The 56,807-nt window shown below is 36.9% G+C and overlaps 1 pseudogene; it reads left to right on the top strand.

The window, feature by feature from the left end:
* The first annotated feature begins 40,076 nt into the window (after positions 1–40,076).
* LOC101954708 (solute carrier family 25 member 33-like) lies at positions 40,077–55,380 on the top strand (annotated as a pseudogene).
* Positions 55,381–56,807: the final 1,427 nt, after the last annotated feature.

The raw sequence follows: 56,807 nt of genomic DNA, 5'->3' as shown, positions 1-56,807 counted from the left end.
TAGATTCTTGTTTTGTGGGAGAATTAAATGTTACTGTAAATTCAAATTATCCCTTTCAGCTTACTCCAAAAAATACTATTGCTCAATTAATTTTATTACCCTGTAATTCAGATGGACATCCAAAAGTAAATTCAGTTTCCAAACTACTAGACAGAGTGTACTAGTCTAATAAATTCAGCAGGAGCGCCCCCTACTGGAAATTAAAATTAATCATAAAAAGTTCAAAGGCATAGTGGACACTGGAGCAGATAAATCAGTCCTGTCCAGTCACTTCTGGCCTAAAAATTGGCCCTTATGTATAGCACCAGCTAACTTATAGGGAAGTGGACAAATCTCACAGCCTGCTCAAAGTGCTAATTATCTCTGTTGGGTGGATCCTAATAAGAACAGAGGAGTTTTTAAACCTTATGTATTAGAGTCCTTAACAGTAAACCTATGGGGAAGAGACATATTAAGCAAAATAGGATTATTATTAGTAACTCCAAATTCCATGAGATCATTTGAGGAAATTAGTCAAGGGCTTCTTCCTGGAGATAATGAGGGAAATTATAAGGGAGAGTACCTGCTTATAAAGCAGTCTCCTTGACAGAGATTAGTAAATACTCCAAACCAAAATTTTTACTAGGGGCTCTGGGTATCTCCCCCATCCCAAAAACATCAGAAAAGATCAACTGGATCTTTATTACCAGCCTATATGGATTTCTCAGTGGCCCATCTCAGGGGAAAAATTTAAGATAATTCCATGTTAGACGAGGAACAACTTCAGGATGGTCATATAGAATCAATCTGTGGAACACCCCCATTTTTGTTATTAAGAAAAAGTCAGGTAATTGGAGATTACTACAGGATTTAAGAGCATTGAACCATGCAATTCAGCCTATGGGATCACTGCAGCCTGGACTTCCTTCCTCCAGAGCAATTCCTTTAAATGATAGGTTAATTGTAATACATCTAAAAGATTATTTTTTTCACAATAAGGTTACATCATGAGGATTGTGAAAAATTTGCTTTCAGTGTCCCAGCAATTAATTTTAAAGAACCTGTTAAAAGATATTGCTGGAAGGTTTTGCCTCAAGGGATGCGTAATAGTCCTACTTTATGTAAAAAAAAAGTGGGTCAAGTGATAGCTCTATAAGAAATAACTTTCCTGATGCATATATTATTCATTTTGTGGATGATATATTATTGGCTCATGCTAATCCAGAAGTACTTTCAGAAAATTTTACTCATTTAGAGGCTTCACTTACAGCAATGGATTTGTGCATTGCCCCTCAAAAGATACAAAAGATGCCTCCCTTTCAATATTTGGGTCAAATAATTCAAGGATGTACAATCTGTCTTCAAAATCTACAGATAAAAGTTAAGGAGTTATGTACCCTTAATGATTTTCAACAACTATTAGGAGATATCAATTGGCTGAGGCCATCTTTAAAACCAACTACTTCTGATTTAAGTCCTTTATTCCAGATATTATGAGGAGATTCTTCTCCAACCTCTCCTCATCAGCTGACAATAGAGGCTAGAGCAGCTTTATAAAAGGTTGAAAGTGTAATTAAAAATGCACAGCTTACCAGAATTAATCCTCAAGAGCTGGAATATTTATTAATATTTCCAACTGCTCATGCCCCTACAAGAGCCATATGGAAAAGATTGGGAGTCATTGAGTGGATTCATTTAACCAACTCTCCCCAAAAGACATTAATTCCTTTTCATGACTCTATTGCTCAATTAGTAATTAAAGGTAGAATGAGAGTTTTACAATTAATTGGATCTGAACCTGATATTATAATTATTCCATTTTCTATTCAACAAAATAATTGGCTTTTTCAAGCTTCTAGTTTATGGCAAATAGCCTTTGATGATTTTCCTGCTCAGATAAAAAGTCATTACCCTCAAGATAAAATTATTTAATTTGCATCAATAACACCACTTATTTTTCCAATGATTATACATGGCCAGCTCATAGATGTACTCCTATCGGTGTTCACCGATGGTTCAAGTTTAGGTAAAGCAGTTTTTTATAGCCATGTTCACACAGAGGTATCTCATTTGTGCCTTAAATTACTTTACAAATGAACCTATTAATATTTATTCTGACAGCTTATATACACTCGGAGTTACCAAAAATATTGAAACTTCAGTTATTGGATATACCTCATCACAAGAGCTATTTAAATTACTTCATAATCTACAAAAGGTGGTGCAAATGTGAAAACACCCATGTTTCATAGGACACATATGAGCTCACACTAATCTTCCAGGATCTTTAACATCAGGTAATGACACAATTTATAAATTGGTAGCTGTTTGTCAATAGATGTCTCCATCTGAGTGTGCACAAGCTTCACATTCTATACATCATCAAAATGCTTCTAGTTTATGTAAAAAAATTTAATATTACCAGAGAACAAGCTCATCAAATTGTAAGTCACTGTGCTAAGTGTGTTATTCACATTCCATCTCTGTCATCAGGAGTAAATTCCCATGGATTAAAACCCAATCAAGTATGGCAAATGGATGTTACTCATATTCCTCAATTTGGTAAGCAATGTTATGTACATGTAATAGTTAATACATATTTCAGATTTATTTTTGCCACAGCATGTACTAAGGAAAATACTCAACATGTAATTTCTCATTACCTAGATGCCTTTGTTGTGTTAGGATGCCCTTTACAGATTAAAACAGAAAATGCAAGCTCTTCTTTTCAACAATTTTGCCAAGAGTTTCAAATTGACCATAAAACAGGAATTCCTTATAACCCCCAAGATCAAGCCATTGTGGAATGAGTTCATTTATCTATTAAGCTGAAATTACAAAATTAAAAAGGGAGAATAGGTTTATGACTCCCCAAAATAGCCTCAACCATGCCTTGATTGTTTTAAAATTTTTAAATTGTGACACAGAAGGTTACACTGCAGCTGAAAGACATATATCTTCCACAAAAACAGGCTCTTTAGGCAGACTGGACAATGGAAAGGCCCAGATACAGTGATTATGTGGGGCAGAGGTCATGCTTGTATTTTTCCAGAAGGTGCTTTCCATCCTATCTGAGTGCCTGAATGCGCAATCAGACATGGAAGAGATAGAGCCGAGATTCAAGTGACTGAAAATCAACCCGGAGAAGCCTCCACTCAAAAGGAAGAGATATTGAAGAAGAATGAAGAGAAACCAACATTACCTAGCTGTAAAGCTGATCTCATGGGAAGATGTGAAGAAGCTGACAATACACGCTTCACGAATAATTCAACTCCTAGGAAGGAATAAGACCCAATTGATGATGGTAGCTATAGTGATTGCCCTGCTGGCCTGTCAGGTAAAAGGGAGTTGAGAAGACACTTACTGGGCATATTTCCCAGATCCACCCCTGGTACATCCAGCTGTGTGGACTGGAGAATCTATTCCAGTGTTTATTAATGACTCATTCATGATGGGAGGATTTACAGATACTCATATTACTCCCAATCATGAGACTAGATTTAATTATTCTGGCTACAGTGCCCAATTACTTTTGTGTTGGTCCCACAATAAACATGCTGGCTGTCTGAGAGTATCATTTGAGGAAAAGACAGTGACTGGGAGACCTAGACTGATTAATAATACTATTTATGGAGACTTAATACCTTATACTAGATCAGTGATCAAAATGGGACTTTCCCATATCAAACCAGTCATTTCTGCAAAACCTCCATGAATACCTCATTGTCCTAATAGTTCTAAAATTGAGATTGGCACCTTTCCTAGATGGATAGATTGTGTAAATACTTTTCCAGTACAAAATAAGGTATCTAAAGATAGTGGGTATATTTTAGACTGGTCTCCAAAAATTGATAAAAGACAATTACAAAAAAGTTCTGCTATGACACCTGCAGGATTTGTTAGCAATATTTTGGCTTACAGTGAGGGTGGCATTCAAAAAGATGTTTGGTGCTTAATTGTTGCCTCAGAATTCTTACATTTTACAGACAAGCCTTTACCAAAATTTGTTGGCAAGAGCTGTAAGGAAGGATCTTGCTACGGCTTATGAGCCTGTGTCCAATCTCCTTATTTTAATCATTGGAAATATAAAAGTTAAGTGGATAGATGACAGATATGTTGTAACATGTAGCAAATGTAACCTAACCAAATGTGTTACTAGATGTAACAGAGGAAAAGGAGTGCTGGTACTTCATCAGCCCTATTTTGTTTTATTCCCTGCTAATATTTCAAAGCCATGGTATGCTGATGCTAGTTTTCAAGTCTTACAGCAAATTCATACCCAGCTAGCAAGACCTAGATGTGCCATTGGAATTATAATTGTGGGAGTTATTACCTTGGTTTCTTTCATTGCATTCACAATCACAGCTTTGATAACTTTATCTCAAAATATTCAACATGAAAAATTTCTTAATAATTTAGCCCAAAATACTTCCAAGGCTCTGTGCAATGAAGTAAATATTGATGAAAGGGTTTAGACTAAGTTAAACATCTTAGAGGCGACTGTTATAACCATAGGTAATGAACTTTCAGCTTTAAAGTTTAAAGAAAGACTTAAATGCCATGCAAGTTATAAATACATGTGTGTTACAGTTGCCAAGTACAATGCTTCTGCCTGGGATTGGGAGAAGGTTAAGAACCATTTGTTGGGTATTTGGCAAAATAATAACAATATCTTTCTTTTGGAACTCCATCATCATATCCAAGATATTCAAACTAATAGAGCTGTTCTTTCAGATCCCTCTTCTTTAGCTAATCAAATATTGAAGAAATTAAATGGATTTAACCTGAAAATATTCTTAAACACTCAGCCTGGAACATTATTGGATTGTTCTTTTTGCTGTTAATTTTTTTGTGTGTTGTAATTATAGGATGGCGAGTTCAAAGAGTCGAGAGAGTAAATAATCACCTGCTTTTTAAAAGAAAAAAGGATGAATATGAGGGAGTCCATCCCCGAATGTGATTTGAGTTACATCCCTGGCTGGATGAGAGGCACTTAGACACAGCTGTGTCAGAGTTTTCCCCATCCTTTTCCAGGTCAGAGGGCTTGTCTATGCAGAGGTGTGTCTGGCCACTGGCCCAAAGACCCAGTCAGCACCCCTGATCTTGTATGCTGCCCCCCTTAACTTTCATTGGATGGGATTTTTCCTGGAATTTTTTGTAACCCAATAAAAGCCCATGACTTGGCGTGTTCTCTCTCTCTTGCTAGCCTCTTCAGTAAATGTCGATACTGTATTAGGTGGCTGGAGGTGGGAGCTAGTAGAAGCCATCCTGGAGCTGGTTTTAAAGGTAATTTGAGTCTTGTCTCTTTAATTTAAAACTAGCATTTTACTCACGAATCACACATTCTTTAATGAAGCCCACGCTGGTTGCTTGGCAGAATTCACCTATTGGATTAAGACTCTCATAACACAGTCATTCCTACTCAGAACATTCTTGCAGTGTGTCATAAAATGAGCTTATGGGGGACACATAATATCTAGACCATAAAAATTGGTCTTCATGTCTGGTATTTTTTATGGCAATATTCCTCTATGATTACAATCAGAGCAAATTAGGTATAGATTGAACTTACCCCAATACTATAAGGTCCAGGTGTAAAAGTCACCACTCAGATCACACTGAATCAGAATATGTTGCAAGCTTTTCCTCTAAGACCTGAAGTAAAAAAAAAGTTTCAATTCCACACATTTATTTAACTAATATTCAAATTCATCTTCATAGAAATTATGAGGATATGTTGGGAAGTAATACTCAAAATGTGCCTTTTTGTGAAGACATAAAACAAATATACAGCAAAACCAAGAGTCTACACCCCCCCAAAATTCTTAGAACTGAAAAAACAAACCTGTGTGTTATGTTTTTTGTTTGGTTGGTTGGTTGTTTGGTTTTTGGTACTAGTCATGGAACCCAGGGGCACTTAACCACTAAGTTACATACACTACCTGGTGTTTTAAAGATTTTTATTATGAGACAGTGTTTCACTAAGTTGATTAGGGCATTTCTAAATTGCTAAGGCTGGCTTTGAACTTGTAATCCTCCTGACTCAGCCTCTCAAGTTGCTGGAGATAAACCAATTGAATAGTGAAAACTATTCAAAAAAGAATAAATGAAATGAGCCAAATGTGGTGGTACACACCTGGCTTTCTCAGCTATTTAGAAGTCTAAGGCAGGCAGATTCAAGCTCAAGGCCAGTCTCAGCACTTGAGCAAGACCCTGTTTCAAATATAAAAGGGTTGGGAATGTATATCACTTATATAGTACTTGTCTAGCATACACAGTAAATCAATCCCCTGTGCTTAGGTGGGAAAAAGTAAAGAGAGAGAGAAAAAGAAGGAGGAGGAGGAGGAGGAGAAGGAGGAGGAGGAGGAGGAGGAGAAATTAAAGAGGAAACACACAAACACACAAATAAAAAGAATTTCTGTGCAGTATAGTTTAAGGTCTGGTATTGTGACACCTCATTCTTCACACTTCTTGCTAAGAATTGCTTTGGCTATTGTAGGTCTCTTATTTTTCCAAATAAGTTTCATAATTTGCTTTCTGTTTATATAAGAAATGAAATTGGGATTTTAATTGAAATCACACTGACTCTGTTTAGTGCTTTGGATAATATGACCATTTTGATAATATTAATTTTGGTGGGGATGTGGGGGGAAAGGCACACTCACACATTGCTGGTGGGACTGCAAATTGGTGCAGCCAATATGGAAAGCAGTATGGAAATTCCTTGGAAAACTTGGAATGATACCACCATTTGACCCAGCTATAACTCTCCTTGATCTATACCCAAAAGACTTAAAACAGCATACTTCAGGAACACAGCCACATGAATGTTTATAGCAGCACAATTCACAATAGCTAAACTGTGGAACCAACCTAAATGCCCTTCAGTAGATAAATGAGTAGAAAAATGTAGCATACATACACAATGGAATATTGCTTAGCAATAAAAGAGAATAAAATCATGGCATTTTCAGGTAAATGGATGAAGTTGGAGAAGATAATACTAAGTGAATTTAGTCAATCCCCCCAAAAAATGGCAAATATTTTTTCTGATATGAGGTGAATGACTCATCGTGGGGTAGGAAGAGGGAGCATGAGAGGAATAGATGAATTCTAAATAGGGCAGAGGGGCTGGAGGGAAGGAGGGGACAGGGGGTTAGCAATGATAGTGGAATGTGGTGGACATTATTATCCAAAGTACATGTATGAAGACATGAATTGGTGTGAACATACTTTATATACAAACAGCGATATGAAAACTTGTGTTCTATATGTGTTGTAAGAATAGTGATGCATTCTGCTGCCATGTATTTTAAAAATAAAAGCAATTAAAATAAATAAGTAAATAAAAAGTAAAAAATGATAAAATCAATCAGAAGAGACAAATAAGGGAACAAGCCAGTATAAATATATATCAATAGTAAATATTTATGTTCCAGACATCAGTACCTATAGGTAGAAAAAACAAGATGCAGATGTCTCCTTGACACACTGATTTCATTTCCTTTGCACATATACCCTGAATATAGCAATTCTATTTTTTAAGACACTCTATGCTATTTCCCATAATGATTTTACTAATTTCTATTTCCACAGCATGCAAGGCTTCCTGTTGTTCACCTTCTCATTCACACTTGTAATCTTTTTTTTTTTTAATAACAGCCATTCTAAGTGGGGAGAGGTAAATATATCATTGCAATTATGTTTTTTCTGATGTCAGGGATTGAACCCAGGGTTGCTCTGTCACTATTCTACATCCCCAGTATCTCCTCAACTGTATTATCACTCAATTGCTCAAGCTGAGCTCAAGTTTATAATTCTCCTGCCTCAGCCTTCCAAATAGCTGGCCTTACAAGCACATGCCACCATGCTGTGTTTAATTGTAAGACTGATGTACACTTACTGTGCTTTTAATAATATTGAGTATTTTATGGTTGTTGTTTTTTACCTATTGCATGTCCACAGATCTTTGTTTGAGAGCTGTCTGTTCAGATATTTTGTCTATTTTTTCCCTTTCTTTGGTCACCTTTTCCTCCTATCTCTGACCACCATGTTTGGTTGAATATTGTTGTTGTTGTTGTTGTTTGTTTTGGTATGAGGGATTGAACTCAGTTGCACTTAACCATTGAGTCAGATATCTAGCTACTTTTATTTTTTATTTTGAGACATTGTCTTCATATGTTACCTAGGGCCTCAGGTTGCTAAGGCTGTCTTTCAACTTGTGACTCTCCTGCCTCAGCCTCTTAAGCTTGGATTACATATGTGCACCACCATGCTCTACCACCCAGCTTCTGTATCCCATAAGTATTTCTCAGCCTTTTCTTTGGCTGGATTTGAGAATTAGGTCCAGGGATCTCATACACCATGCTCCCTTGGAGAAATATTTCATGAGAATGAAGTGGAGAAAAAAAATGAAACCAGCAAAGGGAGAAACTAGACTAATGGTCAACCAAAGGAGAAACTAAGCCAATAAAAAAAAAAACAGAAACAAATCAAAGTGATGGAATACAAATCATATCTCAAAATTTGAATGTTTACATTCATAAATCAAAAGACATAGACTAGTAGATTGAATTAAAAAATGTCCCAACTATATGTTGAATCCAAAAGACTCATCTCAAAGGCAAAGACATCCACAAACTGAAGGTGAAAGAATGGGAAACAACATATCACTTATATGAATTACATAAACAAGCAGGAGTTTTCATCCTCATTTCAGATAAAGTAGACTTCAAGCCAAATTTACTAAGAAGGGACAAAGAAGGACATTTCATACTACTTAACAAAATTATATATCAGCAAGACCTAATAATCTTAAATAGTTATACCCCAAACAGTGGAGCATCTATGCACATCAAACAAAGACTTTTCAATTTCAAAAGTCAAATAGACCCCAACACAATAATACTGGGTGATGTTAACACACCTCTCTCACTACTGGTCAGATCTTCCAAACAAAAACTAAATAAAGAACCTGTATAACTAAATAATACAATCAACAATCTAGACATAAAAGACATATATAGAATATTTCATCCTTTAACAAGTGAATATACTTTTTACTCAGCAGCACACAGCTTCATCTGTACAATAGATCATATCTTATGCCACAAATCAACTCTTAGCAAATTCAAAAAACAGAGAGATAATACCCTGCATTCTAATCATATCACAATGGAATAAAATTGGAAATCAATGACAAAATAATAATAATAGAAGCCACTCTCACACATGGAGACTAAAAATACACTATTGAATGATGAATGGATAGTAGAAGAAACCAAGGATGAAATGACAAAATTCTTAGAGGTAAATGAGAACACCAATACAACATATCAAAATCTCTGGTACACTATAAAGGCAGTACTAAGAGGAAAGTTTATTGCATTGAGCTCATTCATTAAAAGAACAAAAAGTCAACAAATAAATGAATTAACTTTATATTTCAAAGTCCTACCAAAAGAAGAACAAATCAACACCAAAAGCAGAAGTCAGGAAATAAAATCAGAGCTGGAATGAATGAAATTGAAACAAAATAAAAAATTGACAAAACAAATTTGGTTCTTTGGAAAAATAAATGAAACAGATAAACCTCTAGCCATGCTAATAAATAGGAAAAAAGACAAAATCCAAATTACCAAAATATGTGATGAAGAAGAAAATATCACGAGAAATGTCTAAAATACAGAAGATGATTAGAAACTATCAAACACACCAAGAAATTTCTAGAGACATACAACCTACCCAAACTGAATGAGGTGGTCATACATGATTTAAACAGATCAATTGCAAGTAATGGAATAAAAAATGCTGCCAAAAGCCTACCAATCAAGAAAATGCCAGAACCAGATGGATTTGCAGCTGAGCTCTACAACACCTTCAAAGAATAATTGTTACAAAACTCCTCAAAGTATTCTGTGAAATAGAAAAGGAGGGAACCCTTCCAAATTCATTCTATGAGGCTAGTATCACCCTGATACCAAAACCAGATCAAGGAAAGAAAACTTAAGATCAATATCTATTTATTTGTGTTCTAAAATTTATTTCACAAATGTATTATTTTTCATTATACAGATTTTTCACCTTCACATTAAATTTATCCCTAGGTATTTTTTTTTCTGTAGCTTCTATAAATGCAATTACTTTCTTGACTTCTTTTTTTACATACTTTATTATTATTTGTAGATATCATACTGATTTTTGTACATTGATTTTTATGCACATTTAATTAAGTGATTTATGAATTTTATCAGCTTTTTGATGGAAGCATTATGATTTTCTCTCTATAAGCTCATATCATCTGCAAGCATGCAATTTACCCTTTTATCCCCCAATTTGGATGTCTTTAATTTTTTCTCTCTCCTATTGTTCTGAGTTCTTACAGTACTACATAGTATTACTGGCATTACTGTCTTTTTGAGATATTACAACTAAAACTATCAGCTCCCCAACACTCATCAGTGTCCTGTGGATTTCTCACAAATGGCCTTAATAATGTTGAGGTATGATTCTTGCATGCCTAATTTTTTGAGAGTTTTATGATAAGAGGATGCTGAATTTCATCTGATGCTTTTCCAGTGCCCTCTTATTACTAATTTTACTGTATTCCCCAAGTTGTTTTTATCTTGTGTTTCTGTTTTCTTTTGTCTTGAAATATGGACATGTCTTAATGAAGACACAAATGACAAAACACTATGTGAAAATAGTGCTTAGCATCACTAAATATCAGAGAACTAGAAATCAAAACCACATTGAGATATCACACTATAACTGTTAGGAGAGCTATTATTCAGTCAACGACAACTAATGGTGAATACATGGAGAAAAAAACAACTCTTGTACACACAGTTGATAATAATATAATTTGATGCCACTACAATGGATAATAATATGGAAATTTCTCAAAAACTTGGATAGAATTAATTGATCTACCAGTTCCACATCTTGGTTTATATCCTAATGGATTCAAATTTGGATCATAAGGAGACATTTGCCCTTCCATGTTTATTGTGGAAATACGTAAGTTGAGTATGTCCTCGAAAGCTACTGTTTGGCATGGAGACAAAAAGAAACAATAATGTATTATGTACTTAAAAGCTTTCTAAGAGGGAGAGTCTTGTGCTAACTGTTCTTCAAAATAATTAATAAAAGTGAATACAGAGAGCAGGAAAAAGATTTTAAGGGATTCAATATATTGATGGAGAGGTTTTGGTGACAACTACACAGGTATGCATGCAGTTACTTCCAAAATCATTAAGTAGTTGCCTGCTGTTAAATATGGGCAGCTTTTTAAATATAAATCTTACATTAAAAAAGTAATTTGAAAAGCAAAAATAGTTATCAGTATGCTCAGTCTATGATCACATTTACATTGTCCCAAAGCTCAGCTGATTTGTTTTATTCCAGTAATGGTTCTTGAATATCACCTTTCTCAGCTTCCAAATACATTCAACCTTGTGTCTGTGCCTTTTGCCTTCCTTCCCCACATCTTTTTTCCTTCCTTGCATTTCCTTTATCCGTATGTTCCATGACTCCCTGTCACAAATCCTTTGACAGAGAGGGGCCAGTAATGTGTACAACTTCCGTCTTCAGAAAGATCACCAACCATCACCACATCAATAGACATGATAAAGCCACTGAGCAGTCAAGTAAGAACAGAAAGTGAATTTCAAATATGGAATCCTAACCTCAATATATGGATGGAGCCTCAGAATTCCATCTAGAAAGTTGTACCATCTGATATGTGCATTTGAGTTAAAGGTAGAACTAGCCAGGTTTAAACAGGCAGGGAGTTGTTATTTGCAGTTGAGTGTGGTGCAAATTACATATTGTAATATTTTAAAATAACAGTTGTTGTTTAACCATATTTGTATAATCCTTAATTCCTTTAAGATTTCTTGCTCAAAACAAAAGACTTAATAAACACAATGTTATGGGTAAATCAATGTTTTATGAAATCCTCATTTTTAACATACAGATGAAACTTTGGTTTATATCAGTATATTAACATTTGACCTTAAGGAAAAACTTCAAATAGCCTTGACTAATTGTTTTATGTATATAAAACCAACTCATATAGAACTTTTAATTTTTTTATCTGTTATATCCCTTTTGTTCACAATATGAAACAACCCCTGTAAATTTTTGAGTTTAGACAAATTATTTCATTTTAATGAAAAGAAATACTTTATGTTGTTTACATCACTCTTAATTGAAACAGTTAAAACTTTTGGGCCTTTGCACATTAAAATCTTCAATAAACCTTTGTATATAGAATTACATCTGTTTACCATTTTATGGAAACACAATGTTTAATTATATAGAATTATGCCCATTGGGACTTTAAATTTTTAGTAAAACATATTTAGTGCTGACAACTTAACTTTATTTATTTATTTATTTATTTATTTTAAAGTAGAAGGCTATAATATAACGAGGACAATATGAATGTATTCAGGGCTCAGGGATGGAGAGAGAATGGTTAATGGGTACAGAGGTGCAGTAGAGAGGAGGAGTGACCTCTACTGTTTTATGGCACAGTAGGATAACTACAGCTGACAAAATTAATTGTATATTTCAATGTAGCTAATAGGACTTGAAATGTTCTCAGAACAAAGAAAGATGAATATTTGAAATGATGGATATGCCAATGACCTTGATCATTACACATTGTGTGTATGTTTTTAACTTTAAACCCTTTCTTTCACTTACCAATTTATGAAAACATCAATAATGTTACCCAATGGAATTGAAGGAGTCAAGAGTACTTTATAGAATATTTAACAGTTAGCATTTTAACCTTGTAAATTAAACAGATGTCTAAAAAACAAAATTACTGATAAACATGAGTAATCCCATGTCAAATTTATTTTACTTATTTTACCAAAATATCAGACAAATAAATTGAACAGTATTCACCATATTCCTTGTTGAAAAAAAATTTCTAGAACAAAGGAATATTAGACATGTTGTAGAAAATATTTTATTAATTAATTTTTTCCTACCTAGAGAGATTTTGAGTTAAGCATAATTTTAAAGACATATTTATTCTCATCTGTTTATCCAATTTAAATTGAACCATTTTAAATCACATGAATTAAAGTTATTTGGATCCAAATTTTAATTTTATTAGTGCTTCTTATGTATCTGCCAATTTTCATATCATGAACATGATATATGGACATATGAACATATAGACATACAACATATAACACAAATGTGCATACATAACATAATAGTAAAGGCCTTTTAGCTTTTCTCAGGTAAAATTTCCATTTCACTGTTAAAAACTCCATAATTGAATAAAAATGGGGCTGATTGGAAAAACATTAACCTAGGTCTGTAGGATCAAAATCATGAGCTCAAAATATATAGACTCTAAGAAAAAGCAAGAGTCCTAAAAAATGACCAGGCAGTAATTAGTAAAGTATCCTACAATTTACTTTTTTGGTTTAGTCTAATATAAGTTCAGGTAAAGGACACTTTTACTTTCCTTTTTTAATGTTTTGAGACCAGTCTCCTACTGAGCTTTCATTTGCATTTCAATGTAAGTCCTGGCTTAGGTCAGAAAGGAGATAGGGAAAACTGCTGTTCTGAGTGAAAACCTCATGCCTAAGGCATTTTAACCAATTTTTTTTAAGTCAGTAGTTGGACAGGTTTGGATGTCTAAAATTATGATACTTACTTTCTATTAATTTTGAGAACAAAGCTATGATGTTAAGTTCCTTAATAAGATAAGCCATTTGCTGTTGAGCAGGTCCACTTCTTTGGGTGGCTATTCCTAAATTTTGTCTTCTTCTTTCAGTGACAAACAGGACAAATCTTGCTCAAAAGCCTGCTCATAACTCAGGGGGAGTAAATATTTGGTAATAGGATGTTTAGATATTTTGTATACAATAATTTAGTAGAACAACAATAAATAGGATTCATTATTTCTATTGTGTTTATTTATTTATATATTTATTGTTTTTTGGTAGCATCTAGAAGTGATATGGTATTTTTTATTTTTTCTTGCTCTTTGATCAGTAATTAAATCCTGGAATTCCTTAGAAGTGTGTCACTTTGATGGAGTATCTTCCTGCTTTTTTTGTTTGGTTTTTTTTGAGCCTTTTCCCCTAGGACAGATATGGTAAAAACCACAATAAAAGAATCACAAACATGAAAGGACATGGAGAAAGCAGGTATCTTCTGCATTCTTCAGAGCAAGCTGATCTTCTTCCCATCAACTTTGGTAAAAAACCTGGCACCTGACCAAGGGTTTGAGTAAATCTTTTTTTAGAACCTCTATCTCCCTGTTGAGGTGATCTTTTGCTTCTTGGATTTGTTTGTGTAGCTCATTGTTGAAGTAATCTTTCACTGCCTATATTTGTTCTCTTATGTCTTCTTTGAGGTCCCCAAACATTTTAACCATGTATATCCAGAAATCTTTCTCTGTCTTTTTTTCTGCTGAAACTGCCAATGCTTCTAATGATGTGCTCTCTTGATTTGTTTGTGGTACATTCTTCCCTTGTCTCTTCATGTTGCTCATGTGTCTTCCTTTCCAGCTCTGTGAATCTGGTGTGTTATTGTTTCTACTCTATAGATTTGTAGTGCTCTTGTAGGATTCCAAGATCTCTCCTTTGTGGGGAAGGACAATGTTAACAGATCCCAATTTCAACAATACATCACCTATGAACAAATTGTTGTTATTAAGACAATAATATTTAAGACATAACTTTCTCCTGCTGCAGGCCTTCCATGGGATAAAAAGGCAATTCCATGGGATAAAAAGAACTGACCACTCAAAAAATGTGGAATGACAGACAAGGGGGAATCCTAGAGAATCATCCATCATGAATAAATTAGCTTATCCTTTTTCTGCCAACTAAATACATGTTTAATGATCCATCAGGAGAACCAGGTGACATCAGCTGTTATACACCACAACAAGAGTTAATGGCAAGTCCATGAAGTCTGTCATTTCATTGTAGAGAAAATATCACAGGTCTTCATGGTCTTTCAAGGATATAGACAGAATGGGGTTTATATGACCCCTTTTGCCACCTTGCTGGAATTTTAGGTTTGTTGGGACTGAGAACAAGAATTATGTAAAAACTAGACATCTATTACATGTGGGCCAGTCATAGAATTGATGTGTGTGTGTGTGTGTGTGTGTATGTGTGTCTGTGTGTCTGTGTGTCTGTGTATGTCTATGACTATGTGTCTGTGTTATCCTGATAAGAATTCATCATTCTCATTTTTAGAAAACTCAAGTAGTTTAGTTGAGCATTTTTCACCAGAGCCCATTTGCTCCAAAGTCCAAAAGCATTAGCTCATTCATTAATCACAAATGACAGGTGAAGAATATCATATTCACCATACAAAGTTATTGGTATAACATATTTAACTGCAATAGGAAATTACTCTCATACAAAATTTCTCAATTACAGGGGTACTTGTTGTTTACTTATTTACTTCTTATTGCTTTATAGTTCTATTAAAAAGTTTTACATTGGAGATAAAGCATATCAATTTTGACTAAAAATAAGGCATTGCTTTAGTTGGACTCAATTTACAGCACTAGCTGGAATTCCAAAGAGAAATTCTTTTGCAATACTGACTCTTGGAAAAACTAAATGGTGAATAAAACTGAAAATTGTGAGGGGAATACCTCACATTCCAATAATAAGCACTGTTCATGTATCCCAAGCATGTTACTTCATTTAGACACCTGGTATTGATTCATAGGTGAGCAAGAGTATGCTACACAACCTCATATTTGAATGAATTCTGTGTTACTCCGAATTCTTAGACCATGCAAAACTCTCAAGGTCATGTGGGAATGAATACCTTCTTACATGATCAAGGCTGTAGGATTTACTTTCAAGATGGAACATATATCCATAGGCAGCAGGCAAAAGGTCCTAGCTGGGAATTTGAAAAGAGGCTCAATTTCTCACCACAGAGTAGCTGCTTCCCCAGCAGAGGGTGATCTGTGATGGACTATGGCATTGATAGTGAATCTCACTGCCTTGTTATGACCTTGTCTACAGAGAAGAGTATGTGCTCTCTGTTGTATTCCATTTATTAGTATTAAGCCATAATCGCAGCACACATTCAAGGGAATGAAAATTCCTCTTCCTGATAAGAGGAATAACAAACAACTATTTGATGTATGATTAAATCTCTCAGAGACTCCCTTCTGGACACCAACTGTTTAGATTTCTTCTACATGCAAACTACACTCATCCTTCTCAAGGTCCCTGGATTTTTACTCTTTTTATACATTGATCAAAGTATGTGACCTGGTCATAAGACTCATATCCATGTGCAAGTAAGTCTGAGTACATAATTTCTCATGTAGCCCATGAAGCACAGTTTCTCATAATCTACTATTACATAACCAGGATCCTCCTTCATCTACTTTTCACTTACATGTTAACTTCCCTTTAGCTCCTTCATAGTTTACTGAAAGGATAGAATATTTTTACAGAGGAGGTAACCACAAATGGCGCAGGTGCACCTTCTACTGACAGGCAAATGTTATATCCTTCCCTGAGTCAATGGCAAGTGCCTCCTTATGAGGCAATGCAAAAGCCAGAAAGGGACTGTGAAATAATCCAGCCACCAGACAGGCCTAAGCCATGGTCTCCCAGAAATCAATTCCAAGATTCCAGAGATCCTTTTGAAGGTCTATTTAACATAAGAGAAGAAAAGTGGAATAAGGGAATACAAGCCTTCCCAGTTGACACAGCCCTCATGCCCCAGCACCCTGCCACTTGGTATCTGCTCACATTGGGGTATACCGAAAGTGTTAAAGAAGGCAGTAAAAGAGGATGGGCCCCATGGGCCATTTGCAGAGCAAATGCTCAAATCACTCAGTCTTGAACTTAATTGCCCTCAAGTCTGAAAAGACATAGCTAGAGTGGCTCTTGAGCCCACAACATTTTTGAAATGGAAGGCATTTTTCTGTGATGAATGTGGACAGCATTGGAATTGTAACCACATCACAAATGTTAACATCCCAGCTGAATGCTTGCAAGGAGCAGGAATCTACACTTCCCCTGTGGTACAAGCCACAGATCCACCAAATTATTTTGATAAGGTGTGGCTCTGTGTTTTAAGAGCCTGAAGGAAATTACCAGCTGGCAGAGGTACATTTTCTAATCAAGGTTTAAGACAAAAAGCCACTGAAGTCCTACCACAGTTTTTTGACAGAGTAAGCAAGGTGGTAGAAGGGAACATGTCTCATGAAAAAGCTAGGGAAGCCCTAGCCAAGGAGTTGGCCTGGGATGGACTAAATAAGGAGAATACAGCAGAAGTTGTGCCAGTACAAAATAGCACACTGGATGACTATATTTTGGCCACCCAGCAGCTCAAGCCTCTCTGCTGGCATCAGCCACGGCAGTTGCATAAAAGCAGGAATAAGGAGGCTTGCAAACAGCTAGTCAGAAATTTGCAAAAAAAAAAAAAAAAAAAGTGCACATATTCTTTCCATTGACCTTTTACAGCCTGCTGGAGTGAATCCCTGAGGGTTAAAATCTAATGCTTTATAACAAATGGATGTCCTTCATTATGCACCTTTGGAAATTTAAAATATGAAGTCACTGATACCTGTATCATGGCCATAGCCTCCACAGGAGAAGCCACAAAAAAGGCCATTTCCCATTTATCAAAATGGTTTGGAATCATGGGTGTTCCCATGTCTATTAAAACTGACAATGGGCCAGTCTATGCTAGCAAGATATTTCAGGCAATTTGCAATGATTGGCATATACAGCACTTAACTCAGATCCCCTATAACCCTCAGACTCAAAGTAACATAGAAAGAACACACAAGGGATTAAAAACCATGCTACCAAACAGAGGGGGAAACTATATCAAGTCCCCTCACAATTCCTTAAAGAAAACCTATTTACTTTAAATTCTCTTTCAATTTCCAAATTTTCTACAGAAACAGCAGCCCATAAACATTGGGCCCTGTGAGGAGCCCCACTAAATGGTGATGCCTTCCAGTCCTGATGCCTCAGTTTCTGATCAACCACTGCATTCGTTGTGGTGTAGGAGGAGACCCTTCAGATAGTAAAGAGGTCTTATTTGTGGATGTGTCCCTAGAATTGAATTACACTTACCTGTTCCCTTGTAATCATGCCCCTTCTGCCATTTTTATGGATAGAATTTTCTAAGAATAAAGTCTCCCCAATAAAAGCTTGTTTCTGAATGTGCTCTCTTTCTCTCATCAGCCCTAGTGACTTTGTCTTGCTCTCCCTTTTGGGGAACCTGAGTCTGAGAGCTGGGGAAGCCATGCTGAAGATTGTGTAAAGGTAAATTGTGTCTGTGTTTTATTTTTCATCCCTGCAAATTCACATTAGCAATCTTAATTCAGCTGCCCATTCTGGTAAAGGGCAGCAGGTGGCATCTGAACAGGGATCACTCCAGGTGAATTTCCAGGTAGACTCAGTGAAGCATGCTTTAGAAATTCAGTGAATTGTGTTTTGCAGTTGTAGAAGAAGCTGGCAGACTAAGAGCCAGGGACTTTAAAGAACTGTCATGGGCAATTCCATGTCTTCAGAAAAAGAGATTTATCTGATGATCCTGGAGAGTTTAATTAACAGGGTAGGAAAACAGGTCAAAAGAGCCCCACTGGCTCAGTTCCTGAAAACAGTGATGTATGCCCATGTAAGCAAGGTGAAGAAGATTCACCAGATTTGCGAATTTAAGAGGGATTAAATAGAAAATTGTCTAAAGGTTGTCTCTCAGCTAAGCTATCTAGAAAATACTCAAAAAGTCTGGACTGCTCTAGAAATGTGTCTTTTTGAGGACTGAGATGAGGACCAATGGTCTTTGAAAGACGTGTTGAAAGGGCTCCAGAAGACAATTAGAAGTTTAGAGCAAAAATGTTGCTGGATGAAGATCTTAGGCGGTTTTCTCTATCTGTAGCCAGTCTGAGGGCACAGTCAATTCTTGCCCAGTCTGCAGCTTGAAATCCTCAGACAGATGACTTTGGGGAAAAACCTAAAAACCAAACATTCAGTCACAGCTAAAGGAAACAGAGCCAATGATTTACAAGTGCACCAAGGGGCATACCCTAGAGAGGGCATACTCTAGAGAGGAATCAGCTCTGATCAGGTTTCTGTGAGTTAAAATCAAGATGAAGGGGAGGAAAATAGACAAAAAGATACTGACAAAACTGAGCCACAGTCTGAAGACTCCAGTCAGAGGGTGAAAATGAGTTACAGGAGGGCTTTAGTAGATTAATTCTGGCTGGCCCCACACCTGTCATTTGTACCCAGCCACTCTCCTCTTAGAGAACAAGGTTCAATAACTACTCTGAACTAGTGGTAATACACTTTTGCCATTCCAACATGGTCTTAAGACAGCTCTGGAAGTGAGGGAAGACATTACAGATATTCAGCTTTTCCCATGTTTGAATAAATTAACCAGGAAAACCAGCATGTTTAAGTGCAGACTGAGGTTCCTTTTAAGACTCTAAAGGAGCTCAAAAATGCTTGCAGTACTTAGGGTCCCAATTCAGCCTTCGTCAAAGTCTGTTTGAATCCTTATGTAATGAGCCCTTACTCCCAAATGATTGGATTACTCTGGCAAAGTCTTGTTTTTCAGGGGGTGACTATCTGCTTTGGTGATCCCACTGGACTGATAATTTCACTGAACAGGCTGGGAGAAACCAGAGGCAAGGCTTTGATGCCTTCTTAGACATGTTAAAAGGAATTGGAAATTTTGCAGATTTTGAAAGGCAGCTAAATTATGATCTGGCAATTTATGATCAAATTACTGCATGCACCAAAAAGGCATGGAGGGAACTACTTAATAGAGATCAATTAGCTTTGGCTTTTAATCAGATACACCAGGGATCAAAGGAGTGGTTCTCAGATTTCATGGCATATCTCTACCAGGCAACAAACAGAACAATAGGCCTCTTGAATGCCTCTGAGTTCTGGTCAAGCAGTTAGCATTTGAAAATGCTAATAAAGTTTATCAGGAGATACTCTGATCCCATGGAAAAAGGAGGACTGTTTCCAAATTTATTTGCCTTTGTGTGGATGTGTGTCCCATGCAACTACAGGGTTTCACTCTTGCTGTGGCTCTGAAACAGGTTCTATGACCTCAGTCTTCGAGATGCCATTCTCAAGGGCACTGTTTCAACTGTAGTAGAACTGGGCCTATTGTTTGGGATTACAGGTCTCTGTGCAATAGGGCAGAGACCTCTACTGGTTTTTGTAGATGTTGCTACCAGACAAATGATCACATGGCATGGGGAAACTCCAACAGATATGAAGGGGGCAGCTCGCCATCATTTCTAACCTCAGTTCTGCCTTTGTTGCAGCCAGGAAACCAGGGTCAAGGCCTGCCCTGGCCCAATAAAACAGTAGGGGCATTACAGTATAAATCAGAAGAAAAGTCACAGACTCAGAAGTCATCAGGGCAGGCCATGTCAGCTCATCATTATTACCAGCTGGCTCTGCAGAGACATTACAGTTACAGCCTGCCATGGGAATAACCCTAACCACTGAAATGGGGCCACAACAAATTACTACTGGGATTCATGGGCCACTAGCACCACATACCATAGGCCTGATTTGGAGGCAAAACAATTTGCAAAAGAGAATCCAGGTGCTGCCAGGAGTGCTTGATCCAAACTTTGAAGGAGAAATGAAATCATTGTACAGTCAAATTCCACTACTGAGTTCTCTTCAAGAGATATATATGGGTACAGCTAATATTCTTGCCTTCCTGCTCCACAAATTGCCCAGATGAGAGCTCAACTTCCTGGTCCCTGGACCAAATGTATTGGGTTCAGTTAGTTCAGCAAGAGTGCTGAATATTAAAATAAAATTTATTTTAATATCTGGTGGATATTAAAATAAATCATAAAATAATTCAGTATTACCTTGGATACTGGGGCTGATAGATCTATTCTATCTAGCAGATTCTGGCCTAAGATCTGCCCTTTCCTTATTGGAGGAGATTAATCAGATCTCTTAGCCTGCACAAAGTGCTTGGTATCTTTCATGGGAAGATAAAGATGATAACTCTGGAATTTTTAAGCCTTGTGTCTTAGACACCTTGCCAGTAAATTTGTTTAGCCAAGATATTCTAAGCAGCCTAGGTTTGCTATTAATAACTCCAAATTATAATATGCCATCTGAGGGACACAATTTTTTGGTAGGGGCCCTGACTTTATCCCTAACCCAGAGAGCAGCAGAAAAAGTCATTTGGCTCACAGAAGAGCCAATCTGGGTTAGTCAGTGGCCCTTAACAGGGGAGAAATTAAAATAGCCCACATGCTAGTTCAGGAACAACTTTAGGCTGGCCATTTATCACCTATGCTCAGTCCTTGGAACACACTCATTCTTGTATTTAAGGAAAAAATCTGTCAACTGGAGGTTATTACAAAATATCAGACAATTAATTATGTTACTGAGCCCATGGGAGCCTTACAACAAGGTCTTTCTTTTCCTACAGCTTTCCCTTTGAATTATCATTTAATAGTCATAGATTTAAAGATTGCTTCTTTTCTATACTTTTGCATTCAGACAACTGTAAAAGGTTTGCCTTCAGTGTCCCAGCAATACATTTTAAAGAACCTGTTAAAAGATACTGCTGGAAAGTGTTGCCTCAGGGAATGTGTAACAGCCCTACTCTATGTCAAGATTTTATGACACAGACCATTATGCCTGTAAAAGAAATTTCCTGATGCATATATTATTCATTTTGTGGATGATATACTTTTAGCTCATGCTAATCATATGTACTTTTAAAAGTCTTGCCCAATTAGAAACTTCACTCACAGCAATGGACTTGTGCATTGCACCTAAAAAGTTACAGAGCATATTTACTTTCCAATATCTATTTCCTCTAATTGAAGGACACATAATCCATCCTCAAAATTTACAAATAAGAGTCAAGGAACTACACACTCTTAATGATTGTCAAAAAAATATTGGATGATATTAATTGTCTAAGACTATCTTGGAAGCTAACTACTGCAGATTTAAGTCCCTTATTTCAAATATTACAGGAAATCCTTCTCCAATTTCTTCTCATCATGTCACAACAGAACTGAGAGCAGCTTTGAGAATAGTTGAAATTGCTACTAAAAAGGCTCAGCATACTAGAATTAACCTACAAGAGTTTATATATTTATTAATATTCCCAATTAATTATGCTCCTGCAGGAGAGATATACCAATCATTGGAAGTTATTTAATGGATTCATTTAGTCCACTCTCCTCAAAAGTCATTAACTCCTTTTCATGATTCTGTTTCTCAATTAGTTATTAGGGTAAGAATGAGAGTTTTACAGCTGGTTGGATCAGAACCTAATATTATAATCATCCCATTTTTCTGCTCAACAAAATGATTGGCTTTTCCAAAAACTTCTAATGCTTGGCAAGTAGCATTTTCTAATTTCCTGGTAATATAGAAAGACATTATCCTCATGATAAAATTATTCAATTTGCCTTGGTAGCTGCATTTATTTTTCCAAAGATTGTTCATGCACAACCAATAGGTGGAGAACTAATGGAATTCACTGATGGCTCAAGCTCAGGTAAAGCAGGTTTTTATAGTCACACTCATACAGACATAATGCAGACCTCGTATATTTCTGTCCAATGAGCAGAACTTCAAACTCTCATTTATGCTTTAAATAATTTTGCAAATGATCCCATTAATATTTATTCTGAGAGCTTATATGCAGTTGGAGTTACTAAGAATATCAAAACTTCAACTATTTGGTATGCATCATCATAGGAGTTATTCAACTTATTTCATACCCTGCAAAAGATGGTACAAAAAATATGATGACACCCATGTTTTATAGACCTCAGATGGGCCCACACTAATCTTCCAGGGCACTTAACATCATGTAATGATAATATTAATAAGTTGGTTGCTGTTTTTTAGCAAATGTCTTTGTATGACAGGCACAAGCTTCACATTCTTTGCATTACAAAAAACTCCTAGTTTGTATAAAAAAATTTCATATTACTAGAAAACAAGTTCATCAAATTGTACATCACTGCACCCAATGTGTTATACACTTTCCATCTTTACAATCTGAGGTAAATCCCCATGGACTAAAACCAAATTAATTATGGCAAATGGATGTAACTCACATGCCTCAATTTGGTAAACAATGTATGAACATGTAATTGTAGATACTAATTTTAGATTTATCCTTGCCACAGCCCATGCAAAAGAAAATATCCAACATGTTATTTCTCATTGCCTAGGAGCTCTTGAAGTATTAGGATGTCGTTTATAGATTAAAACTGATATGCACTGGCTTATGTTAACTCTTCTTTTTAAAAATTTTGCCAAGAGTTTCATATTGATCATAAAAGACGAATTCCTTTCAACCCTCAAGATCAAACTATTGCTGAATGAGTTCATTTATCTATTAAGCAAGAATTACAAAAATAGAAAGGAGGAGATAGAACTAAGACTCCCCAAAATAACCTCAATAATGCTCTGTTCATTTTAAATTTTTTAAACTGTGATTCAGAAGGTCACACTGTAGCTGAGTGACACGTCTTCCAGAGCAACAGGCCCTTTAGGCTGCGTTTGGTGGAAGGAACTGCAGACTGGCCAATGGAGAGGACCAGATCCAGCAATTATATGGGGTGGAGATCATGCTTGTATTTTCCTAGAAGGTGCTTGGGTATCTGAATGTACCATCAGACATAGAGGACCTAAAACCAAGATTCAAACAATTGAGGATCAATCCAGAAATGCCAGACCTGACTCTCACTGTCAAGAAAAATTCTCAAAGGAAAAGGGGAAAGCAGACCCAGAGAGGCCCCAAAGTGAAGCTACCCTCATGAAAGGAGCTGAAGAATCTGACACTAGAGGCTGAACAAATGATTCAACATCAAGGAAAAGCTATATCTCCAAGATGATGTTTGTAGCAGTACAAGCTCTATTGAGCTGTAAGGTAAAGGGAAATCAGGGAGAAACCTACTAGACATATTTCCCAGATCCACCTTCAGTACACTCAGGGTGTGGACTGGAAAAACCATCCTTGTATTTACTAATGACTCATATATGATGGGAGGATTTACAGACACCCATATTACTCCCATCCATGTGACTGTATTTAATTATTCTGGCTATAAGGCTCAACACATTACTATGTGTTGTTCCTGCGATATACATGCTGGCTGCCTAAAAGTGTCCTTTGAGGAAATGACAGCAGTTGGGGAACATAGACCAGCTAATTGTGCTATTCCTGGAGACTCATAGCCTTATATCAGATCAGTTATTAAAATGGGACTTCATCATAACAAGTAGTCATTTCAGCACAACATCCACTAATACCTCATTGTCCTAACCATTCTGTGATAGAAATTGGCACCTTTCCTAAGTGGATGGATTGTGTATAAATACTTTCCCAGAACAACACAAGGTATCTAAAAATAGTGAGTACTTTTTTGACAAAAAGTAAGTATGCAAAGGTGCTGCCATGACCCCTGGAGGATTTGTTAGTAACATGCTGACCTTCAGCAAAGGTGGCATTCAGAAAGATGTCTGATGCTTAATTGCTGCCTCAGAATTCTTACATTTTACTGACAAGACTTTATCGGACTTTGTAGGCAAAAACTCTAAAGAGGGTTTCTATTATGGCCTACAGGCCAGTGTTCAGTCTCCTTATGTTTAAATTACTGGAGATGTGAGAGTTAAAAGAAGATAGATATCTTGTAGCATGTAATAAATGCAATTTAACTAATTGTATCACCAGATATAATAGAGGGGGAAGAACACTAATACTTCATCAACCCTCTTTTGTCTTATTGCCAGCTAATATTTTAGAGCTGTGGGGCACTGATGCTGGTTTTCAAAAAATACATGCACACCTAGTGAAATATAAATGTGCTCTTGGACTCATACATAGTATTGGGAGTAGTTGCCTTAGTTTCCTTTATTGCTTCAATTGTGACAGCTTCAGTGGCCATATCTCAAAATATTTAACATGCAGATTTTCTTAACAATTTATCTAGAACAATTTCAAAGGTCTTAATAATACAATGAATATTGATGAAAGGATTGAGACTACACTAAATGCCTTAGAAACTATTGTCAAATATTTGTAATGAACTTTCAGCTTTGAAATTTGAGAAAGACTTTAATGTCACACTGACTATAAGTATGCATGTATTACTGCTGCCAGATACAATGCTTCCAATTGGTTTGGGAGAAGGTTAAAAACCATTTGTTAAGTATTTAGCAGAATAATAATAACACCTTGGATCTTTTGGAGTTACATCATCATATTCAATATATACAAAAACGAAAGATTGATTTTTCAGATCCTACTTCTTTAGCTGATAAAATACTTAGAGTGTTAAATGGCTTTAACCCTGGAAATATTCTTAAACGCTCTTCATGGTATATCCTTGAATTGTTCTCTTTGCTACTAATTCTGTCTTGTGTTGTAATTATAGAATGCTGTGCCTTCAAAACAAGAATTTGGGGACTCAAGATTGTGACTCATCACCTGCTTTTTCAAAGAAAGAAAGGGAAATATGTGGGGAGCCAGACTGAATGAACACCTCTTCCAGTCCTGATGCCTCAGGCTCTGACCAACCATTGTATTCACTATGGATTAGGCAGAGACCTTCTGGGTTAGTAAGGAGGCCTTCTTTGTGGGTGTGCCCTTAGTGTTGAGTTATACTTACCTGTTCCCTTGTAGTCTTCACCCGTCTGCCTTTTTATGACTAGAACCTTCTAGGATCAGAGTCCTTCTAATAAAAACTTGTTTCCAAAAGTGCTCCCTCTCAATATTACATCATTCCTTAAGAAGACCACCAAGTATTTTAATGTCAAATTGATTATGTTAGAGCCTGGCATAGTGTTGTATGCCTATAATCCCAGTGGCTCAGGAGGCTGAGGCAGGAGGATCACATGTACAAAACCAGCCTCCTGGCTTGAGGTGAGGCAGAACATCATGGCTATCTATGGTGGATAGGAGATAGGAGCCAGCTATTTATTAACTGGCACCTCTGAAACCATAAGATCTCAAATAAACTTTTCATCCTATACAATTGTTCTGGTCAGTTCTTTAGTCACATCAATGAAAATGCTGACTAAAACAGTTACCTATTATGCAGAAACATGTCTAACTCAGGGGCTCTCAACCACTGAACCACATCTCCAGACATTTTAAAAAATATTTTATTTAGAAACAGGGTCTCACTTTGTTCCTTAGGCCACTCCTCCTGGTATGCTCTTTTTCAGGGTTGGGTTAGCAGGGGTCCTCAGAATCTGAGAAGTTGTGTTTTGTTTCTAGATGCTTGTATTCTCTTAGGAGAAAATTTCAGGCAAAACAAAAATTATAGTAAAAGTTTACAAAATTTATTAGAAAGGAAAGAAAAGATGTTGTTATGGGATTTAGTTGTTTGGCAGAAATAAAAGGGTAATGACATCTCTTTTCCCTAGTTTTGTAGTGGAATCTTGGGGAAGTTTCTAGAGAAGTTTCTACAGAAGTTTTTTGGTAGATGCTAACTCTCAAGTTTTGATGGAAAGGAGGTTTGCCTTAGATTTTAAGTCCCTACTGTGAATATTTTTACCCAATAGTACCCAAGTAAACCCATGGAGGTTAACTATTATAATCAGATTAACATGACAAAATAAATAACTAAAGACAACTCTCAGTAATATTCCTACCATGCATGTCTATCTGATACCTATCAGTTTGGATTGTAATTTCCTCTATGGACTCATGTTCTTGGTACCCAGAATTGCAATGTTCAGAAGTGAGGCTTTATTTTTTTTATTTTTAATTTTTCCTTCTATTCTTTAATTAGTTGCTCAAGACAATACAATGATCTTGACATATTCTACATTTGATTCAAATAGGGTATAAATTCTCATTTTTCCACTTGTACAAATTGCAGGATCACATTGTTTGTACATTCATGTATATACATACAATAATCCTAGTCAGTAGTATTCTGCTTTCCCTATTCCCCCTCTGTTCCCCTCCCCTCCCATCACTATTCTCTACCCATTCTACTGTGACACTTATCTCTATCTCTTTTACTTTTCTTCCCTTTCCCCTCACACCATCGTATATGTATTTTGTGAACCCATGATTGTCTCCTTCCATCTTCTGTGCAATTTTCCTTCTCCCTCCCACCCATTCCCTTCCACCTCTTTTTCTTGTTTTGTGGTAATATTCTTCTCATTCTCTTCCTTACTACTCTGTTTTGAGTCACCTCCCTTATATCAGAGAACACATTCAGCATTTGTTTTTTTAGGGATTGGCTAACTTTGCTTAGCATAATCTGCTCTAGTGCCATCCATTTCCCTTCAAATGCCATAATTTTGTTATTTTTAGTGCTGAGTAATATTCCATTATGTATAAATGCCACATTTTTTAATCCATTCATCTATTGAAGGGCATCTAGGTTGGTTCCACAGTCTAGCTATTGTGAATTGTGCTGCTATGAACATTGATGTAGCTGTGTCCCTGTAGTATGCTCTTTTTAGGTCTCTTGGATATAGTCCAAGAAGGGGAATAGCTGGGTCAAATGGTGGTTTTATTCCCACCTTTCCAAGAAATCTCCATACTGCTCTCCAAATTGGCTGCACCAATTTGCAGTCCCACCAGCAATGTACAAGTATATATTTTTCCCCACATCCTGAAGTTTTAACTGAATTTAACACTTCAGTACTTGTTATTGTTTGACTTCATAATGGCTGCCATTCTTACTGGAGTGAGATGGTATCTTAGAGTGGTTTTAATTTGCATTTCTCTGATTGCTAGAGATGGTGAGCATTTTTTCATGTACTTGTTGATTGATTGTATATCCTCCTCTGTGAAGTGTCTGTTTAGATCTTTATCCCATTTGTTGATTGGGTTATTTGTTTTTTTTTGTTGTTGTTTAACTTTTTGAGTTTTTTGTATACTCTGGAGATTAGTGCTATATCTAAAGTGTGAGGGGTAAAAATTTGTTTCCAGGATGTAGACTCCCTATTTACCTCACTTATTATTTCTCTTGCTGAGAAAAAAATTTTAGTTTGAATATGTCCCATTTGTTGATTCTTGATTTTAACTCTAGTGCTATAGGTGATCTATTAAGGAATTTGGATCCCGACTCCACAAGATGGAGATTAGGGCCAAATTTTTCTTCTATTGGATGCAGAGTCTCTGGTTTTATTCCTAGCTCCTTGATCCTTTTTGAGTTAACTTTTATGCATGGTGAGAGATAGGGATTCAATTTCATTTTGTTGCATATGGATTTTCAGTTTTCCCAGCACCATTTGTTGAAGATGCTATCCTTTCTCCATTGCATGCTTTTAGCACTTTTGTCTAATATAAGGCAGTTGTAATTTTGTAGATTTGTCTCTGTGTCCTCTGTTCTGTATCATTGGTCTACCTGCCTGTTTTGGTACCAGTACCATGCTGTTTTTGTTACTATTGCTCTATAGTATAGTTAAAAATCTGGTATCACTATACCACCTGTTTCACTCTTCCTGCTTATAATTGCTTTAGCTATTCTGGGTCTTTTATTTCTCCAGATGAATTTCATGATTGCTTTTTCTATTTCTTTGAGGAATGCTGTTGGGATTTTGATTGGCATTGCATCAAACCTATAGAGTACTTTTGGTAATATCGCCATTTTGATGATGTTAGTTCTGCCTATCCATGAACAAGGTATATCTTTCCATCTTCTGAGGTCTTCTTCTTTTCCCCTCTATATATCTATTTTTGTCACATACATATGCATGCACACAAAAGGATATGAAGTGAGTTATCACTTCAGTACACAAAATTAGAACCTGAATATTATTTCTTCATTTTGTGTTGAAACCATAACAGGTCAAAAAAATGCTACAAATTTTATTCTGATTTTACCATGGTGATGAGGAAATATTTGGTTGACAGAATTAACTGATTTGCTGGGGTAAATTTTTGAGTGAATAAAAAAAGTTAAGGGCTCAAATCTTAAGTATATTTCTTGGGTGAACAGATTAACAGGAGTTCAATTTTAAATGATATCAATAAAATCAAGCAATAATAAGGGACAGAGTATCAAAAGAGATTAAAATCATTGGTGATTCTCTTAAAGTACTCTATATATCTATTTTTGTCACATACATATGCATGCACACACAAGGATATGTGTACACATGTCAATAGTATCAAAGTACATTTATGTACCTTCACCTTACTGACCTATAAATTCCTTGAAATTTCTCTTCTACTTACCATATTTCTGCTATTAGCACAGAAAAGAGGTCATAAATACTATCTGATTGAATCAGCAAGGCAGTAAAACAATGAGGTTACCACTGACTGACTCCTCTGTGCACCATCACTTTCTCCGTTTCACAACTCTGAGAAATTTACTTTCAGTGGTAATTGGTAGAGTGATTTTAAAAAGTCAATTTATTTTAATTTTATTGTAATTATTAGTGTGTATTAATTATACAAATAATGGGTTTCATTGTGACACTTTCATACAGGACTCTAACATACTTGATTATATCCATCCTCCCTATTACCTTTCCTTAATACCCTTTCCCTGACTTCCTTCCCATTCCCTAGCAATCCTTCTACTATTTATTTATTCCACATGAGAGAAAACATGGGATGTTAATCTGAGTCTGACTTATTTCACTTTACCTGGTGATTTTCAGTACCATTTATTTTCCTACAAATGACATGATTTTATTCTTCTTTATGGTTCAGTAATACTCCAATTTGTAGCTACAAAATAAAACCACATTTTTACCCATTCATCTGATGATGGACATCTAGGTTGGTTCGGTATATCTTGAATATTTTGAGTAGTGCTGCAATAACATGGGTATGCACGTGTCTCTTTTGCATGCTGGTTTCATTTCCTTCAGGTACACACTAGAACGGTATAGCTGGATCATATAGAACCAACGTTCTATTTTAAGTTTTGAAAGAACCACCATAGTGGTACACTGATTTACATTCCCATCAACAGTGTGTAAGTGTTTCTTTTTCAAGCACTCTCAACAAATTTTGTTGTTTTGGGTTTTATTTTTAATTTGTTCTTATTAGTTACACATTACAGTAGAATATGCTGATATATTATACGTATATGGAGTATAAATTCTCATTATTTTGGTTGTACATGATGTGGAATTACATTGATTGTGTAATTATATGGGCACACAGGAAAGTAATGTCCAATTCATTCTACTCTCTTTCCTATTTCCAATCCTTCTCCCTTCCATGCGTTCCCTTTTTCTAATCAAAAAAAAAAAAACTTCTATTTTTTCCTACTTTCTCCCTTACTGTAGATTTATTTCTCCAATCTCTGCCTCTATAATCATGTGACATTCTCCCCAGGTCTGTATCTAAATCTGGGGTCTAGTGAAATGAGCACTTTGATATGCAACCTCATACAAATTATTCATTTCCTGGATTTCTATTTCTCTGGTAGTTGGGCCCTGCCTCTCATTATAGCCTCATGCCACTTGTCTCTCAGCAACCCACACACTGGTAAGTTCTTCACATGTACTTGGCTCACCCTCATCCCAGAACATTCATCAGTCTCTTCTTCCCATGTGACTTTCACTTGTGTTTTTCATTATACCCACAACTCCCTTGATTTCATTAATTGATACACATTCTTTTGGTTTTATCTTAAAAATAATGTCATCTAGGAGAGATTTTCATGAACTGATGTATTAGTTAACTTTTCAATTAACCTGATGTGTTAGTCATCTATGACAAAATACCTGAGATAAATTAAAGGAGAAAAGGCTTGTTTTGGCTTATGGTTTCAGAGATTTTAGTCCAGAGTCACTGGGCTTTGTTTTTTCTGGGCCTCTGATGAGCCATGAATGTCATGGCTGTACACTTCTGATGATTAGGGAATTATTTCAGGATGTACATGTAAAATTTCAATCCCTCAGTAGAGAAATATTCAAAATCATGAAGATAGCAGATTAAGAAAAATTTTTGATCTCTAGGTGTTAAACACATTAATTTTCACAATTACTTTGTATCTTTCTAAGCATATCATTATTTACTTTTTATTCTACCTAAAATAGTCTTTCCTCACTCTTTCACCCAACTTTTCTTTGTTTCAGGAAGTCACGTTCATCCTTCAATGCCTGACTCAAAGTTCACTTTTACAGTAGAATGTTTTGTGTCCTTTGTCATCTACACAGGAAACATTAAATTTTTTTTCTAGTACTCAGTGGATATGGTGAATTCTCCATATATAACCCTCATTATTATTATTTATCTTTCAATGGGTATAGCATTTGTAAGGACAATGAACTTCTTTTTCATGTCTCTGAGTAGTTTAATATGTTCTTTGAGTAATAACCTGGAGAATTAAATTTTCATACCAGTTGAGTTATTCTCTTTCCATGACCTTACTTGGCATGACTCTTATTCTTGTTTTCCAATTTATTGGAACTCAAAATCACTGAGTTAGCCAGTGGTTATATTGGCAATGAAGCATAACCTCTGTTACTAATTGAGTCAGTTTTTTCATTACTGTCTCTGCTCCACATCCAACCATTAGTTTTGATTTGTGATCCTGGTGCTGAAAATAAGCAAATCAAGTTTCTCTTTTGCTGGTTGGGTCCTGTTAGGCATCACCAGAAAGGAGCTCAGAGGGTTTCCTGACTGCTTTCTGTGGGATTCCTTCCTGTCTGTTGCTCTTTGGTGACTCTTCACACAGTGGCTGTAGTTCTTTCTTCTGGAAGTAACTAACTCCTGTTTGGATATTTTCCCAACAAGTTCAGAATCAGCCTTGTCACCCATTATCCTCTCTTCTTCAGAGAAACAAGTACCAGGTGTTAGAAATGCTTTTCCTCATAGATCAGATCATGGTGAGCTTCCTGAATGCTAAGAGGAACAAGCACTATGTACAAGGGCCCAACTTGGTAATTTCAGATCTTTCCATTTTAATTCTTAGCACTTCGGGTGGTGGCATCTTCTCTAAATTGTTCTTTTCTTTATTTCTTTTTAACTTTCTGATTATGTATGACCTTTAACCTAAGAATTCTTTATGATTATTCTCTGGAAAACCAACAGGAATAATTTCTCTTTATCATTGGAACATAATGAAAAACCAAAAATTTACACTGAACATTGTACTTTGCTTTATTTTAACTCAATGGTTTCTATAAACTTTAAAAAAATAGAATAAAGTGTAACCAAAAACAGAATGAAGTGTAACAAATAACTGGTTTGGCCTCATTGTTCTCTGAAGTGGAAAATCCCACGTCTTTCACACTTGTACTTCTTTTTTTCCTTAAATTTTAAGTTTTATTTTTTGCTTGTGTTTAAGGTGTACTACACAATGTGTTTGATGCATATAGTGAAATGATTGCAAAATAACATATCCATCACTTTCCATGGGTGCTTTTTTCTTTCCTGGGATAAATCCCACTTGATCATGGTGAAACTCCCTACACTCTGCTATTGGATTTAGTTTGCTATCATTTTTTTGAGGATTATTGCACTGATGTTAATCAAGGATGTTGACCTTAACCTTCTCTCTTGTATTTTTGTTTTTCTTTGGTGTAGAGTAATGCTGACATTGTAAAATGTGTTTTGGGGTATTCTCTTTTCATCAGGTTTTTGAAAAGTTTGAGAAGTTTTGGTATTAGTTCTTTAAATGTTTGTTGAATTTAACAATAAAGACTTCAGGTCCTGGACTTCTCTTTGATGAGATGTCTAAAAACATTTTTATTTCAATCTCCAAATTCATTATTGGCCTATTCACACTTCCCATTCTTAAATGAATCAGTCTTGGTAGGTTGCACGTGTTTAGGATTTTATTTCATTTATTTAGGTTATCCAACCCTTTTGTCTGATGATGTGAATCTTCTTGACACCCGTGCAAAACCACAAGGGGTTTTTTGGCGGGTGGTTGAGTGGGGGATTTGACCAGCAGGAAAACTGTCAGATTGGATGGAAAGGAACAGGAGCAGGAAACAAAAGAGAAATGAACAAAGGGAGAGCCATTCATGTGGAAGCTAGAGTTTGGACTGCTGCAATGAAGGGATAAGAGGACAGAGGACTGAGCCCCAGATAAATATTCTCAGGCCTTAAAACCTAGTAGAACTTACTCTTCTCTATCCCATATTTTAGACTAGTAATACCTTCATTCCTCTCATTCTCTGCCTTTAAAAATGTTTTAGTTGTAGAAGGACCTTTATTTTATTTATTTATATGTGGTGCTGAGATTTGAACCCAGTGCCACACAGATGCTAGGCAAGTGATCTATCACTGAACTACAATCCCAGGGCCTCATCTGTTCCTTTTGGAATGAGAATATCTACCCTATGTTTGGTCCATCATTTTATTTTGGAAGCAGATAACGTTTCCCCTAGTCTTTCAGGTCTCTCCCCCATTTCTAAATTAGATGATAAGATGATAAAGTTTGGGACACGTTGAGTTGATGTTTAGTTAAAATTTTGCAATTAGAGTTGATTCTGTAATGAGTTATGACATTTGTGGAAGTCAATATGGGATGAATGCACATGGAATGTACATGAATTTTGGGATGTCAGAGGGTGGGTTATTGTGAATTTAACTGTACAATCTAAAGATATATATTGAATCCTAAACCTGGGGACCCATGAGTGTGGCCTTGTTTGAATATAGGTTTTTTGCAGATACAATCAAGTTAAAAAGTCAATACTGATTAGATTGTACCCTTCTAATGACTGGTGTCCTTATTGGAAGGGAACTTTGGACACTGATATATACGTAGAACATCATGAGATGATGGAGGTGGAGATTTGAGGGTTTTTTTTTTACAAGCCAAAGAAATCCATGAATTTTCAGCTAAGAAGAGGCAATGAGTGATTTAAAAGCCTCTAGAGCTTTTAAAGGGAGCATTGCCCTGACGACTCCTTGATTTTTGACTACTCAACTCTAAAATCATGAAAAAATAAATTTACATTGTTTAAGGTCACTAAACCTGTAGTACTTTATAACAGCCATAGGAAACTAATTGGCCCCATTTCTTCCCATTCTTTTCATTGGCTGCTTTCTTGAGAATGCCACACTCAAAAATTACTGAAATTCTATCAGTTTTTAAACTGCTCCAGACTCTTTCTCACCTACTGGGTTTTAAGCAATGTTCTTATCTCATCTGAATAACATATTTTGTTAGTTATTACACAACCAACTCTCAGTAGTTCAACAATTGATAAACATCCATTAAGTGTCACCTGAAACATAACTTTCTCCAGGATGCTCTCTTGATCCCTGTACATTACAGTAGGACTCCTGCTTCACCATCCTTTTACTCTCCTTTCATCATTTAGCACAGTGGCTCTTAATTTTGGCATATGTCAATCACTCAAGTAAATTCCCAAAGTGCAAATCCCTGGGCATGCACAGAATTACTTATTTAGCTGGTCTGTGTGGAATGATCTGGTTCCTTTTACCCATTCATATGTGTAAAAAATCCTCAGCTGGGCTGGGGTTGTGGCTCAGTGGTAGAGCACTCATGTAGCATGTGTGAAGCCCTGGTTTCAATCCTTAGCACCACATAAAAATAAATAAATAAATAAAATAAAGGTATTGTGTCTAACTACAACTAAAAAATAAAATATGAGAAAAAATATGTAGGAGCTGCTCCTGAGTGTGGAGGATATTATAACAGTCACATGACTCCAGTTTTGTATTGAGTGTGATGCAAATTCACTTGAGGGCATTTGGGATTATAATCCCAGTGACGTTAGCAAAAAAAAAAAAAAAACCCATCATGGGCCAGGAAGTGAATTCTGTCAGCAATAACTAGGAAAATTTTGGTGCAGTTCTTAAAAAAAATGTGAGGGCACATTATCTTGATAGAGGTAAGAAGAGAGCCATTTGAAGGGTTTGGAATTTTCCTATGCTTCCAGCTTGTTTTAGGGGCTCCTTAAAGACTATCAGGGTTGAACAGGTTATTGTTGGCAAAGAATGTCTTTATGGAGATAGAACATAGCTTCTGCCACTAATTTACACACCCAGCTTTATCCTAACATCACTTATCCATCAACATTTCCTTCACCTATTCTTTAGAAAAGTAATATTAACAGTTTCTTGGGGTTTTTGTTAGTTCAGGCAGAGACATTTTTCATTAGAATCAAAGGGGAATATTTAAAATGTTTCTTCTAATAACTGATAAATGCACATATTAAATTCCCCTTCTGTAAATGTCCCTGACTTCAGGGACAACTATAACACCAGAAGGAACTTGTAGTTTAATAAAATAAGTAAACAAAAGTATACCTGCTAAAGGGCCTAGAGTGGTATCTATAGTTTTTGTGCCAGGTTCAGAACTCCAAGGTCAGCCCTGGTCCTAACAGATTCTCCTCCTACCCTGTCTGCAACAAGTCTTATTTGGGCTGGAAGCAGGCCTCCAGCTTTCACAGCAGCTTCTTGGACTCCAAATTCCAAGATCATAGAGGAAAATAAAGCCTGTTTCTGGCTGCTCTGTGACATGAAACCAAGAAAGCAGACAGGCAGAGTTCTCCACAAGGTCTTGTCTAGGTAGAACACAGCACCTCAGAGAGTGTGAGAAGACCCCTATACAGTGGATTTGAGCAGAAATCACCAGTGCTGCAACCATCTGCACAGAAATCAGAGCCTCTGGGCTCAAGTAAGTCTCCAGACTCCAGACCCACATCCTGCAGTTCTAGCTCACACAGGACTCACAAGCAGATTAGCAGAAACACTTATCAGCACCTCTGCAGAATTCGAGACTGTGCTCAGCTCTCATGCAGGTCTCTCGGATGCTACCTATCCATAACACAAGTCCATCATCCAACTCCCCACACATCACCAGACACCTGTCCACATAAACAAATCCAAGAAGCAAAAGATCACCTCAACAGGTATATAGAGGTTCTTTAAAAAAAAAAACAGAAATCCTTGAAATGAAAGAACTAATAAACCAAATTAAAAACTCAAATGAAAGCATCACCATTAGAGTAGACCACTTAGAAGATAGGACATCAGACAATAAAGATAAAGTAGATCATTTTGAAAAGTACATAGACCACACAGCCAAAATGATAAGGATCTATAGCAATTTTCCTCTAAAGTAAAAATGTTGATACACGTTCAAACTTTTTTTTGTTTGTTTTTTAGAAAGAATAAATGCTAGGTTATTTAGCATTACATTTTGGTTAAAAAAGTTAGTTAAAACAATCAATTATGTTAGTGTTATATTTTGGTTAAAAGATCAGTTAAAACAATCAATTATGAGTTAAATTAAATCCAGATGGAATGTTCAATATAAAATATTAATTTTATTAACTAATGATTTACCTCAATGGACATCTAACCAGGAGTTCAGACTGATTTTAAATTTATAAAATTTGGGAAATGGATTTGGGGCTGAGTGGTGGCATGGGAGAATTAGTATTCCTTCTGACAAAGCAGTTTACTTTCTTTATCTTATTTTTCATTTATTTAACATATTTTAAGAACATCATCTGTGCTTGCTAGGAACACAGAGTTCAAAGAACATAATAAGGATTTCTAATGGTCTTATATTTCTTCCAAAAAGGAAGAGTTCAATTTGTGAGGAAAGGATGTACAACATGCTGTAGAAGAATCAATAAGATGGTGTTTGTAGTACTTAGTAAATGCAAAGTAGTCTCAGCTGTAGAGATGAGGTTTCAACCAGGTAGCCAAGGATGAGTGAACCCTCCAGAGTTAAAGAAGGGTAGGTGGAATTAAACACTGTGAAAATATCATTCCAGGCTGAGTAATAACAAGCACAAGTATGAACAGAGGGGCAGAGGAACATGGGATCATTGAGCAATCAGTGCTTTCTTAACATAGTCAGATATTAAAGAGGGTACATAACTAGAGAAGATATTTTAAAGGAATAAACAAAAGAATCAACTTTATCCTGAAGATCAAATGTTGATTCCTCAGTTGCTTAATAACTGCCCTTGAAGAAATGATAATGAGACTTTGTTCTGGAAGTGATCATGAGGCAGGTGGCTCAAAACTCAGAATGAAGAATCTTGTATCATGGATTGGCAGATGTTTTCTGTAAGGTCTAGGAAATGACCTTTAGATAATAAATAATTTAATATCTGTAGACCAAGATGCAAAGTTGAAGCTATAACATAGGTATTTATATAAAAAAGGAAAAGAAAATTTTCATATTTTTTGTTATTTTCCATAATTCATTTCCCAAATTACTTTAAAAATTTATTTATTTACTCTAATTTGTAACATAGGACAGCAGAATGTTTTTCATTTATTGCACATGTATAGAGCACAATTTTTGGTGTCTCTGGTTGTATACAAAGTAGAGTCACACAATTTGTGTCTTCATATATGTACTTAGGGCCATGATGTCCTTCTCATTCCACCCTCTTTCCTACCCCTTTCCCCTACCTAAAGTTCCTCCATTCCTCCCAAGCTCCCCCTCCCCTTCCCCATTATGGATCAGCATCCTCATATCAGAAAACATTCAGCATTTATTTTTTTGTGATTGGCTTACTTCACTTTGCCTAATATTCTCCAATTCTATCCATTTACCTGAAAATACCATAATTTTATTTTCTTTTAATGCTGAGTAATAAATCCATTGTGTATACACACCACATTTTCTTTATCCATTCATCTACTGAAGGACATCTAGGTTGGCTCCACAATTTAGCTATTGTGAATTATGCTGCTATAAACATTGATGTGGCTACATCATTATAGTATGGTGTCTTTAAGTCCTTTGGGTATAAACTGAGGAGTGGAATATCTGGGTCAAATGGGAGTTCCTTTCCAAGTTTTCCAAGGAATCTTCAAACTGCTTTCCAGATTGGTGGTAATAATTTGCAGTCCGACAAGCAATGTATGTGTGTGCCTTATTCCCCACATCCTTGCCAACAATCATTGTTGCTTGTAATTTTAATAACTGCCATTCTGACTGGAGTGAGATGAAATCTTAATTTTCATTAGCATTTCTCAAATTGCTAGAGATATTAAACATGTTTTTCAAAAATTTGTTGATTGATTGTATATCATCTTCTAAGAAGTCTTTCTTCAATTTCTTAGCCCATTTATTGATTTGGTTATTTGCTTTTTGGGTGTTAAGATTTTGGGGTTCTTTATATATCCCATAGATTAGTGCTTTGTCTGATGTGCATGTGGTAAAAATTTGAAGTTTAGTATGTCTTGTCTAGTTTGGAAGATTGCTCTACTGAAGGGGGATATTAACAGGCGAATGGATCAGGGTATTTGGTAATAGCTAGGTATTTAGAAGCCCTATAGATAGCCTCAGAACATTCACCTATTTTCATTTAGAAAATTACACATAATGAAAGTTGTAATGCTTGAGATGAAAGTTAGAGGGAAGGGGAAGGAGGAGTCCTTAAATAGAAAGAGGGAGAGAAAAATAGGTAGAATAAAAGAGAATGGAAAGAACAATAAAAATTGAAAAGGGAAAAGAAAAAAAAAATGATAAATGAAGTCTTAGAGTTCTATTTTCTTCTCTTCCAGTAGGTGGAGCTGTGCCCTCTTAGCCAAGCTTCTGCCCTCTATGTGCTGGCAGCAATCCTTGTAAGGTGGCTCCTCTTCCCCTACTGGGCGTCTCTTCAATCCTGTTAGTCCAGAGCCATTTCTCTTTTCTGCCCCTCCCCCCTTCTCCTGCCAGCCATCCCAGCCTGGCTCCCCAGAGGCGATTTCCACAGACCTAGTTACTCTTGCAGCCCCCCTGAGTGCCCTATTTCTCAAACCACGGAACACTCTCTCTGTTTGTCATTCATCCAGACCCCAAGGTTGTGGAGCGGGTGATCTAGGATTTGTCTGGACCCCTTCGGTGGCCATGCCTCCAGGAACTGGCGGCTAAGGCCTTGGGTGTCACCGCTGGTGGTAGAGGGAGTTGGGGGTCGGGAATCCCCTCTGCTTCCCTCAGGCCCTACAGTCATGAACACAGAGCTCTGGGGCGAGATTTTTGAGGTTTCCCAGCTGTATGCATCTGGTGGGGATGGGAGTCACACACCTGTTGAAGCGATTCCGCTGGGAAGGGATCCCATTCGCCAAACTATGGTGACATCAGCTTTCTGCTATGGCGGGCCCCAGACTCCTTGCCAGAGTGCCTGATGGCAGGGGTGGGTCTGGCCTGTCTCTGGTCTGTCCCAGACTCAGTTTCAGTTCTGGTCCTCTTTAATTTCTTTCTTTAGCCTTCTATTGTTTTGTTGTAGTGGTCTTTAACCTCTTTTGTTAGGTTAATTCCCAAGTATTTTATTTTGGGAGGAGGCTATCACAAATGGGGTAGTTTTCCTCATTTCCCTTTCAGAGTATTTGTCAGTGATGTACAGAAATCCCTTTGATTTATGGGTATTAACTTTGTATCCTGCTACTTTGATGAACTCATGTACTAGTTCTAGAATTTTTCTGTTTAAATTTTTGGTCTTCCAGATATAGAATCATATCATCAGCAATTGACGCTAATTTGAGTTCTTATTTTTACTATCCATATTCTTTTAATTTCTTTCTTCTCTTTAATTGCTCTGGCCAGTTTTTCAAGAACTATGTTAAAAAGAAGTGGTGAAAGAGGGCATTTCTTTCTTGTTTCAGTTTTTAGATGGAGTGCTTTCTGAAAGCTGGAAGAATATGAAACCATGGGTTCCTTTCCCCCAGCACACCAATTAAACAATAACTTATGGGAAAATTTCTTTTCTAAAAAATCTAGAAACTAATTGAGAAGGTTCTGCTCCTTAAGCAACTGTGAAACCAGACACATCAAAGTTAGGAGGTAAATTAGCAACACCTTCTCTCCAGTATCCCAACCTCTGGCACAGTACCATATGATTAAGAGGAAACTTTCTTGGTCTTAGATTTTCCAAGGACAGAGAAGTTGGGGCTTAGTGGTAGAGCACTTGCCTAGCATGGATGAGGCACTGAGTTGAATCCCTGGTACCACATAAAAATTAAAACAACTGACTCAACATGGCAGTGGGCAGGGAGGTAGCGCTTTCAGTACCTCCTCAGCCACGTGGACAGAGAGACACATCAGAATGTTTAGATTCTACCTTCTGAGAAACTCCCAGGAAAATTCCGCTGAAGTGAGACCTAGATAGGGAATTTGGGATTATTGGAGGTGACAGCTTGCCCCGGACAGGTGAATCTTGCCCACCATGCATGGAGGTCCAAGCTGCCGCTACCTGGCGACCAGCACAGAAGGAGGCGTTTCAGCACTGCCAGATATCGTGTGCGGCGTAGAGACCCTTTGAAGAGGTTGCTAACCAATCCTTCATGAAACAGAGAATGGCTCACCATGGAATGTGTTCTTTTCTGTTAGGAGGTCCATGACCAAGAACTTGCAATATTCTGAAGGGAAGTCATAGCCTCCCGTATTTCAATCCACAGGTATGTATTGGAGGACATAAACTCATCTCAGGCAGGACACTGGTTCATTACAAGTGTAAAGACACATTGAAGTAACACTTAATTTTTACATACAAGTTCTTTGCCTATGTCCATATTAAAATCCAAATTCAACACACATACAAACAAATTCTAAAATACTGAAATAGTGTTTGTGGGGCTTTTTTGTTTGTTTGTTTTGTTTGTTTGTTTGTTTTGAGAACACACATTTAATCTATTGATGGTCTTTTGTGGCAATATGTTGATCAATCTGAGATCTTCTCAAATAATTTACATACTCCAAATGTGTGATGTATATTCATGTATATATATGTATATATATGCATGCATATATACCAATCATTTGGAGTGATTGGAGTGTGTTTTATATATTTATTTATATATAAATGTTATACTTGGTAATAGCCTCAGGTTGATCTTTCTTCAGAACCCAATATTGACCTTATTTCTTTTGGAAATTTTATGAGGAGTAGTAGAATTAGATCATATTGTGGTTTCATTCCTAGTCTTTTGAGGAAACTTCATACTGATTTCCACAGTGTATGTACTAATTTGCAGTCTTGCCAATAATGTATATCTGTACATTTTCCCCAAAGTTCTGGTAAGCCATTACTATTACTTGTATTCTTTATGAGTCCATTGTACCTGAATTGAAATAAAAGCTTAATGAATTTCACTGTTAGCTAAAGGTATCAAACACTTTTTCATATACTTGTTGGCCATTTGATTTTTTTCTTTTGAAAAATGTCTATTCAGTTTATTTTTCCATTTTTAATAAGTTATTGTTATTTTGGTGTTAAATTGGTTTTCCTGTGTGTGTTCTTTGTGTATTCTGGGTATTAATTATTCAGAAGAATAATGGCAACAGTTTTGTCCCATATTGTAGGCTCTCTTCATACTGTTAGTTGTTTCCTTTTCTATGCAGAAGCTTTTTAGTTTGATGTAATTCCATTTATTAATTTTTTGTTTTATTTCTTGACATTTAGGGGCTTTATTAAGAAAATTTTCCCCTATGGTTATATGTTGGAGTGATGCTTCTGTGTTTTCTCCTAGGAGTTCAAAGTTTGGGGTCTAAATCCTAGAGCATTAATGCACTTTGAGTTGACTTTAGTACAGGACTAGAGATAAGGATCTAGTTTTAGTCTTGTACATGTGGATATCCAATTTTCCTAGCATCATTTTTAAAAATTCTCTTTTTCCCCAATGTATGTTATTGGCATCTTTATTAAGGTCATATGATCATAATCTGTGTAGGTTATTTTCTGTCTTTTATTTTATTCTATTGGTCCACTTGTCCACTTATTATTGCAGTATCATGCTATTTTTCTTGCTATAGCTCTGTATTATAATTTTAAATCTCGTATTATGATTCACTAGTATTACACTTTTTGTTTAGATTTACTTTGAGAAAAAATATAAGAAATTTTTAATTTTTTCTTCTCTAATTGCTCCATCTAAAATTTCAAGCATTATATTGAATAGGAATGGTGAGATTTGACATTCTTGTCTTGATCCTGGTTTTAGAAAAAAAATGCTTCTAATTTTTCCCCATTCCATATGATGTTGGTTTTTGCTTTGTTATGTATACATGTATGATGTTTAGGTAAGTTCCTTCTATCTTTATTTTCTTCACTGTTTTTAAAATGAATGGGTGCTTTATTTTTTCAAATATTTTTTATGCATCTAAATTGATAATCATATGATTTTTGTTCTTATTTCTTATGTGTTGAATTACATTTATTGTTTTGCATTTGTTGAATGATTCTTAAATCTCTGAGATGAAATCCATATAATCATCATGTTCAATTTTCTTAACTGTGTTTTTAAAGAATAATTACTAATATTTCAATGAGGGTTTTTGAATTGTTATTCATCAAGAATATTGGTCTGAAATTTTCTTTCTTTGATGTGTCTTTACCTGGTTTTAGTATCAGGGTGATATTGGTTTTATGGAATAAACTGGGGAGTGTTCCCCTTTCGGTTTTATAAAATTATTCAAGAGATATTGGCACTACTTCTTTCTAAAAAAGTCTGGCTTACCAGAGACAAATTCATATAAATACAGTTATCTCATATTGTACAAAGGCACCATAAAAATACATTCAAGAAAAGATAGCCTCTTCAAGAAATGTCGCTGAAAAAACTGAAAATCATTGTAGCAAAATGAAAATAAACTCCTACCTCTCACCCAGCACAAAACTCAACTCAAAGTGGATCAAGGATCTATGCATTAGACCAGAGATCCTACTCCTATGAGAGAAAAAGTAGGCCCAAATCTGAATCATGTTGGCTTAGGAACCAAATTCCTTGAAAGGCTCACAAAGCATAAGAATTAAAATCAAGAATCAACAAATGGGATTGTATCAAACTAAAAATTTCTTTACAGCAAAGCAAATAATCAATAACATGAAGGGAGAGCATAGGGAATGGGAGAACATCTTTGTCACCTTTACCTCAGATAAAACTTTAATCTTCTAGATATATAGAGAACTCAAAAAACTTAACACCAAAAATCCAAATAACCCAATCAATAAATGTGCTACAGAATTGAACGGACACTGTACAGAACAAATATGAATGGTCAGAAAATGTTCAACGTCTCTAGCAATTAGAAAAATGCAAAATAAAACTGCACTGAGATTTCTTCTTTCTCTAGTTAGAAATTATCAAGAATACAATTAAAATAAATGTTGAATAAGATATGGGGATAAATGTACACTTATACATTGCAAATTGGTGCAACCACTCTGCACAGCAGTATGGAGAATCCTCAGAAAACTTGGACTGGAACCACCATTTGACCCAGTTATTCCACTTCTTGACATATACCCAAAGAACTTAAAATCAGCATACCAGAGACTACCAAGGGAGGTCAAGTCCTGTGGACTAGATCAACCAACACCAGGTGTGTGGGTCCCAGGTGTTTAGCAGGCTCAGTTCACCCCTCCCCTGGCAGAGCAGACACCTACTAGAGTTTAGGCTCTGGTGAAGGACTGCCCCTTCTGATGGGCAGACCACTGAAGGAGGTCAAACCCAGTGATCCAGAACCACCCACACCAACTTGCACAGGAACCAGATCCAGAATGCAGTAGCGTTCATTGAGGAAAACCAGCAGGGTCTGGAAAACCAACATCAAAGTGAGATAGAGACAATCTACATGGGTACTACAAGAATATGGAGAAGAAACTGTAATACCTCAGATCCACACTGCAAGAAAGGAAGACACACAGACAACATGAAAAAAAACACGGGAGGAAAGTGCCTCAAACCAACCAGGAAACTATAATAACAGAACCCACAGACAGCAAAGTTGATGAAATGTCATAGAAGGAATTCAGAATGTTCATAATTAAAATGATCTGTGAACTAAAGAATGACATAAATGAGCAAATACAGGCAAAAATTGATCACTCCAACAATGAGATAAGAGAGCAAATACAGGTAACAAAAGATGAGAGAGAGAGAGAGAGAGAGAGAGAGAGAGAGAGAGAGAGAGAGAGAGAGAGAGAGAGACTCTGAAAGAAAAACAGTCAGAAATCCTTCAAATAAAGGATATGGTAAATCAAATAAAAAACTCAATAGAAAGCATAACCAACAGACTAGATCACTTGGAAGAAAGAACATCAGATGATGAAAACAAAGTATAAAACCTGGAAAATACAATTGATCACACAGTGAAGACAGTTAGAAACCATGAACATAACATCCAAGAATTATGGGACAGCATTGAAAGACCAAATATAAGAGTTATTGGGATAGAGAAAGTACAAAGTTTAAAATCAAAGGAATTCACAATCTCTTCAATGAGATAATATCAGAAAATTTCCCATGCATGAAGAATGAATTGGGAAACCAAATACAAGAGGCTTACAGGATACCAAATGTACAAAATTACAACAGATCTATACCAAGGCACATTATAATGAAAATGCTTAGCATACAGAATAATGATAGAATCTTAAAAGCTGCAAGAGAGAGAAAATAGATTGCATATCAGAAAAGACCAATTTGTATCTCAGCAGATTTTATCAACACAAACCCTCAAAACCAGGAGATTGTAAAACAACATATACCAAGCTCTGAAAGAAAATGGATGCCAATCAATAATCTTATATCCAGCAAAACTAAGCTTTAGATTTGATAATGAAATAAAAACCTTCCATGATAAACAAAAGTTAAAATAATTTACAACTAGAAAGCCTGCACTACAGAACATCCTCAGCAAAATATTCAAAGAAGAGGAAATAAAAACAATGATGAAAATCATTAGAAGGAGGTATTACACTAAAGGAAAATCTACTGAGAGGAGAAAACAAGTTATGTTAAATACCAAAAATAAACAAAAATGACTGGGAATACGAATCATGTCTCAATAATAATCCTAAATGTTAATAGACTAAACTCACAAATCAAAAGATGTAGACTAGCAGATTGGATATAAAAAGACCCAAAAATATGTGGCCTCCAAGAGACTCATCTCATAGAAAAAGACATCCACAGACTGAAGGTGAAGAGTTGGGAGAAATCATACCTCTCACATGGACTGTGGAAGCAAGCAGGGGTTTCCAGCCTCATATCAAAGAAAGCAGACTTGAAACTAAAGTCAATTAAAAAGGATAAAGAAGGACACTACATACTGCTCAAGGGAACCATACAGAAACAAGACTTAATAAGTATAAATATATATGCCCCAAACAATGGAGCATCTATGTTCATCAAACAAACTCTTCTAAACTTCAAGAGTCAAATAGACCACAACACAATAATATTGTGTGACTTTTCACATCTCTTTTATCACTACATAGATTTTCCAAACAAAAGCTGAACAAATAAAATATAGAACTCAATAATACAATCAATAACTTAAACTTAACTGACATATATAGAATATTTCATCCTTCTAGGAGAAAATAAACTTTCTTTTCGGAAGCACAGAGATCCTTCTCTAAAATAGACCATATATCATACCACAAAGCAACTCTTAGCAAATATAAAAGTGTAGAGATACTACCCTGAATTCTATCAGATTAGATGAAATGAAATTAGAAATCAATGATAAAATAAGAAATAAAATCCACTCCAACACCTGCAGACTAAATAATATGTTAATGAATGAACAATGGGTTACAGAAGACATCAAAGAAAATATTTTTAAAATTTTAGAAGTGAATGAGAACACAGATACAACATATCATAATCTGTGGAACACTATGGAAACAGCTCTAAGAGGAAAGTTCCTTGCATTAAGTTTATTCCTTAAAAAAGAAAAAGTCAACAAATAAATGACTTAACATTACATCCCAAAGCCCTAGAAAAAGAAGAAAAAATCAACACCAAAAGCAGTACAAGACAGAAAATAATTAAATTTAGAGCTGAAATCAATGAAATTGAAACAAAAGAAACAAAAAATGACAGAACAAAAAGTTTTGTTCTTTGAAAAAATAAATAAAATTAATAGATCCTTAGAAAGCTAATGAAGAGATGGATAGAGAAAACTCAAATCACTAACATTATGTGATGAAAAGGAAATATCACAACAGACAGTACAGAAATACAGAACATAATTAGAAATTATTTTGAAAACTTAAACTCCAATAAAATAGAAAACATCAACTCATTGACAAATTTCTAGTCATATAATTTGCCCAAATTGAATCAGGATGATATACACAATTTAAACAGATCAATTTCAAAAGACAAAATAGAAGACGTCAACAAAAGTCTACCAACCAAGAAAAACTGAGGACTGGATGGATACAGAGCCAAGTTCCACAAGACCTTTAAAGAAGAACTAGTACGAATACTCTTCAATTTATTTCAGGAAATAGAAAAAGGAGGCAGCACTTCCAACTTATTCTATGAGGCCAATATCACTCTGATTCCAAAACCAGATGGACACATCCAAAAAAAGAAAACTTTAGACCAATATCTCTAGTGAGCACAGATGCAAAAATTTTCAATAAAATTCTGGAAATTTGAATACAAAAACATCAAAAAGATCATACACCACAATCAAGTGGGATTCATCCCAGAAATGCAAGGTTGGTTCAACATACAGAAATCAATAAATGTATGTAGTTCATCACATAGATAGACTTAAAGATATGAATCACATGATCATCTCAATAGATGTAGAAAAAGCATTTGACAAAATACAGCATCCCTTCATGTTCAAAACACTAGAAAAAACTAAGGATGACAGGAACATATCTCAACCTCATAAAGACTATCTATGATAAGCCCCAGGCCAACATCATTGTAAATGGAGAAATATTGAAGTTGAATTGAAATTCCAAAAACAGGAACAAGACAGGGTTGCCCTCATTCACCATTTCTATTTACCATAGTTCTTAAAACACTAGCCAGAGCAATCAGACAGATGAAAAAAATTAAAGGGATACATATGGGGGAAAAAACTCAAATTGGTACTATTTGCTGATGATATGATTCAATATCTAGAACTAGTAAATGAACTCAGCAAAGTGGCAGGATATAAAAATCAATATTCATAAATCAAAGGCATTTCTGTATATCAGTGACAAATCCTCAGAAAGAGAAATGAGAAAAACTACCCCATTTACAATAGCCTCAAAAAAATAAGATACTTGGGAATCAACTTAACAAAAGAGGTAAAAGATTTATATAATGAAAATCACAGAAACCTAAAGAAAGAAGTCAAAGAATACCTTAGAAGATGGAAAGATCTACCTTGCTCTTGGATAGGCAGAATTAATATTATCAAAATGATCATACTTCCAAAAGCACTATACAGATTTAATGAAATTCTAATCAAAATTCCAATGACATTTCTCACAGAAATAGTAAAAGCAATCATGACATTCATCTGGAAAAATAAAAGACCCGGAATAGCTAAAGCAGTCCTTAGCAGGAAGAATGAAGCAGGTGGCATCACTATACCAGACTTTAAACTATACTACAGAGCAATAGTAACAAAAACAGCATGGTATTGGCACCAAAATAGACTGATAGACCAATGGTACAGAATAGAGGACACAGAGACTAACCCACAAAATTACAATCACCTTATATTAGATAAAGGTGCCAAAAACATGCATTGGAGAAAAGATAACCTCTTCAACAAATGGTGCTGGGAAAACTGGCAATCCATATGCAACAAACTGAAATTAAACCCCTATCTCTCACCATGCACAAAACTCAACTCAAAGTGGATCAAGGACCTAGGAATTAAACTAAAGACCCTGTGGCTAATAGAAGAAAAAGTACACCCTAATCTCCATCATGTGAGATTAGGCCCCAACTTCCTTCATAAAACTCCTATAGTGCAAGAATGAAAATCAAGAATCAATAAATGGGATGGAATCAAACTAAGAATTTTTTTCTCAGCAAAGAAACAATCTGTGAGATGAATAGACAGCCTACATCTTGGGAGCAAACTCCTCATATATCTGATAGAGCACTAATCTCTAGGGTATATAAATAACTCAAAAAGCTAAGCACTAAAAAACCAAATAACCCAATCAATCAATGAGCCAAGGACCTGAACAGACATTTCTCAGCAGAGGATATACAATCAATCAACAAATATATGAAAAAAATGTTCAACATCTCTAGCAATTAGAGAAATGCAAATCAAAACCACTCTAATATTTCATCTCACTCCATTCAGAATGACAGCTATTATGAAAACAAACAACAGTATGTGTTGGTGAGGATGTGGGGGAAAAGGTACACACTCATACACTGTTGGTGGGACTGCAAATTGGTGCATCCAATAAGGAAAACAGGATGGAGGTTTCTTGGAAAATTGGGAATGTAGCCATCTTTTGACCCAGCTAACCCTTTCCTCCATCTATACACAAAGGACCTAAAAACAGCATACTACAGGGACACAGCCACATCAATGCTTATAGCAGCACAATCCACAATAGCTAAACTGTAGAGCCAACTTAGATGCCCTTCAATTAGATGAATGAATGAAAAAAAATGTAACATATATACACAATGGAATATTACTCAGCAACAAAATGGAATAAATTCATGGCACTTGCAGGTAAATGGATGGAGTTAGAGAAGATAATGCTAAGTGAAGCTAGCCAATCCCCCAAAAAACAAATGCTCAATATTCCTTTAATATAAGGAGGCTGATTCATAGTGGGAAAGGAAGAGGGAGCAAACTCTAAATAGGGAAGAGGGTTTGGAGGGGAAGGGAAGTGGCATGGGGTTATTAATGATTGTGAAATGTGATGATCATTATTATCCAAAGTACAGGTATGAAGACACAAATTGGCATGAATATACTTTGTATATAATCTGAGATATGAAAAATTGTGCTCTCTATGTGTAATAAGAATTGTAATGCATTCCATTGTCATATATAAAAAATCAGCATACCATAGTAATATGCCACATCAATGTTCATAACAGTTCAATTCACAATAACTCAGCTATAGAACAACCCTGGGTTCCCTTTAATAGATAAATACATTTTAAAATGTGGTATATATACAATGGAATACTACTCTTCCATAAAAAATAATAAAATTATGGAATTTGCTTGGAAATGGATGGAACTGGAGATTATCATGCTAAGTGAAACAAGCCATTCCCAAAATCCAAAGGCTGAACATTCTCTCCAATATGTGGATGCTGGCTCACAATAGGAAGGGGTTGGGTGGAGAAAGGAGGAATTAAGAATTACTAGATTGGACAAGGGAGAGTGGGAGCAATGGAGGAGGAATGAGAATGCAAAGTGAATAGAATGAATCAGACATAACTTTCTTTTGTTCAATAATGAATACACAACTAGTGTAACTCCACATCATGTACAACCACAAAAATAGGAAGTTGTACTCCATGTATGTATGATATGTGAAAATACATCCTACTGTTATGTACGACTAAAAAGAACAAATAAAAACAATACAATTAAAGCTAAAAGGTCTGGTTGAACACAGCTGGTAATTCACCAGTTTCTGGACTTTTCTTTTTTGGGAAAGCTTTTTATTACTGCTCAGTCTTGTTGCTTGTTATTGGTCTGCTAAGGTTTACTTTATCTTCTTCATTCAAATTTGGTAGGTTGTCTGTGTCTATAAATCTTCCCTTTTCTTCTAGGTTTGCCATCATATTGGAACAAAAGTTTGCAAATGATTCTATGGTCCGTAATGATCCTCAGAAATGTCTGTGATGGTATCTTTTACTTATGGGTCTCTCATAAGCCTTGCAGGGTGTTTTCTTTGTTTGTTTCCCCCCCATTCCTTTCCAGGCATTGCTGTTTGAGTGGTTCTGTTCAAAAGATTTGTCTTCAAGTTACATGTTACACTTGATCTCCTTTTTATCTCTCCATCGTTTTATTACTTGTGCTTATTAAGCTCTTCAGCTAGATTTCTGTTTAGTTCACTTTCATCATCTCTACCCTTTTGCTGAGTTTTCATTTATATCAAGAATAGTCTTCAAATTTTCATTGTGTTGTCTGCCTTATTCTCTTATATGTCATTAAGTTTCTTTAAAAAACCTGTATCTTGCCAGAGGCCGGAGAGGCACCTGCGGCGATGCCCCAGGGGTTGCGGGACTGTGGAGCCTGCTGGCACGTGGAGGCCCCGGGGGCCTCCTGAGGACAGCGGGTGAGAGGACCGGGACCTCGTGCATCCCTCCAGCGTCTGCGGCGGGCCCGGGAGCCAGGGAGGCCATGGCCACCGGCACCCAGCACCCAGCAGAAGGAGAACACGCTGCTTCACCTCTTTGCTGGTGGGTGAGCCTAAGGCCAAGCCCCTGTGCCCCGCCGCCTCTAGGCCCCCCATGGAGCCTTCTCGGTGGGCTCCGCACGGGGTGGGGGGGAGGGGCCGGGGCCTCTTCCCCCACTCCCCTCTCGCCCCCGCCCTCCCACCCCCCGCGCATGGGCAGGGCTGCCAGGCATCTTCTCCTTAACAATTAGTGGCTGGTGTAGGAGCACAGTTGGTGCTATTTTCACTTGCCCACTAGAAGTCATTAAGACCAGGCTACAGTCTTTAAGACACGCTCTCTGGACAGTCTGTTATCCTCAGGTTCATCTGGGGACCATTAATGGAGCTGTAATGGTGAGACCGACTTGGTGACACCTGGACTCCTACAGGTTCTGAAGTGGATCTTGGAGAAGGAAGGACCAAAGTCACTCTTTAGAGGATTGGGTCCAAATTTGGTTGGAGTGGCACCATCAAGGGCTGTGTACTTTGCATGGTACTCCAAAGAGCAATTTAATGACATTTTCCTGCCTAATAGCAATATTGTGCATATTTTCTCAGCTGGTTCTGCAATTTGTGTCACAAATTCCTTAATGAATCCTATATAGATGGTTCAAACTCGGATGCAGCTAGAGGGAAAAATAAGGGGCTCCAAGAAGATGAACGCACTCCAGTGCACTGGATATGTTTAGCAGACAGAGGGCATCCATGGCTTCTATAGAGGACTAACGGCCTCATATGCTGGAATCTCAGGAACTATCATCTATTTTGCTATTTATGAAAGTTTAAAGAAGTATCTGAAAGAAGATCCATTAGCCTCTTCCCCAAGTGGAACTGAGAAAAATTCCACAAGTTTTTTGGGACTCATGGCAGCTGCTGCTCTTTCTAAGGGATGTGCCTCCTGCATTGCTTATCCACACGAGATCATTAGAACTCGGCTCCAGGAGGAGGGCACCAAGTACAAGTCCTTCATCCAGACAGCTGCCTGGTGTTCTGGGAGGCAGGCTACCTCACCTTCTATAGAGGACTCTCAGCCCAGCTCATCATGAAGTGGCACCCCCTTTCTCTACAGAAAAGCACTCTTCACCATGGCTGATTTTAAGACTGTCTGCAAAAGAGTCCAATGTAGACAAACTTCCTATTTTCGTGTCACCCTATTTACTTGGCTACTGGCCGAGAAGATACCAGCATTCCAGATACTGGACTCCCCCTTACTAGTTTTTCACAAACATATCCAGTATACTACCTTGAAGAAATGTGTGAACAAGGCCTTTGGCCTTGAGCTGGGGCTTCACAGAGATGGTCTACATTTTTAAGATAACTTACAATTGGACTCCATGGTGACAGCTGGCAGGGGGAGGAAAGAGAGGGGAGAAGAAGCTCTCCTCTTCTCAGATGTTGTCCTTGAAGAGTGAACTTGCCCAGAAAAGTGAAAGAAAAAGCTGCTTCTATGTGAATTTCTGCAGACTGTGAACTTCTGAGGTCCTCCCCTTACACGCTGGGTATAAAACTCTGAAACTCCCTGAACTCGGGGTTAAGGGGATTGATTGATTACAGCAAAAGCTGTGCCCTCTGAACCTGTCTGCAGTCAAATAAAACTGTTTCTTGCTGTCTTCAGTGCCTTGCCTCATTTGTCCCTACAACATTTTTGGCATCTCAGATGGGACAGAGGAGGTAAGGAAGGCTATTCTGCCTCTCTTGTCTCCGGGGACTGGCTTCCCTGGGGTGGTGGCAGAACAGCAGTTCCCTTGGTGCACCCAGGCCACTCTTGGCCTGAAGGTGATCGACTCACCCAGCACCCTGGCGCTGCCACCTCGGGGCACAACAGAACCCAAAGGCAGCAGGAATCAGAATTAGGGTTTTGGAGCATGGCCCAGCTGAACAGGTAGGACCCAGGTCCATTTGGTTTTGCAGCCCACCTGACTTCCCCTTTGAGGCCTAAGTGGGTGGAAGAGAGGCTTGATCAACCTCTGTTGGGTCCCAAGTACCCTCCAAAGTGGTTGGAGCTGAAACAAGGAGTCGCCTGAGTAGCCCCTGATCAGGGTCAGTGAGCAGCTTGGAAACCGTGGTGCCCTTTTAGTTTGGTTTGGAGAGCTGACAGAGAGGCCAGGTTAGTTGTCTGCAAGAAATGGAAAGAAAATCCAGTCCCAGGTTTAAATGCTGTCCTTCTGCCTGGCTGACTAGCTAACAGAATGGGAACCAACATATTCCCAACATGAAAGTAAGTGATTTAAGATTGAAAAAGAAAATTTTCTCCCAGGTGGATGGTGCAGATGTTCTGATGGCTGGAATAGCCATCCCGGAGATTCTAGCCCCAGCTTTTATCAGACAGTTCCGCAGGAATACATTTGGACATACAGCACTTGAGACAGTTATGAGTTGACATTTCTATGTTCCCCAGCTCACAAGCAAAACCTGGATGATCTGCAAACAATGTGAGGTTTGTGCTAACAACAATCCTTGTCAGGGGCCAGAGCTCCCACCAGGAATCCAAACTATAGGAGGAGCACCTTTTGAAGACTTGGAAGTAAACTTCACTGAACTACCACACTCACTGGGCTATAAATAACTTTTGGGTTTTATGTGTTCATATTCTGATAGGTGGAAGCCTTTCCCACCTGCACTGAAAAGGCTAGGGAGATACTAGGATGCTTCTCTGGGAAATTATTCCCAGATTTGGTGTCCCAATAACTATTGGCTCAGAAAATGAGCCAGCTTTTGGGAAGAGGTGATATGATTACTGACAAGAGTTTAAACATCAGATGGAAGTTACATACTGTCTATAGGCTGCAGAGTTCTGGTAAAGTTAAAAGGATGAACAGGACTTTAAGAATCAATGGGGTAAGCTGTGTCAGGAGACTCAGTTATATTGTGATGAACTTCTCCCTATTATACTGCTGAGAATTAGATCCACTAGGAGGATTGGATTCTTTTCTTTTGAAATAATATATGGGAGCCCCCCCCTCTTATTAGGGGACTACAGGGAGACTTAAGAGAGGTAGGAAAATTAACCCTGAGATGACAGCTTCAGGCCTTAAGGAAAACTTTACAGGTTCTCAACCAATGGGTTAGAGAAAGATTGCCACTAAATTTGACCACAGGTGCACACTACTTCAAGCCTGGAGATTGAGTCTGGGTTGAATAAAATATTCAACCCCTGAACTTGTTTGAAAGGGCCCTTTCACTGTTATTTTTATCCACCCCAACTGCAGTCAAGTTTGCAGAGAGAGAGAGAGGTCCCTGGATTCAGTACACCAGACTTATGCCTGCAGCTGCGGACTGGGCATGCTCTCCAGATGCTGCTACACCCTTGAAGCTGACCATTCCAAAGAAAAAGGAGCACCAGAGAAGCTTGAGGATCAGAAGGACAACAGCCCTGCTCCAGTCACTCTGGAAGCTGACTGGTCTACCCACAGCCAAAGCTTGAGGAGACTACGGCCCTGTTTCAGCCATACAGGAAAAACTGACTGGCCAATCAATGCACTGTGAAAGATAAACTTCCCACAGGCCTAATAAACTCTTTTAACTTCTAAGATAGTTCTTATACTATAATGTATTGCCACCCTTTGCTTCTAGATATATACATAATTCTCTATTTGGTTTTTGCTACTGGTTTGATAACAGTTACATCTACTGACTGGTCTCTGGGTAACAAAATTTCACTTACATTTTTTTATCTTGCTTATATAAGTTTTCTAGAATTTGTTTGGTGTTATTAGTTTGGCATTGTTAATTCATGCTGTTTAACCTATGCTAACCAAAATGTTAGTATATTATTTAGTTTGGTTTCCTTAGATAATCTTAAGGGATTCTGCCCTACTCCTATTCCAACCATGCAGATCATGTGAACCATGTGTCAAGACAATCCACTATAACCAAGAGGTGGTAAAACATATATTTAGGACCTGTCCCACCAGAGGAATGCTATAGATGAATGGCTGTTTGGAAAGGAAAAAGAGGTCCATTGGAAAGAAACTTGATTTAGGAGGTCACCAATCTTGGGATGAAAGTAACAGGCAACCCCAGAGGATTATTGCCACTTATGCTCCAGCTACCTGGGCACAAAATGACAGTTGGAGCTATAGAACTCCTATTTACATGTTAAATAGAATTATTCACTTACAAGCTGTACTAGAAATTATTATTAATCAGACTGCCACAGCCTTTGACCTCCTAGCCACACAACAGACCAGATGCGAGTGGCTAACTATCAAAACCGCTTGGCATTAGATTACCTACTGGCTGAGGAAAAAGAAATATGTGGAGAGTTCAAAAGCTCAGATTGTTGCATACAAATGGATGACAATAGACAAACAGTTAAGAATATAGCCAACAACACAAGAGAATTAGCACATGTGCTAGTTCATACCTAGAAGGGAATTAAAGTTTAGGTCCCAAACATGATTTTGGGAAATGGTTTTTAATTCTTGGTAGATTTAAAAGCTTAACTAGTGTAGTGGGTATTCTGCTGTTAACCTGTTCATTGCTCGATATTTGGCTTCACTGTGCATTAAAATTATTGGGTCCACTAAAGCAGTTGCTGTTGAAAGGATGACAACAACTAAGGTTTTGACATTGTATAAGGTTTTAAGCCAATATAATGGTAATGATGCTCTTAAATTTAAAGGATTAAATTGTGGGGAGCATCATTAAAGGGGGAAATTGAAGTGGCACCCCAATTCTCCACCGAAAAGCCCTCTTCAGAATGGCTGATTTTAGGACTGTCAGCAAAAGAGTCTCTGAGAAAGAGTCCAATGTAGATAAACTTCTTATTTTGGTGTCGCCCTGTTTATTTGGCCACTGGCTGAGAAGATACCAGCACTCCAGGTGCTGGACTCCCCCTTACTGGTTTTTCACAAACATATCCAGTATAGTACCTTGAAGAAATGTGCAAACAAGGCCTCTGGCCTTGAGCTGGGGCTTCACAGAGATGGACTACATTTTTAAGATAAGTTACAATTGGGATCCATGGTAACAGCTGGCAGTGGGAGAAAAGAAAGGGGAGAAGAAGCTCTCCCCTTCTCAGGTGTTGTCCTTGAAGAGTTAATTTGCCCAGAACAGTGAGGAAAAAGCTGCTTCTATGTGAATTTCTGCAGACTGTGAACTTCTGAGCTCCTCCCTTTACACACTGGGTATAAAACTCTGAAAATCCCTGAACTCGGGGTTCAAGGGATTAATTGAATACAGCAAAAGCTGTGTCCTCTAAACCTGGCTGCAGCCAAATATAACTGTTTTCTGCTATCTTCAGTGCCTTGCCTCATTTGTCCCTACAACAATCAGGCAGATACCCAATACTGCCATCCTGTTGTCCACCTATGAGTTAATTGTGTACCTGCTGGAGGACCATATGCAGTAGCAGGCCACACACTGTGCTCTAAGAGAATAAAACTGAAAAACTGAGATTTTTTTCCATTGATGTTTAGAGTGTCTGATACCAAAATAGGAAAGGCCATAGAGCATCTGGCTCCTGTCAACTGCTGGACATTTCCTTTTGGATTCATTCTTTCTGGAAGGTTTAAATTTATTAATGTTAATAGTTAATTATATTTTTTTTAACTTAAGAGGATTCAGGTTTAAGAGGCAACTAAATGAAATCATGCTATTTAATTTTTTAAAAACTGTATTTTTATATCATTTTTAGAAAGTTCATTAATTAAGAAAAGAAAAAGAAAAAGAAAAAAAACTGATTTTCTTTTCCTTGGCATCTGTTCTGGAGAATTGTTGTATTCCTTTGGAAGCATCATGATATCTTTTTTTTAAGAGAGACAGAGAGAGAGAGAGAGAGAATTTTTTTAATATTTATTTTTTTTAGTTTTCAGCAGACACAACATCTTTGTTTGTATGTGGTGCTGAGGATCGAACCCGGGCCGCACGCATGTCAGGTGAACACGCTACTGCTTGAGCCACATCCACAGCCCAAGCATCATGGTATCTTGCATGTTTACATTTCTGTGTCCCTAATTGGTATTGACAGATCTGACAGTTCAGTGGCCTCTAAAATTTTTATAGAATGGTTATGTATTAAAATTTTTATTTTGGCAATAATTTTATGGTGTTGGTTGGGTTGATTTCATTAGATTTCATTGGATATACCAGGTGGCCACAGTGGTATAGTCTACATGTACATTCTTCACCAGCCATCTATGTCTGTGAGGTCTGTCATTGTCTCAGTGGCCCAGAATACAAGAATTTGGGGCTTATTCACAAGGTTGGATGTATCTCTCTTAGTGGGGTGTAGCTGAGACTTGTCAGTGGCTGTGTGTGTGGTTCATGCAGCTTCAGATGTGAGGCAGCTCTCAATTTCCACAGGTTGTGTGGATGCAGGGATGCTCTGGTGGATTGGGGCAGGTAATGTGTGCTTCCCATGTCTGAAGACAGGTGGGCAGGTCTACCTGTCTGCCTCTCAGGATGTTGGTGGAATGAGCTGTTTAGGGTTACCTGCCTGTTTACCTGAATAAGGATAGTTAGATAAGAACACACATACTCCCCTATACCACAGAAGTTTGGTCAAGATTACACAAGGGTATGCTGATTCACTTGTTTGCTCCATGGGTCCTCTGAAGGATGGGTGCAGCTGCCTAGGTATTTCATAGGCTGAAGATGGGTGAGTATAAGCAAGTACTTGATTTATGGGACCACAGGTTTGTGGAGTCTTGAGATGTTACTATGCAGCAGAAGCTTGGCTGTAGAAGGGCACAGCATTGGCAAGGAATGCTTTCTGAAATAATACAGCTAGACTGAGGTCCTATGAGGGCTGCAGCCCTCTCCAGAAGCAAATACTTC

The sequence above is a fragment of the Ictidomys tridecemlineatus genome, chromosome 4 (assembly GCF_052094955.1).
Source record: "Ictidomys tridecemlineatus isolate mIctTri1 chromosome 4, mIctTri1.hap1, whole genome shotgun sequence".
In the NCBI taxonomy this organism is placed as follows: domain Eukaryota; kingdom Metazoa; phylum Chordata; class Mammalia; order Rodentia; family Sciuridae; genus Ictidomys; species Ictidomys tridecemlineatus.
The sequence above is the reverse complement of the archived record's forward strand: the minus strand, read 5'-3'. Positions and strand labels throughout refer to the sequence as shown.